The following is a 71,419-nucleotide window of genomic DNA, read 5'->3' as shown; positions in this document are numbered from 1 at the left end:
ATGTAGCGTGAACAGCAACTCGCCATCAAGCCCTATTTTGCCGTGAATTGCACGAGAACTAGGCAGGAAACACCAGTTTCCAGCGATTGCCCTTTTCATGGCAGAAAGTACGACAAAATATCCACAAACGACCGACGCGCGGGGACACACGCAAGTAGACGTGCAACTGAACGCGCCAGTCATACGTTGTGTTTAAGGCACTAATACACTCTGTAACTTCTTTTTTTTTTTTTTCGTGTTCTCCACCTTGCAAGGGAAGCTCCGTTACATGTTACAGCTTAATTCCGATGTGAAATAAATTTCGTATAATTGTGTGTTTAAACCTTACCAGTGCACGTCTTCGTGCTTGCAGGTTTGACTGTCTTTCCAAGTGAGAAAGTCCTGCCCATTTCTCATCTTGATGTGGTAATACGGCGGGTCCCAATGGTTCTCATCAACCTTTCCCGTGAAGTTCTAATTGCTGCAAACACAACTCTGTACAACATGACAAGGAAAACGAAAAGATGATGGCGATGGAGGGTCAAAGGTCGCGTTTTTCAACGTCACACTGGTTGTTTGTCATTCAGTTTTACCGGTACCGCCACTTGCTGGACAGGCGGGGTAGTGCTGTTTTTTTTCCTCCCCTGACATATGTCATCAGTCTCATTTGAATAAACTACCCTGCCTGCTTTCATGCCGTGTGAACGCAAACTCGTGGGCCGCTCACAAGTTCTTCGGACCCGGAACTGACTCTACCATGAACTCAAAGTTCCTGGGCTTTTTGGTGTGAAAGCGCCTAATATTGGCAGAGGGTGCACAGGAAGCATTCGCTCGGTGGTGTAGGGGTTATGTTTGCACTGGGCATGCGCGCTTTGCACCCAGCAAAAAATAAAAAATAAAATAAAAAAATCAGCACTAATTATTTTACATTTTTGTTTTGCAGGCTAAAGTTTTTTTTGTTTGTTTGTTTTTTGTTTGTTTAATATTGTGCTCCTGAGTTTATGTTGGTGATCAGTTTGAATGCATTATTATTTATTGATTTTATGTAATTTTATTTTTCCGTATCATATGGTTTGACATGGTCAGTCAAAAAATGTTTATAGTTTAATTAAGGATTTAATTTTATTTTTGAATTTCAGATGCACTTTAAATCTTTTCCGTTACAGTTGATAAAGCTATTCTTTGTTGGAAGTTGGTCCATATTTCTTTCTTTTTTTATTCTCTTAAACGTTAATACGGATACAGTATTATGCAGAGGTGTGCTTCTAACAATTTTATAGACAAATGATACTATTTATAGTTGCGTGGGGGTGTGGGGGTGCGAGATGTTTTCTTCTTACTGGGAAGGGCATGACGGAAAATAATTGAGAAGCACTGGCTTAGGTCAACTGAATGATTTGGGCGATTAAAGAATATTAAGTATTTACTGCTTGAATATATTGGGTGTACGACGTAGGCCGGGCTACAGTTATTTTCGGGGGGATTCCTTTTTTTCTGTTTTTTTTTTTTTTTAGGGCGGGGGCAATATTCCGAGTAAAAACTCAAACATTTGCGACTTTCTAAAGTGACAAATTTACGAGTTTATAAAGTGTCAGATTTGCGAGAGAAAAAACTCAGAAACTTATGAGAAATACACGTAGCGTAACTATAGTCTAATCATTTGAGGACTCGGTGGTTAATAGGACTGCTTATAAAGTCAAAAGCCAGGATGGAAAAGGATTCATTTTTAATAGACTACTTACACAGCAGCGAGAGCACCAACACTTCCTGATCCCCCTATCAGCTGACTTGCACGAAACAATCAGAAGCTAGCATACTTTAGGTAAATACAAGTGAATGACGGAGAGCAGCAGATTTTACACATCAATTTAGATATTTGTACAACAACAACAAAAAAGCCAAAATGTATGTATGTCCATCCATCCACCCATCCATTTTCTTGACCGCTTCTTCCTCACAAGGGTCGCGGGGGTTGCTGGAGCCTATCTCAGCTGGCTTTGGGCAGTAGGCGGGGTACACCCGTCGACTGGTTGCCAGCCAATCACAGATGTATGAATATGAATTATGTAAAAAGTAATTATGTAAATAGTAACTCTGGAAATGTACAAATAAATAGACATTTTAACAAATTAACTTAAATGCTTGATCCTCGGAGTGTGGACCTTCGCAAAGCGACGCGTCTTCTTGTTTTTCTTATCTTATTATTTACTGCATGACCGATTTCTGTTTCATGTACAGCACTTTGTAAACAGCAACTCTTGTTTTAAAGTGCTTTATAAATAAAGTTGTGTTGAGTTGAGTTTCTCATTTTGTGAAATGACTTGCTATCGGTTTTGTACCATTTAGGGAGGCAGTGGCTCATCTGTAAGGACTTTGGACGCTGGAGCTAGATGCTTACAGTTCAAGACAAATGTAAAAAATAGCAACTTGTTTTGTGTAAGTCATGCAGAGAGCACTGATTGTGTGCGCCTTTCTCCTGACATCTCTCCTTGCATGCTTACATGTGTTTAACCTCATATGGTGTGTAATATGCAAAAGGAAAATACAGCAGTGCAAATTAAAATTTCCTTTAGCGATTCTACACTCTAAAAAGAGAATTGTTGAACCAATTTAGGATTATAAATTGAATTGTTGACCAATTTAAAAAAAAAAAAAAAAAGATTCGCTTTAAATGGTAACACACGATTGAATTGAGATTCAAGTATACGCATGACTTAGTTTCCTATCAGCGGAACCAACAAACTGGACAACATCACAGGCAAGTGGCTGACAACGCTAAGATTATCAGGAAGTCAAAGCTCAGGAATCACTATGAAATGTGAGTTTTGATATTTTACACCTCTTACCTTGACACAAAGGTGAGCAAAGGGTTTAACGGATTAAGAATGATGGACGCGCAGGGATTACATACATAGGGTGAGATTGCCCTTCAAGCGGAACGGTTTCAGTCCTGTTTCCACTCCTCAGTCTAAATCTGTCAACAAGAAAAGCTGATCTGCGAAGGAGGAGGTGAGACAAGGTGATATAAGCTTACAGGTGAAGAAGAAAATATTTGGAATTGACATCAATTTACATCAGTCCGGTCCTCGAGAGCCCCTATCCATCCTGTTTTCCATGTCTCCCTCCTTCAACGCAGCTGAATCTAATGATCAGCTCGTCAGCAAGCGTTGCTGAAGCCTGATAACGATGTTGATTATGAATCAGGTATGTTGGTGGAGGAGTGAAACATGGAAAACAGGCTGGATGTTTCTTACAGACCATACAAGAAATAAACAGTATTTTGGTACGCAAGCACATTTTGTTCCATGTTACACCTTAATGTATAAAGTCCAAGCAAATGAGGCCTTAATATTTGATCAAAATGTAGAGAACTGAAACAAAGATTTGTTTTTCTTTAGGGTGGGGTGGGGTTGGGGGGTGGTTGGGTTAACAAAAATCTAAAAAAAAAAAAAAATCTATTAATTCTCATCATCATTCAATGTTATCTACCATATTCTATGCTTTATTTTGGTTAATGTTATTCCGACAAGTTGTGGGCTCAAAGCAACTTTCAGGATTGTGAAGTATTCTGGGAGAGGCGATTACATAGTTTTTCAAATGCCTTTGCAATATTGCGCCTTGTCTGTCTTTTGTTCTTTCAGCAATCTCATTTTCTCTCATGTCATTCATCTTGTTTTTTTCTTCTTCCTTATGCTCTTAAATAACCCTTTACAACCTCCCGAATCATCTCCTGCGGTGAAAGATGAGCCCGAGTCTGGCAACCATCAGCACGATATGACCACTATTATCCTCGACAAAGTGGAATGGTGTGTCTTTGCATACAAGTGTCTGTGTATGTACGGTAGAGTGATGGAGAAGATACGAATTTTGAGAAACAAATAACCTCACAAGGACTCATGGGCTTGACATTCCTGCAGACAGACGCTCATGTGTGGATTCAATGTCCGAAGAGGAAGGTTGCCTTTTAAGAGCACATCAAGTAAAAGTTCGGCCTCCAATGTCACCAAGTTGAAATTCCTCTCCACTTCACAGTCATGTACTTGTACCAGCTCACACCCGATAATACAAGAGAGCAGACGGCGTAAGCGCCATCAGGGAGCTTGGTCTCAGCTGTAGGTCACGGGTTCTCCAACAGGATAATGATGCAAAACACAACTAACAACACTCAAGAGTGGATAATAAAAAAAAAAAACAGTGGACTATTCTAAAGTGGCTTATGAAACCTAATCTAAATCCACATTTAATGAATATCTGTGGAAGTAGCTGGAAGTTTGCTTATGATGACCAACAGGTGCACAAGTCTCATCCAATTACAGAAATTTGATTTCAAAACATGAAGCAACAAAATGATCATTTATTGTGTGACATCATTTTTTGTCCAGGCCAGTTTCACTTGTCATTTGAAGTAATTATTTTTTAATGCAAAAATAAGATAAATTTATTTTTATGAATGACTACTTTTGTCACTAGTTTGTTGACCTTTGTGGGTTTTTTTTTTGGTGATACCAAGAATTCTATATGTACAGTATATTACTATATTTATAGGTATGTACAAGAAGTCGCTGAGTTTTAGTAAGTTCCTAGCCAAAAACTAAATCTGAAGATTGTGCAGAACTGCAGACAACTTGAAAGGGGAAATAAAAGCATAAAAATACTAATACTTTTATTTCTCTGTGTGTCAGGTGACATTAGTGCCGGTTGACTTGCTTTACACTTGACTTGCCACTTGTCAGATGTTGTTACAGTACAAACAGCAATGACCTGTTTACTGGACTCACACAAACACAACACACAGTCAATACGTTCTATAGCCCGAATTCAATACCAACGTTTAGGCAACCCCTTATCTTTACATTAATGCAGGTGTGAATATTCTAATTCTGGACTATTGTAGCGTGTCGTGTGTCGCGTTTCGGAACACTCTCCGTGAGGAAAAATACACAAGAACTTGTACTGCGTTTGGGGAGCAACTCCTGACTGCCCCGTTTATTTTTTACTCCCTCCCAAACTCTTTTCTCCTCCCCTCGTCGCCTCGCTCTTCCGTCATCATTCCACGACCTTCCTTTTGACGCTTACATGCGTCCCCCCTAACTAGAAGAAATGTCCTCATTTACATAAACGAGATTAAACGAAGGAAGGAGAAAAAAAACAACAACCCAAAACATCCAAAGGTAGAAGCACACTTACAACATAACCTTCCAAAAACAGTAAAAAAAAAAATACACCGCACACTTAAAAAAACTACTTTTCCCCAGTATTGTGAACCCAACACAAAATACAAGACATTTGAAATCAACAGGGTATTTCTGTTAGGACTTCTTTTTTTTTTTTTCCCTTTTAACCACACTCAAACAAAATTATCACCCCCATAAGTATCCCCCCAGCCAGGCAGGAGGCCGTGAGGGCCTACTGAAACGTGAAAACCTAGAAGCCTCAATTCCTGGAGCAGGTGACTCACCCAACCCCTGTGCAGAAGCACCATCTCCATCCCCATCCGCAAGAGACCCACCAGCAAGGCCGTCAGATGAAACATCATCCGGCGATGCCATGAGCAGGGCCGGAGAGGGAGGGGAGGGAGATCCTCCACTGGAACCGTCCCTGGGGAAAACCACAGGCAGATTGTAACGCCGCAACCTGTCATAGTGGACGGTCTGCAAAGGTGAGTCCTCAAACGGGCTGCCAATCTGGTAAGTAACCCCTACCTCATCATCCCTATCCATGCGCCGCCTCACTACATAAGGCCCTTTCCAATGTGGGGCCAACTTACGGCGGCCCTCGGTCGGATCATTCAGCCATACAAGGTCTCCGACCTCATAAGGATCATGCCTCAATTTAGCATCATAGTGGGCTTTTTGTTTCTTGCTCGCTGCAATGTTGTTGTCCTTTGCCTGACCGAAAGCCGACCCCAAACGTCTGAGGAGAGAACTAGCATAGTCCCCTGGGGGCACCCCCTCCGGGCTGCCCTGCAACATCGGTCCCAAGACAACCTCAACCGGCGTCCGGGCCTCCCTGCCGTGAGTGAGGAAATACGGCGTAAATCCAGTACTTGAGTGTACACTCGGATTGTAGGCAAATTCAACATGCAGCAGGAAAGAGTCCCATTCCCCCTCACAGGACAAAAGGGTTTTGGCCAACTGATCAATCAGCGTCCTATTGAACCTCTCGACCATCCCATCAGATTTGGGGTTATAAGGAGTGGTGCGAGTTTTCTTCACGCCCAACCGTTGGCACAACTGTTTCACCACATCGGATTCAAATTGTCTTCCCATATCCCATGGCCTTCTGATCAGGGATGGCATACAAGTTGACAAACTTAGTGAAATAGTCCTCAACAACCAGGACGTAACGGTTGCCTTTGGAGGTGAGTGGCAACTCCAGTATGTCGGCGGCGACACGCTGGAAAGGCCTCACCATATGCGAGGTCCTCATGGGAGCCTGATATTGTGGAACTGGGGATTTCCTCCTCTGGCATGCATAGCACTGATCACACCAGGCCCTGATATCATTGTCCATAGTGGGCCAATAACACACACTCCTAGCACGTGATACAACACGCTCGTATGCCAGGTGAGCTGTCAGCGGTGTGCCATGCAGCTGAGAGAGAACCTCTGGGACCACCACCTGAGTCGTCCGCCCCATGTCAGTCAGCCAAACAATCCTGCACAGTAGGTCATTAATGGAAACGAGCCGGTGAAACTCACGCCAAAATCTCCTCAAACTCCGACTCGCTGTCTTCAACCGCCATCTAGGGGGTCTGCGGCCCTCCTTCAGCCAGACCAACACCTGAGCAATGTCAGAGTCCTGCTGCTGGAGTTCCATGAGACCCATTGTGAGACAGCGTGTAAATCAAGTTCTGGTCTGACTTAGCTTGGGGGCTCGGAAAGGAACCCACTACAGGGGCGGCGGGGGACGACTCCACAGTACATATGGCACCGAGGCGTTGGCCGGCCCCGTCTGGGTACCCGTATGCACGGGACCACCCGCCATATCATGGTCATCCCCATCGACCAGCTCACCCCTGAGAATCGGCCTCCGAGATAAAGCATCGCCGTTAGTATGTTGCACCCCAGTTTTGTGCACGATTACCCAGTCGTACGGGTCCAGTTCAAGGGCTCACCGGCTCCGACGCCCCGTTCTGTCATTGTCAATTGGGAGACGTCGGAGACCGACCAATGGCCGGTGATCCGTAACAATGGTGAAGGGGCGAAGGCCCAGGTAGTGTCTGAAATGACGAACTGCCCAAACTATCGCCCACAACTCCCTATCGTATGTAGACCACCGGCGTTCGACTGTTGTGAGAGAGTGGCTCGCATATGCAACCACTCTCTCCTGACCATCGGCATCTTGCGCAAGCACTGCCCCGACCGCCACCTGTGAAGCATCGGTATGAAGAACGAAACGGTGGGAGAAGTCTGGATGCCTCATGATAGGTTCAGAACAAAGAGCATCACGAAGGAAGTCAAAAGCCACCTGGCACTCGGAGGTCCATAAGAACGGAACATCCTTCCCTGTGAGCTGACAGAGGGGGGCAGCGCGCAGGGCAAAACCTCTCACAAACCTTCTGTAGTAAGAGCAAAGACCCAGGAAGGCGCGCACCTCAGTGGCAGACCGTGGCACAGGCCAAGACTTCACTTTGTCTGTGCTCTTGGGGTCTGGACGCAGTCCCTCAGCAGACACAACATGACCAAGGAAAACAACATGGTCCCGGGCAAGGTGACACTTCTCCGCATTCAGCCGCAGTCCAGCGGCCCCCACCCGTGAGAAGACCTCTTCAAGCGCCGACAGGTCATTGGTCATTTGGGTTAAGTAGCCGCGCAACAGTGCACCCATTCTTCACCGGCGCTACCGAGCGCGCCACCACTAGTCCCATACTTTCACGTACCTCGGGTTCTACATAACCTAGGTAGGTGCCAAGGGGCGACCCAATAATTTGAGTAGGCTCAACCTGAACCGGAACAATCATTTCGCTGAAAGGAGGAACCGTAATGTCAACATGCATGGAAACATTGCAACATGTTGGAATAAAGTCGGTTTCCTGGAGGAGAGGAATGTTGACATCCCCGATAATGAGTAACTTGCGGTCCACATCCATAACGGCCTTAGTTTGACGCATAAAGTCAAAACCCAGCAAAATGGCTTGCGTAGCCCCCCGCACAACATGCACAGTTTGTTCATAGGATTTTCCCCCCAGCAGTATAGGAAGTGTCACAGTACCTAGAGTGTCCAACAGTTGTCCATTCACTGCACGTGCAAACATGTACTGTGTATTCAAAACACGTTTACGCAAAGTTGGGATGGACATTTTGAACTCCTCCGAGATAAGTGAAACATTAGAACCAGAATCCATTAACACGTTCACATCAACACTTCCAACTGTCCCCCTAATGTAGGCAGTAGGTTCTGACTCACCCACCAAACAGGAGTCCACCAATGGGGGTGAGGAGGGCACTGCTAAGTCATCATTGTGACCCGGTGGCGGCAACACTGGCATCTGGGTCTCGATGCCAGTTACTGGCCGTTTCCCTGGCCCAGTCCGTGGGGTGAGGGAGAACGCCGGGACGGAGACAAAAACCTCACTCCACGTCTCGCCTGCCGGTCTTCAGTGTAGGGCTGTCCTCTCGGCCTCTCGCTACGATGTCGGGGTGGCGAGAAGGTTGTAGTAGTGGACTCGCGGGTCCCCCGCTTGTGGGGAGACCACTCCTCGTCGCTGAATCCTCCCTGGCGTCCACGCTGCGGAGACCGACCTCTTTCGTTGTCGCTCCTCCGGAAGTCCTGGGAGATGGACCTGCAGCCAACTCCGCCACACTCGCAGTGACAAGCACGTCGTCCACTATGCTCCCCTGGACTCAGCTGGCGAGTCCCAGGAAAAGAGGCGCGACGCCCACCACACTCATCCTCGCGGGCACGGGATCTTAAATCTCTCACTTCTGTCTGTAGGTCGTCCATCCTCGAAGTAAGTCGCTCCAAAGCATGGACAAGTTTCTCCGTTGCCTTCGCATTGCAATCCACAACACTCCGAACAGATGAATTCAGGGACGCCACGACTGTAGGCTGCGGGATGGAGTAGGGCGACGGGGTTGCGCCTACCCTCAGAGTTTGCCTGGCCCGCTCACAACGTCCCGCAACGATCAAGGCCTTATCCACATCCGTGGCCCCTTGCTCGTGGCACTTAGACTGAAGGGCAGGTTCAAGGCCAGCAAGAAAACGCCTGAAAATTTCGCCATTCCTGGCGGCTCTGTCATAATCCGGAAACGCTTCGGCCACGAGTCTGGAAACGTCAGCGGCATACACATCCAGACTCTCATTAGGCTGACGGGGCCGTGCATTGATGCATGTCTGAAAATATAGCAGGAACTGCTTCTGTCCAAAAGCCTCTTTCAACTTCTCCTTAACTCGCTCATAGTCACACTGGACCTCCGGCGCCAAACTGTCCCACAGCAGAAAAGCCGCGCCGTCCAGCCTCGTAGGGAGGAGACTCACCAACGTAGCAGCGTAACTCCCGCTCCTGGCGTGCGCGCGGACGGCAACCTCAAACTGCTTTACCCAGGTAGCAAACGGCTTCTCGCCGTCTCCGCGAAACGGCGCCGGGAGCTCGACTCTCACTCCAGTCACGCCACCAGTCCACGGGGTGGCACTCCCGTAACAATCTTCCTCCGTGTCCGCGTCGAAACTTCCGCGTTTCACTCCTCCCAACATGCAGTACTGCTAGCGGGCTAGCCGAGTAGAAAGTTCGGTAGATTCCCGGAGAGGAACGGTTCCACACAAAAAAAAATCTTGCAGGAAACACACACAATCCCACCGCTGCCACCAATGTAGCGTGTCGCGTTTCGGAACACTCTCCGTGAGGAAAAATACACAAGAACTTGTACTGCGTTTGGGGAGCAACTCCTGACTGCCCCGTTTATTTTTTACTCCCTCCCAAACTCTTTTCTCCTCCCCTCGTCGCCTCGCTCTTCCATCATCATTCCACGACCTTCCTTTTGACGCTTACACTATGTCTGTTGAGGAATTAAGCTTTTCCTGCATTTCATGTTCTGCTACATTTCTCATTGAGAGTAACAAGTGGATTGTTCCGTAATAGCACAGTACTAGTGTGATAACTAGGGAATGATATACTGTAGAAAATACACAATACAGTCTTCCCTCGCTATAACGCGGTTCACTTTTCGCGGACTCGCTGTATCGCGGATTTTTTTTAAAGTGCAATTTTGCATAATTTTTTACAGTAATATACCCATTTTATAAAATTTATGAAGGTTTGAACATTGTCAATGTTTGAACAAGAGAGAAATGTGAGAACATGTAAATGCCTCAATGAGAAAAGTGTATAAATTGTGCGGTCGGGGATTTTAGAGCCTTAAAACATTTATAAGAGTTGTAAAACATAAAGCTAACTACTTCGCGGATTTCATTTATTGCGGGTATTTTTTGGAACCTAACCCCAGCGGAAAACGAGGGAACACTATGTCTAAACTGAACTGTTTTCTTGAAACTTTTCATGACCAATTGATGCAGAAATCCAAGTAATTCTAAAGGATTAGCATGATTTCTCTTGCAGCTGCATGTAAAATTGCTATTTCAAGTTTCAGTCTATCAGTGCATTCCTTTTGATAAATAAATAAATAAATCATTAGATGTATGAATACAATAACAACGATCATCAACATCATCAGATTAGTCAGTTTGTATTAAGAGTAAACCTTCCAACAGTTTAAATCCTGATCTTTCGAACATTTTCAGGTGTGTCTTGTATTTTCAGGTGTCCAAAAATGGCTTGGATGTGTCAAGGATGTACGGTAACCTCTGAACTTCTCTCCTCCAACCGGACACATACTTGTGTGAACACTCCTAAAAGAAGGCTTGGCAGTTCCCTGACTCAGTTGCAGGTTGCCATGATGATGCACAACCTTCTCCCTCAAGGCCGGATTCTGACCTTTGCCCTCTGTGGTGGATGAACGCAACTACCCGGTACACTTTTCCCATCTGTTGTTCCTCACCTCCCACTCAACTTTACTCTGTTACACCTCAACTTTTTTTTTTTTTTTTTTTTCAGTCAGACACTTCTCCAACACTTTCCATACATGCTAGAAAATATAAGCGAAACTCACAGTTCAAATGTAATTTCCTCCCCTGTGTTGCTTACAGATTGATTGATGAGTTTCATAATTCACTTTGATGAGTGAGTGTTCTGTACTGAAATAATGAAATAAAAATAAAATTGTAGAATCATGAAAAAAACAGACAATTCTGCTTTCCTGAGATGTATTGCAAACGCTAACTACTATCGACTCTGTGGACTGTGACGTGAACAAAATGTAGCCAATCAAAGAAGCACCCTGACAAACAAGGAAGTGGTGGTAAATGAAACAAAATGAGTCTTGCCCAAAATCGTTTTTTGTAAGAAAGAAAGTTATCCAGATGGCAGGAAGTATTTTCTACGGAGCCCCTAAGGTGACATGGTAGAAAAAAAACAAAAAAACTTTGCGTTCCCTCGCAAATAAGATTGCGTGCCCTCGCAAAACAACTTTGCGAGGGAACGTAATCTTTTCGTTCGAACGCAAAGTTGTTTTGCGAGGGAACGCAAAGTTTTTTTTTTCGCTTACCATGTCACCTTCGCTGCGCCGTAAACACTTCCGGGTCATCTTCCATGTGAACAAAAGCGACGAGGATGGAACGTTTGTAAGCATGAAACAAAACAGTGGGAAAGCTTTCCCAAAGCGACGAGGATGGAGCATGTATTTTTCCACTGCTTTGTTTACACGTCGCAATCTTTGCGAGGGAACGCAAAGTTGTTGTTTTTTTCCTACCATGTCACCTTAGGGGCTCCGTAATTTTCCATGGCAGTTCCGCCCCACCCAACCCGCCCTCACCGACCGACATTTTCACGCTTCCACCTCTGTTCTTAACAAAATGGAATGGACAAAAACGGATCAATTTTGCTGCTTAATTCATATTCCACAAATGTAACATTAAGCAGAATACCGTGTTTAGACAAGTGGAGCGTGCATAGAACACATTGAGGGAAAAAATAAAAAAAAGACTTGACTTCTCCTTTAAAGGTGGTTAACCTATTTTTACACTTGTGAGACAATTGAAAATGTTCAAAACTCAAATGCATGACATACATCTGCAACTTGACTAACCTTCACCCTACCCAACCTTTTACTACCACTTGTTTTCTTCAGGCGCATGCAAAACTAGTCCGTTTGACAATGGGCATATGGTGAACAACAGTCTAGCTGAAGTCTCACAAGATTTACTGCGGTCTTATCTAACAGTATATTTCTTTTCTAAACTTTTTTTTAAAGGGTTGTGACCAAATACCTAGTTTTGTGTTTAACTGAATACAATTGTGCAGAGCTGTTTAAAAGAACATCTTGTGCTGCATTAAAATATAAATTACTTGTGAGATTTGTTTTTGTGTTACACAAGTATGTGGAAGTAATATTGGTAGAGTGGAAGGGATTTTGAGAGTGGAGAATTGTTTTAACTGCTGATAAGTGTGCGAACTTGCTCCCATGTTGTCCATGTGAAGTGATGATTCCGTTGAAAGCTCTTATTGGGATAGAGTTGTTCCGTTTTTGGAACAAGCGAGGGTGTGAAAAATAGACTAACCCACGACTTAACACTAATGGACTCATCCATTACATCCTCGTGAAAAGACAGCCTAAATGGGGAAGCATAACTGCGTGCGTGCGTATTTGTGTGTCAAAATGATGGATGGGTGTTTGCATGTGTGCAAGTGCCTGTGCTATGCCAAATGTGTGTATGTTTGCATGACAAGCTAAAGTGTGCCACAAATATACTAACACACATGAGCTGCAATACAATTTTGTTCTTCATGTTTTAATGTCATGTAATCATTTCTGTAGCACTATTATCTTACTGCATCCCTGACTTAAAGACATATTAGTTGTTGTTAGGCATGTTTTACATCCTATAGCATGCACAGTTTTAACCAAGGGAAACCAATTGATCATACATTTATAAACAATATAAATGTGTTTTTACAGGACTTCATGTCGTGTATACGTGCGTATGTATGTATGCGTTGGATCCCAGGAAGCAGACCACACGGTATATACACAATAGTCGAGACAAGATTTATTTACACAAATAAGGGAGCGTGGCAAAACGCACGTAACAGGGTAAAAATATATCAAGACAAGACGTGTGGGAAAAGGGCGAACTGAAAGCGCACGTAACGAGCCGTGGGATCAGTACAAACAACTTCGATGGTAAACAAAGTAAACAAGGATAACAACTAAGGGCGCGCTAGAGGTCTAAGCCACTGCGGACAATACTAAAACTAAACGGGTAGCAAGACGGCGTGGATACTTATCAAAAAGGCTCGGCTTGGGAGTGTCGTAGGCAGCAAGCAATGCAGCGCGGAGAATACCTCGACGCCTCCTGTCCGCAGCGGCTAGGCTATAAGGCCAACTGATTGTAACGCGCCACAGGTGCGTCAGCTCTGCCCACCACCGTCGTCAAGGCAACTAGAATCAAAACAAACGTCAGGCAGGTGGTGTCGCCGACACCGAACGCAACAGTACCCCCCCATGAAGGGACGCCCCCTGGCGGCCTACCTGGTTTCAAGGGGTGGCGCGAGTGGAATGCCCGCAGTAACGACGGATCCAGGAGCGGGGGACCCAGGAGCGGGGGACCCAGGAGCGTTCCTCAGGACCATAACCCTCCCAGTCGACCAGGTAGTGCACCCCACGCCCCCTTTTCCTGGAGTCCAGCAGAGCCTTGACCTTGTAAACCGGGCCCCCTTCCACGATCCTTGGCGGAGGAGGCGGCGCAGTCGGCGGGCACAGGGGACCAACACTGGTTTGAGCAGGGACGCGTGGAAAACTGGATGAATTTTAAGCGTAGGGGGAAGCCGGAGTCTCATGGTGACGGGATTGACCACCGAGGCAATGTCGAAGGGTCCAATATAACGCGGTCTAAGCTTACGTGACTCCCTGGACAGTTGCAGATCTCGCGTCGACAGCCATACCTTCTGCCCCACCTGGTACGCAGGGCTCGGGACACTATGTCTATCCGCTAGTAGGTTGTTGCGAGCTGCCGTACGACTCAGTGCGGCTCTGGTGTCGTGCCATCGACGAGCCCGATGGAGATGTGCCTGGACCGACAGCACTGATGCTTCCTTCTCCAGTGATGGGAAGATGGGAGGCTGATAGCCGTAGGCGACATGGAAGGGCGACAACCCAGTGGCGGAGCAGACCAGGGAATTGTGAGCATATTTCACCCAGGGGAGATGTGCGGCCCACGAGGCTGGATGTTGCTGACAGACGTATCGCAGGGCGGCTTCCATCACCTGGTTCGTCCGCTCGGTTTGCCCATTGGTCTGTGGGTGGTAACCTGATGATAGGCTGACGATGGCCCCCAATGACTTGCAGAAGACTTTCCATACTCGGGAGACGAATTGGGGGCCACGGTCCGAGACCAAGTCCAGCGGGGTGCCGTGGAAGGGTTCAGGGGCACCTTCCAACCAGTGCCTCCATACATCTAGTGCTTAGACGATAGCCAATAGTTCCCGATTTCCGACGTCGTAATTGGTTTCCGCTGGGCTGAGGCGACGAGAGAAGAAGGCACAGGGGTGCAGGCGCTGGTCGACTGAGGATCGCTGGGATAGCACCGCCCCCACTCCTGTATCCGACAAGTCGACTTCTACGACAAAAGGGAGATCGGGGTAAGGGTGAACTAACACAGGCGCAGACGAGAATAGCGTTTTTAATTTTACAAAGGCTGCTTCAGCTCTTGGGGTCCACACAAATGGTGTTTTAGGGGATGTAAGCTCCGTCAGAGGCTTCGCAACCAAACTGTAGTTTCGAATGACTCGCCGGTAGAAATTGGCGAACCCCAGAAACCTCTGCAGGTGCTTCCTTGCTGTTGGAGGGGGCCAATCGACCACCGCCTGGACCTTGGCGGGATCGGGGCGAAGTTGGCCCTTCTCAACTATGAACCCCAAGAACTGAACGGCGGTAGTGTGGAATTCACACTTCTCTGCTTTGATGTAAAGCCGGTTTTCTAGCAGACGTCGCAACACCAGCCGGACATGTTGGCGGTGTTCCTTGAGGTTTCTAGAGAAGATCAAAATATCAAGATACACAAAACAAAACTGGTTAAGCATATCACGCAGAACACATCATTGACTAAATTTTGGAAGACCGCTGGTGTGTTGCAAAGACCGAAAGGCATTACTAGATACTCATAGTGGCCCATAGGAGTATTAAATGCTGTCTTCCACTCATCCCCATCTCGTATTCTAACCAGGCGGTAAGCGTTGCGTAGGTCTAGCTTGGAGAACAGTCGCAGATTGTAACGGGGCGAAAGCTGAGTCCATCAGCGGAAGCGGGTATTTGTTTTTAACAGTTCTCGTTTAGACCCCGGTAGTCTACGCAGGGTCTCAACATCTTATCTTTCTTTTCAATAAAAAAGAAACCGGCCCCCACAGGGGACGTAGACGGACGAATCAATCCCGAGGCTAGAGAGGAAGTAATATAGTCATGCAAGGCCTGCTGTTCTGGCTTAGAAATTTGGTACAGTCGCGCGTTGGGGAGTGGTGCGCTGGGTACTAGGTCAATCGCACAATCGTACGGTCGATGGGGGGGTAAGGATTGTGCACGATCTTTACAGAACACAAGGTGCAAATCATGATATTCTGTGGGAACATTTTCAAGATCCAGAGGTTTGTCAACCCTGGTAGGGGTGGTCTGTACGTGAGTAGCGGACCTAAGGCAGTTTGCGTGGCAAAACAGGCTCTAGTTTCTGATTTCCGGTTTGCTCCAGTCAATGTCTGGGTTGTGTAGTTCTAGCCATGGTAGCCCCAACACAACAGGGGCCCGTTGCATATTGGCTACAAAAAATTTGCGATCCTCTACATGGTTTCCCGAAATGCAAAGACGGAGTGTGTCTGTGATGTGTGTAATCACGGTGAGTAGGCGGCCATCGAGGTCTTGAACCGTACATGGTTTCTCTAGTGTGAACACTGGGCATTTCAGTTTGTTCACCACCGCGATGTCCACGAAACAGTCGTCTGACCCCGAATCCACCAGTGCCGAAATCTCAACCCTGGTTCCATAGCCCGACACCGCCCCCTGCAGTCATAGTCGCTTGCATTCGACTGACAGAGCTTCCCCAGTGTCTGCCGGTTCATACTCACAGTGGTGATTGCCGGGATGGGTCCCAGAGGGCGTGCTGGGGGCCCTCTTATCCGGCCGAGATGGGCATCCAGCCACCTGATGACCCGGCAATCCGCAGTAGAGGCATCGACTCGGCGTTGTCTCTCTGGCGGCGTGAGACGGCCTCCCCCCAGCTGCATGGTCTCGTCAGGACAGCTGGTGGTCTGGACGGTCCGGGGTGGAGGAGCCAGGCCAAGGATGGTGCTGGCCCCCGGAGCAGGTGGCAACCTGCGGGTGGAGAAACTCGGGGCAGACGTTCCTCCTGGGTCTTTTCCCGACGTCGCTCCCGGACCCGGTTGTCCCGCCGGATGGTCAGCCTGATGAGCTCCTCCAGGCAAGTGGTCTCGTCCCGAACCGCCAATTCATCCTACAGGGTAGAATTGAGTCCCAAGCGAAAAATACTGCACAGTGCTGTGTCATCAAAAAGGCTCTCAGCCGCCAAAATACGAAAAGAAATGGAGTAGTCGGCTGACGACATACTCCCCTGTGGGGTCGGCTTTGCTTGCTGCATACGCCCATGAGGCGGCCCGACCTGTCAAAAGGCTCATAATATACCCTATTTTAGATCTATCTGAAAAAAACGTACGGGGTTGCTGATCAAAAATAAGGCTACATTGATGGAGAAATTCCCCACACTGGCCGATCTCACCCGAGTAATGCTGGGGGTGTGGTAAGTTGGGTTCCCTTCCGTCAGAAATACTAGAAGCGGCTGTTGACGTGCCGGACGCATCGTGGGAGGACAGCTGATCAACACGGGTAGTGAGAGCGCCAATTTGGGACGTCAATGCCGACATTGCTTCCATAAGTTGGTGGAGTGAGGACTCGTGTGCACCTAATAATTGCCCTTGACTGGATAACGCGTTCGGGGTCTGCGGGATCCATAATGGTCGAGGTATTATGTCGTGTATGTGTGTGCGTGCGTATGTATGCGTGCGTTGGATCCCAGGAAGCAGACCACACGGTATATAGGTCGCTTTCACGTCGTCACTTCCGCCTCGGTTTTGTTGTCGTCGCCATCCTGGGTGGCCTCCACCTCCACTTAGCTATTCGTTCAAACACGTATCACGTTTGTTGTCCGCGTTTAAAATGGTACTTTGTTGCTGCATTATTGGCTGTTCGAACAAAGCCAAGGGAGAAAATGGTCGGTCTTTCTTTTCCGAATTCCGAAAATAATTAGGAACCAGGGCCTGGAGACAGAGTGCGACCTTCGGAGAGAAGTTGTTACTTTGGGCTCGTGTGTGCAGCGATCACTTTGTAAGCGGTAAGCTTGTTTACCTTTATTTAATGCATGAGGATTAATAACGTTTCGACCGCCCATATATGGGCAAGTTGCTTATGTTTTGGATTCATGAGCAAGCAAGTTCGGTAGTACAAGCCGGCTAGCGGACGTTAGCCGAAAGCTAACATCGAACATTTTCACCCAAAGTAGTGCCAGTGCAAAGTGTTTACTGCTGAAATTGGATGGATTAATCTTGGGCTCTTAATGCCGATAACATGTTTTTTGGCGGCAAAATGTAAACTTGGGAAAAAAAAAGAGACAGAAGGGGGTGATGCAAGAAAACAGACCCCCCGGGGGTGATGCAAGAAAACGGACCCCCGGTAGCCTACACATCATGCTAAAAAACTTATCCACGGCCACCCTACTGCGGCAAAATAACCAGTCTTGCCATATTTTGTTTATATATTTGTTTATTTTAACAGGTCGCCCTGCGCCCGTTTTTCTGTCCAATCATCCCGACTGGGCTCCAACATTAAAGTTGGGTCCCAAGTTACAACATCTATGTCTCAGCCCAGTCGGTGCCAAGATATGAACGTGCACAGGAGAGACCAGCAAAGAAAAGACTCGAAGTGGCAGAGAGTTTGTTGCAGTTATGCGGCCAGATGGCTCCAGTAACCTGTACCCTCAGTACTGCTGACATCATTGACTCTGGTATGCCACTCAGAATTCATTACATGATATATTGTATGCATGAATGAATACAGTGGAACCTCAACTTACGAACGTCTCTTCATACGAAATTTTCGAGTTACGAAACTCCTCAACGGGAAAATATTGCCTCTTGTTACGAAAGAAATTTCTAGATACGAAAGGTAAAAATGCATTACCGAACGCAACATACTTTAGGCTATGGCTATTTCCTACCATAGGTATCTACGAGCGAAAATACTAGATCGGTGTTTGTGCATCGTTCTGGCATCCCATTGACTAAGAGGAACCTTCTACCATAGGTATGAGCGTATACTAGATCGGTGTTTGTGCATGTTTCTGGCATCCCATTGGCTTAGAGGAACCTCTACCATAGGTATGAGCGTATACTAGATCGGTGTCTATACAGCGTCCTCATCATTCATCCCACGGCCCATGAGGTGTTCCGATAGTTTTTCGTAAATGTATGAACTAACGGCCAACGAATTTGTGCAACAATTCAAACAATTGGTGATTGATGAAGGCACAGTAAGTTTTTAATTGCGACGATTCGGGCCTTTTTTTTTTTTTTTTTTTTTGAAAAAGATGCCTCGCTATACCGGAATTTTCCATGAAGTTTCAGAATTTGTTTAAACGAATCGCCCAGAAAAAGTGTTCACCAGTCGGGCGTTTGCTCACTAAGATGATGCTTGCATTGGACATTAACGAAGGATTGTTTAAAAAATAAAAAAAATAAAACATCCATCGATCAGTTCTTTACAAAACACCAGGCAAAAAACCCCAAAACAAAACAAAAAAAAACACTTCTGAGAGAGGAGAACATGAACCAGAGGGCAAAAAACGATGAGGACAGCAGTTAAAAAGGTAAATGACCATCATTTTTATTCTTTACTCTATTCTTTATTTACATTATGCACAACTCTCATTTATTGTGCAATAATCTAATTGTAACATGCATTTGTTACATGTTTTGATGCATTTTTATGCTTTATAAAACATTTATGTCTGAAATTTGGGAGGCTTGGAACGGATTAGGGCATTTACATGGAAAATGCGTCTCTACTTACAAATTTTTCTACTTAAGAACTTTCTTCCAGAACCAATTAATTTCGTAAGTAGAGGTACCACTGTATATGTGTTTGTGTGTACACGCACCTTATATTTTAGAGACGTTTATAGAAATAAGTATTTGCTTGTAGCAATGTTCATACATTAAAAGATGCAACAAAATATGTACATTTCTTTTACACTGACAAAAAAAGGCTGGTTACAGTAACAGTACTATATTAAACCTATTACTGGTACCGTATTTTTTTTGTGATTTTTTTTCTTTTCTTTTTTTTTTCTTTAGGGATCTCATGCCAAACCAACTTGATTGCCAATGACATGATGGAAACGGAGGCGAGCATCAAAGCATTGGAGGAGGACAACATGCGACTGTTTGTTTGCAGCGAATAAAGGCAGCGATTATGCAAATTCTATTGTTGGGTTTGTTTACAAAGCTATACAAAATACAAATGACATGATTTGACTCAATGTGCAATATGGTCCCTCTTAAAATAATGGCATAAATCTAATTACAGTCTTCCCTCGCTATAACGCGGTTCATTTTTCGCGGTCTCGCTGTATCGCGGATTTTTTTTAAGTGCAATTTTGCATATTGTTTTACAGTAATATACCCATTTTATAAAAATTTATGAAGCTTTGAACATTATCAATGTTTGAACAAGAGAGAAATGGGAGAACATGTAAATGCCTCAATGAGAAAAGTGTATAAATTGTGAGGTCGGGGATTTTAGAGCCTTAAAACATTTATAAGACTTGTAAAACATAAAGCTAACTACTTCGCGGATTTCATTTATTGCGGGTATTTTTTGGAACCTAACCCCAGCGGAAAACGAGGGAACACTGTATTTCTAAAAACACAAAAAAAAAATGAAGTGAATAATGATTAGTTGTAGTAATTTCAGGGATAAAATTGAACTGTTAATTTATGATGTAGTTTATTTTAACACAGGTGCCTACCATCCTGAGATATTTACATTAAAAATATATATATTCATTCCTTACTGCTTATCCTCACGAGGGTTGAAAATTTGTGTCAAAATATTAGGCCATTATTTTAAGAGTATGACGGTATGATGTAATGTTGATGACTTTCATTATGCTATGTACAGAGAAAAAAAAAAAAAGTTGGTATCTTTTAAATTTGTTTAATGTAAGACAAGTACCAGTACTGTGTTACAGAGTTTTCCCCAATAATCCTTGTTTCACACTTGTCACAAAACCACTGTCCTTTTGGCAGTCTAGATTGGCACACTTCAAGTGATATCATTTGATTTTACAATCTGCTGCAGCACAAAAAAACTACTTTACTCCGCGTCTTTGAAGGACATGAGCAAGTGGTAGGTGACAGCGGCTGAGCAGGAACACTGGAAGTCCACTGCTGATCTAGTAAATGCTCTCCCGAGCAGTTCAGGTAGGAGGGCTTTTTGGAAGAAGGGAAAAAAAAAAAAAAAACTCTGGCTTTTCCAGCTGGCCAAAACGAGCGATCTGGGTGGACTCACTCAATGTAAATATCACACTTTGTCCACACCACAAAGTCGCAGAAGTCCCGTCCAGTTAAACTCATCTGTGCCTGAATCTGAAAATATTAAACATTGTAATGAAAATATGAAACAGAATTAAATAAGACACTACAAAAAGTAAAGCCATACATACCTGGTAATAATATTGGTGTTGTCGTGACAAGTGATGGGAATTGTTGCCATCCGGCACCAGACAGAAATTGGGTGTTGTGACAGCCTCCTTAACCGTGAGATCATAAGAAAAGCTGTCAGTATGCTCAGTAGTTACCATGCACACGTTTTATTGTACTGGAAACTGAAACTAAAAATACGTTCTCTGAGAGTGGTTAACTAAAGCAGCTATATGGAAGATTTAAAATTTCAAATCGCTACTGCCACCTGTGGCCGAAAAACTGCACGCTCGTACACGCTGGCCGCACGACCTCAATACTGAAGACTGGGCTCTTCATATCCAATTAAACTATGTTTTCAGAGGTAAGAAGTTTTATAATGTTATACAAAGCTGGCCACTTCACGGAATGAGACTCTCGATCCCCACTAAACAATTGATGTCCACGGGACGTGCAGATCATATTGCTTCAGTCGGTCGAAGTCCAGTCCTGTGCTGTACTCCAAAACGATGTGCAAATTACGTCAATTAATTGGACCTCATTCCGATGTTAATATGCAGTTACATACTGTAGTCACCCCGCTCGACGGACGTCAACCTGATTCTAGTCAATATTAGTGTATGTCGCCCCCAGGTTATCGTCATAGTGCATTAGCCGAAAGGTGGGCTGTCATTTATGGAAATTGATTGTGAAAAACATATAGACCCATTCACTACTTAGTGTGATACGGTCGTGAATTTTACCGCCATTCAGTAGTACCGTTCACATTCCGTTAGCATAATGTAGCTACAATAGGCTGTTTTCACGGAGGAAAATAAGGCAACATTTAGCCTGATTGAAACGCCGCAGAATGGAACGTCTGTTCTTCATAAAGTCATTCTGTTCTATTACATTCAACTTTGCCGCCCCTTTCACGCTAAATGTTGCCGTCCACCTCACTTTCACCCCAACAGTTACGACCGAGAAGTGATCGATCTTGAGGTTACTGCTATTTGAAAACAGCACATTTTTTCTAAATGTCAAGATACTCGCTTCTTACCTTTTGGAGTAGAAAGAAAGCCAGCTGTGAATCACTTTTCTAATCCAAGTCCGATCTCAACTCTCTCCACCGCTGAAATGTCAAACCAATGTTCACTCTCGTTCTTGCCCGGCGTCGGTCACTATCAAGTTTAGATATTTTTTTTTCTTGGCACTTGGCATTGTTTTCATTTTTTTTTCCAGCCTTCCGCGGAGTAACAGCGGGTGTCTGGGGCAGCGAAAATCTGTACTAGTTCCGTCTTCGCGCGACAGGAAACAACTGACGAGGACGCGCATGACGTCACATCCCGCAGACAGAGGGCGGGAAATTCGAAGGATTCGGACCGGACGCTTCCTAAATAATATTGGCCAGAGGCTTGTAGGAGTACCCATTGTGAACAGCTAAGATGTTGAGCTACTAATTAGAATATGTTTCAGTCATAAATGGTCAAATAAAAAGGCTATTGTTAAGATATTTTTTTGGGAAATCCTCCATATAGTAGCTTTAACCATTTAGAATAAGTTGATTAAGTAACATGTAACTAGTGAAAGGGTAGCATTAAATTTAATTAAGCCACGGGGAGGCTGTGCATAGTTACTTTTTATTCTTATACGCTCTGCCATATTTGCCTGTTATAAAAACCACATCAGGTAAACCCAGCTGTGCATGTAAACACAATGATAACAGGAAGCCTGAGAAGAAATCAACATTTTTGTGTGCAGAATTACCAACACCATGTGGTTTACTTACGTGCAACAACTACTGATGCGATGTTAAAGTTTACACTGTATCCACCCGCTTACAAAATAATTGTAAGCCTCCAGGGATTTGTTGGCGTGTTATGGAGCATGTTGTGACACGACGTGGAGAGGTAGGACTCAGACGCAGGGAGATGGTAGGTGTAACGATTATCGGCCGGTTGTAACTTTTTGCAACCTCAGTTCCAAAAGAATTGAGCTCCTGTGGCCTGAACATGCCACTGTGGGGGGTGGGAAGACACAAGAACATCCCCCACAAACAGCCACACATGCTCTGACTGACACGCGCACGCGCACACACACACAAATCAGGACAGTAAAAGCCTTCTTAGAAACTTGACTTTCTTATTTTGCAACAGAACAATGAATTATGAAATGTTATGTTTGCCATTTGTGAAATGTTGACTCCATGAAATGTCATGAAAATGTTCCATTGCAGTGGCAGATTCTCCACTAAACTTTCATGTGTATGCACGTTTTAACAGTGTAAGCTAGGTAACATTTTATTTGAGGTATTCAATTGTACGTGTTGCATTGGTTGAATTCTGACCTTAGAATCTTAACACACATGGGATCCAGATTCAATCTGATTAGTCAACCAAAAACCTCCCCCAGCTGGTAACTTTCCACTGTGGTCTCAACCGGCCCCCCCTGGTGTGGAGGCCGCCGCCCTCCCAATTTAAAAGCACGCTCCCTGCTTGCTGCTCCCTCTCTTCCGCTGCTTTGGCTCCCGCTCTCTTCACTGCTCCTTGGCTCCTTCCTGGTCTCCATCGGCGCGGCTGCCAGACAAAGGGCTAGCCCAGCTAGCTTAACCTCCAGCACACGGCAACGCACAGAAGCCATCGCGTGTTGCGACAGGCGCAGCGAAACACGCTGCTTTTGGTCCCTGCACAAGGCTCAAACGGATGGTGCCTTTCCAGGCACACTAGGCCTCAACCAAAAAGGGCCTCTTCCCAGCCAGCAGGTTGACCCCGTGACGCTCAGTTGGCCAGCCGGACGACCTGTCTCTCCCTCTCCTGAACTGAACCTTCTTCATCCCTTCTTCAAACGGGCTTGGCGAGTCTCCATCCAGGGTCCTGCTTCTGAGACCAACCCCCTCTGTAAGTGCAACTTTGCAGGCCTTCGCCCTAGTACAAATTGGTGCAAACTAGGTTGATTGTGGGTCCCATGTTGGTTCGACTTAAGAAATCCATCACCTTGGCTAAGACCGTTTCTTTTTTTCTTCTTTTCTTCTCCTTTGATTATTTTTATTATTTTAGTTCTCGTTTCATTGCCTATCATAGTAGTTAGTTTTGCTTCTTTAAATTCTAAGTAGATTATCCCACCTAGGTTAGAGAATAAACGTGCACAAAACTCAACCCCTGGTTTACTGTGTGTGTGTTTCATCAATTTATAGTGACCTCTAAGCTGAACAAAGAACTCACAAAATTGTAGTAAGGGCACAACCTTCATTTTAATGACTGATTCAACGAGGTTCTCATCTGTTATCCTGATAAAATTATCAAAAAGAGATGTGGTGCTCCGCAGGCAAGCTCAACTTAATTTAAATATTAAGTTTGAGTCTCCTTCAATTAATGAGCCAATTGATTATTAATTTAATAATTAACAATTATTGATTTAATAATTAATTGGACTGATTTCCCTTACAGTAGGCCACAAAGGCAGCAGATTTATTAATCATCAGCAGCAGCAGTCTCCTCTCAGACTGAGAGGAGAAGGGGGAATCAAAAAGTGGAGAACAAAAAACGCTCCACTGGGGAGGAAAAAACAGGCACAAGGTACAGGGGACAACTAAAGGCGCTCCGCTGGGGAGGAAAACAGGCTCAGGGCACGAGGGGAAACTAAGGGCGCTCCGCTGGGGAGGAAAAGGCACAAAAACAAGGCAAAAAGGCAAGGCAACAGGATCAAGGACTGTGGAACGCTTCCATGCACTGACGTGACACTTTGGCAACTGAGGGAGAAAGGCTGATGGCTTTTATTGCAGGGGATAATTGGTGGCAGGTGGCGATAATCATGGGCGGGGACCGGTAATGAGCGGACAGCAGGAAGGGCAAGTGACCTGGGGTGAGAAGGGAGTTAGTGATTTTCAAAATAAACAGGAAACATGGGTGCGAAAATAAAATCATGACCCGCCACGCTGGTGGCGGCGTGACATGTTGTCAACACGAGGTAGTGAAAAATGTCCAGAGAAGTCACATTTGGCCGGCAAGAAAAAAAAGCCACACAGAGACACCTTCTGCCTGTATCGTTGTTTTTGATCTTCCGGTAAATCGTGAAAATACTGCGAAAATGACATCAGGTTGATAAGTGTTACCGTGTAACTCGCGAGTGTACCTTGTACAGGCGAGCCAACCAGCATAGCGCCCGTAGTAAAAACTCCCATGATGCATTACGATGTGTAAGTGACCTATACACAACAGTCGAGACAAGATTTATTTACACAAATAAGGGAGCGTGGCAAAACGCACGTAACAGGGTAAAAATATATCAAGACAAGACGTGTGGAAAAAGGGCGAACTGAAAGCGCACGTAACGAGTCGTGGGATCAATACAAACAACTTCGATGGTAAACGAAGTAAACGAGGATAACAACTAAGGTCGCGCTAGAGGTCTAAGTCACTGCGGACAATACTAAAACTAAACGGGTAGCAAGACGGCGCAGATACTCATCAAAAAGGCTCGGTTTGGGAGTGCCGTAGGCAGCAAGCAATGCAGCGCGGAGAATACCTCGACGCCTCCTGTCCGCAGCGGCTAGGCTATAAGGCCAACTGATTGTAACGCGCCACAGGTGCGTCAGCTCTGCCCACCACCGTCGTCAAGGCAACTAGAATAAAAACAAACGTCAGGCAGGTGGTGTGGTGGTGTCGCCGACACCGAATGCAACATTTCAAAGTGGACACATATTGAAGCAGCAATGCTGTTATGCTAGAGTGTATCATTAACATCATTTTTACACCCTTCATACTGTACTGTATATTTTTGCTCTTAATGTATCATTGTCTTCTAATATTTTGTATGTTCTGAACCTTATCTAACAACCTATGTGGCAGTCTGGCAGCTTCATAATAATAAATCACCATCTTCACGCAGCAAACGCATTAACATACGACATAAGGGGAGTCCAATTCTTCTCTTTTTAAAGTGCACACAACCCCACAAAAGTTGGCCAAACATCTCAACAACCCACAAAACTGCATGTCGCATGCGATAAACACAAATAGCAACAACAGGCCAAACAAGGCAGACATTTCCATTTCGCCCCCCTTGCTCTTCCAATCCTCACGGAACAACAATCAGTGACAGTACCCCCACCCCCCTCAACGGCCAGCTCTCGACGGCCCAGGCAGGTCAGGATGCTCACGATAGAAATGGTCAATTAACGAGGGATCAACTATGAACCGGGAGGGAACCCATTGTCTCTCTTCCGGGCTGTATCCCTCCCAGTCAACTAAGTACTGCCTTCCCCGGCCCCGATTTCGACCATCCAATAGCCTCCTAACCTTGTAAACGGGGCCGCCATCAATCATCTCGGGGGGAGGCGGATTAGGTTCGGAAGGGACCAGTGGGCTCTCGTGGACCGGTTTGACTTGGCTGACGTGGAAAGTAGGGTGCACTCTGAGGGATCTTGGCAGGCGGAGACGCACAGCAGCTGGACCTATGGTTTTGGCGACAGGGAAAGGCCCCACAAAACGCGGGGCCAGCTTCGGACACGGTACCTTGAGCCGTAAGTTCTTTGCAGAGAGCTACACTCGTTGGCCTGGGCGATAATCGGGTGCGAGTCTTCTTCTCCGGTCGGCGGCCCTCTTCACCCGGTCTCCCTGGCGTTGAAGCGTCATCCGGGCCGCCGACCAGATTCGGTGACACCGACGAATCATGGCTTGGACCGAGGGAACCGTCGCCTCTTCTTCCAGGTCGGCGAAGTAAGGAGGGTCGTAGCCATGGACACACTTGAAAGGGGTGAGACCTGTGGCAGACATGGGCAAAGAGTTATGAGCGAGTTCGACCCAAATCAGGTAGGTGCTCCATGAAGTCGGGTTTTGTGAGACGAGACATCGGAGTCCGGTTTCGAGCTGCTGATTAAGGCGTTCAGCCTGTCCATTAGCTTCAGTATAGTATCCCGAAGTTAAGTTGGCCTTTGCTCCCAGGGCTTTGCAGAATTGTGTCCAGAATCGGGAGACGAACTGTGGTCCACGGTCTGAGATGATGTGAAAAGGAAATCCATAAAACCTGAATATGTGATTGATCATGATGTTTGCTGTGTTCTTGGCGGAGGGGAGCTTGGCTAGTGGGATAAAACGAACCATCTTGGAGAAGCGGTCAACAACGGTGAGGATTGTGGTTTTACCGTGAGATGGCGGTAGACCGGTTACGAAGTCGAGCGAGATCTCTGCCCATGGTCTGGCTGGAATCGGCAGAGGTTGGAGAAGGCCCATCCGGGCTTGATGTGAGGTTTTGTTCCGGGCGCAGACAGGGCAGGCGGTTACGTGTTCTTTGATGGATTTCTCCATGGCCGGCCACCAGAATCTCCGGGCAACAGCAAACATGGTCCTGCGGACTCCAGGATGGCATGACATTCGTGATGTGTGAGCCCAGTGAATTACCTGGGGTCGCAGATTCTCCGGCACGAAGAGCCGACGTGGAGGACAGGCCTGGGGAGGAGTGATGTTCCGAATAGCCTCTTTGACATCGTCCTCTATCTGCCATCTCATGGCTCCAATTACGCAGTCTCCGGGCAAAATTGGCTCGGGATCAGTCCTGGATGGCTCGGATTCATGGATCCTGGATAAGGCGTCAGCCATGACGTTTCGGCTGCCTGGCCTGTAGGTTAGAGAAAATGAAAATCGATTAAAAAACAAAGACCATCTGGCCTGTCGAGGATTAAGTCTTTTGGCATGGCGTAGGTATTCCAGATTTCGGTGATCAGTCCATATAATAAAGGGGTGTTCGGCTCCTTCCAGCCAATGCCTCCATTCTTCGAGAGCCACCTTGACTGCTAGCAGCTCTCAATCTCCGACACAGTAATTGCGCTCCGCCTTGGACAGTTTTCGTGAGAGAAAAGCGCAGGGGTGCGTTTTGCCGTCCTCCTGGCAACCCTGGGATAATACTGCCCCAATTCCTATGTTCGAGGCGTCCACCTCGACCACGAACTGGCGCTTGGGGTCAGGAACTTTGAGAATTGGGGCTTCGGTAAATAGTTTTTTCAATTCCTTAAATACAGTATCGGCTTCCGGGGTCCAAATGAATCTTACTTGTGGGGAGGTCAAGGTGTGTAGTGGAGCGGCAATGGTGCTGAAGTTCCTGATGAATCGACGGTAGAAGTTGGCAAATCCGAGGAATTATTGGACTTTTTTCCTTGAGTCCGGTGTGGGCCAATCTCGTACGGCGCAGACCTTGTCGGGATCCATTTCCACCCTCCCGGGCGACACGACGAATCCCAAGAAGGAAATTGCGTCCACGTGGAACAGGCTCTTCTCGGCCTTCACGTACAATTGGTGATCCAGAAGTCGTTGCAGGACGTGGTTCACGTGATCTTGGTGGCTCATAATGTCAGGGGAGTATATCAAGATATCGTCCAAGTAGACGTACACAAAGTGGTCAATAAAATCCTTAAGTACCTCATTGATCATGGCCTGGAATACTGCTGGTGCGTTGGTGAGTCCGAAAGGCATAACGAGGTACTCATAATGTCCCTGGGGGGTGTTGAAACCAGTCTTCCATTCATCCCCTTCCCGGATTCGGATAAGGTGATAGGCATTTCGGAGATCCAGTTTGGTGAATATCTTGGCTGGTTGTAGCTGGTCGAACACCGATGACATCAAGGGCAGTGGGTATCGATTTTTAACGGTGATCTCGTTCAGGGGAATGTAATCGATGCATGGGCGTAGGGATCCATCCTTCTTGCTTACAAAGAAGAATCCTGCCCCTGCTCGCGAAGAAGACGGCTGGATGAGTCCAGCTTTCCAGGAGTCGTCGATGTATTCGTTCATGGCCTGGCGTTCGGGTCCTGAGACCGAATACAACCTCCCCTTGGGGATGGTCGATCCTGGGATTAGGTCGATAGGACAGTCATATTGTCAGTGAGGTGATAGAGACATGGCCTTGGTCTTACTGAAAACTTCCTGCAGGTGATGGTAGCAGGAAGGAACTGTGTGCAGGTCAGGATATTCCTCTTGGGAGGAAGACGCGAGAGTCACCTGATTGACGGTGGCTGTGGATGCACTGGTTGCTGATTGTCTCGAAACATGATTCACACAGTTCGTTCCCCATTCCAATATGTGCCCTGAGCTCCAGTCGATTCTGGGGTTGTGTAGACGCAGCCAAGGGTGTCCCAGAACCAAAGTGGGTGCTGAAGCATGGAAGACATGGAACCGGAGAGTTTCAAAGTGTTGTCCGATTCGGACCTCCAGAGGCTCGGTGATGTGGGTGATGCTGAACAGTTCTTTGCGATTAAGTGCTTTGGCCTGGATGGTCATGGACAGAGGTTCGGTGGAGGCTTGTAGTCGTCTTACGAGGTCCCAGTCCATGAGGCTTTCGTCGGAGCCAGAGTCGATGAGGGCTGGCAGATCCGTGGTAATAGCATGGTGGACTATCTGGATTTGCGTGAGTCTTTGGGCCTTGGCGGTTCGGGGTGACGGGGAACTCACCGGTGAGCCTTTCTTTGCGGTGCAAGTTCCCACCAGGTGACCAAGTTCCCCACAGTAGTAGCAGCGGCCCTCTCGGCGGCGACGCTGTCGCTCCTCTGGAGTTAACTGAGCCCGGCCAAGCTGCATGGGTTCATCCCCGGTGTTACGCACTTCCCTTGGCGCTGGGCGGGGTGGCAAGATGTGCTGTGGCACTCCATTTACCAGTCGCTGTGGAAAGGGGTTTGGTTCCACCCTTCTATGGAGGCCGCTAATCTTGGTCAACTCTCGGCGGCGATGATCAGTGCGGATCGCGAGAGAAATCAGAGAATCCAAGTCTGTCGGCAGTTCCACGGGAATCAGCAGTTCCTGGATTGCGGGTGTGAGTCCTTTCAAAAAGTGATCCTGCAGAGCTGTGGAGTTCCAGCCACAGTTGGCTGCCAAGGTGCGAAACCGGATAGCATAGTCACTGACTGACTCCTTGCCTTGTTCGAGCCGGCTCAATTCTCGTGCCTTCTCTCGGTCATTACTGTCCGGATCGAATACTTGGCATAAGGCTGCTTGAAATTCCTGAATACTCTGGCAGACTGAAGAACCCCTGGCCCACTCCGCGGTGGCCCAGGCTTTGGACCGTCCAGTCAGGTGCGACACCATGAAGGCCACTCGGGATCGGGCTGTGGAAAATGCCTGTGGAGAATGTTCGAAGTGGATGTCACATTCGGTGAGGAATGTCTGACAGCGTCCTGGTTCACCGGAGTATCGTTCTGGGGAGGCCAGTCTCAATCCTACTCCGGGGAATGGCGTGGTTGGGACGGAGAGTTCAGGCTGTGGTTGCTGTCTCGTGGAGGGTGGAGCCCGGTGCCGCACGTAGCTCACCAGCTCCTGGACTTGGCTCGACAGCTCCCCTAGCTGCGAGATCATGGCTTGCTGGACCTTTTCATGGTTCGCAAGTCGAACCTCCTGGCTCTGAAGTGTAGCCTCGACCTTCCCTGCTGGGTCCATGCTGGCCGAAGTGTACTGACACGACGTGGAGAGGTAGGATTCAGACGCAGGGAGATGGTAGGCCACAAAGGCAGCAGATTTATTAATCAGCATCAGCAGCATTCTCCTCTCAGACTGAGAGGATAAGGGGGAATCAAAAAGTGGAGAACAAAAAACGCTCCACTGGGGAGGAAAACACAGGCACAAGGTCCAGGGGACAACTAAAGGCGCTCCGCTGGGGAGGAAAACAGGCTCAGGGCACGAGGGGAAACTAAGGGCGCTCCGCTGGGGAGGAAAAGGCACAAAAACAAGGCAAAAAGGCAAGGCAACAGGATCAAGGACTCGAGGACTGTGGAACGCTTCCATGCACTGACGTGACACTTCGGCAACTGAGGGAGAAAGGCTGATGGCTTTTATTGCAGGGGATAATTGGTGGCAGGTGGCGATAATCATGGGCGGGGACCGGTAATGAGCGGACAGCAGGAAGGGCAAGTGACCTGGGGTGAGAAGGGAGTTAGTGATTTTCAAAATAAACAGGAAACATGGGTGCGAAAATAAAATCATGACCCGCCACGCTGGTGGCGGCGTGACATGTTGTCAACACGAGGTAGTGAAAAATGTCCAGAGAAGTCACATTTGGCCGGCAAGAAAAAAAAGCCACACAGAGACACCTTCTGCCTGTATCGTTGTTTTTGATCTTCCGGTAAATTGTGAAAATACTGCGAAAATGACATCAGGTTGATAAGTGTTACCGTGTAACTCGCGAGTGTACCTTGTACAGGCGAGCCAACCAGCATAGCGCCCGTAGTAAAAACTCCCATGATGCATTACGATGTGTAAGTGACCTATACACAACAGTCGAGACAAGATTTATTTACACAAATAAGGGAGCGTGGCAAAACGCACGTAACAGGGTAAAAATATATCAAGACAAGACGTGTGGAAAAAGGGCGAACTGAAAGCGCACGTAACGAGTCGTGGGATCAATACAAACAACTTCGATGGTAAACGAAGTAAACGAGGATAACAACTAAGGTCGCGCTAGAGGTCTAAGTCACTGCGGACAATACTAAAACTAAACGGGTAGCAAGACGGCGCGGATACTCATCAAAAAGGCTCGGTTTGGGAGTGCCGTAGGCAGCAAGCAATGCAGCGCGGAGAATACCTCGACGCCTCCTGTCCGCAGCGGCTAGGCTATAAGGCCAACTGATTGTAACGCGCCACAGGTGCGTCAGCTCTGCCCACCACCGTCGTCAAGGCAACTAGAATAAAAACAAACGTCAGGCAGGTGGTGTGGTGGTGTCGCCGACACCGAATGCAACACTTCAAAGTGGACACATATTGAAGCAGCAATGCCTGTTATGCTAGAGTGTATCATTAACATCATTTTAACACCCTTCATACTGTACTGTATATTTTTGCTCTTAATGTATCATTGTCTTCTAATATTTTGTATGTTCTGAACCTTATCTAACAACCTATGTGGCAGTCTGGCAGCTTCATAATAATAAATCACCATCTTCACGCAGCAAACGCATTAACATACGACATAAGGGGAGTCCAATTCTTCTCTTTTTAAAGTGCACACAACCCCACAAAAGTTGGCCAAACATCTCAACAACCCACAAAACTGCATGTCGCATGCGATAAACACAAATAGCAACAACAGGCCAAACAAGGCAGACATTTCCATTTCGCCCCCCTTGCTCTTCCAATCCTCACGGAACAACAATCAACCATAACTGCCAGATAAGTTGGTGCATGACTAAAATATTGATGAGATAACTTTATTTCTACTGTTTTTTTTTTCACACCAGTACAAACGTTCAAAATTAGTTCATCCATAGAAGTTTCTAATTTTTGACTCGATTTCACTCCTGTTGTTCTGTGTGTTCATTTTCGAGTTATTGATTTGTGTAAAAATGTTATTGCAGTGTCATGGTAGATTTTTTTTTTTGTGTGTGGATTCATTTAGCCGTTATCAGTTGTTTAAAATGTCAGGACACTTTGTTTTTAAAGTATGCAAGTAAAAAGGAATATTTCTTATATAGTACGTAGTCAATAGAAAAACAATCATCCTGATTTTTTTGTGTATTGAAGACAATTTAGTCCTTATGTGCTTTTGCAAAAACAATAAAGACATTTGCATGGCCTTAATTTCACACTGACTATACAAGCAACAAGTTTTAAATGCTATGTCCCTTTTAATTTTGTGATTACTCTATTTTCTTGCTAATCATGGGTACATGTAATTAAATCGCTGAATGATGATCAAGTGTTCCCTCCAAGAGTGAAACTATTTTTTCACACTGTCTTTTAAGCTAATATGGAAGCTGTTCTTCACCCCACACATTGCTGCATTTGCTCATTTGCATGATATAGGACCACATTTTCTGAACGGCTACTTTCAAAAAGTAAAAAAAAGAAAAAGAAAAAGTGTGTCAAATATGTTGTAATTTTTCTATCCTTGAGGTTTCACAAAAATGTCACAAAAATGTAATAGACTTTTGAAATCATTAAGAAAAAATGAATGATGTCCCCCTTTACACTTTAACTAACACTACGTCACTAATTTTTGAAACACTTCGTGAATGGAAAAAAAGTTAAATGCATCCACAAAGGACAAATGCACAAAGTGTCAAGAAACTTAGATTTGAACGACTTGTAAAGCACTAAACCAAATTCTTCACGTGCATTCTTACAGTTACACCACTGTGCAATCTACAGTAGTTTATTGTACACTGTTCGTAACCTCAAAATGTCGTATGTTGATACCACAAACCGAAGAACCTTGTAGTGTCCTGATCTGTTGCTCTCTTCCTGGGACGGTTTTTTCATCTTGTTATGAATGAACTTTAACCCGCACCGCCTGCCCGGAGCAATACTGAGGAGTAGCCATGTTTTGTCCAACACTTGTGATCTTTCACCTTTGGTTTGAGCATCGTGGACAGCAGGCAGCATAGGACCATCAGTTCACATACATGATTAGGTTACATCAAAGATACACGCCACTGACAGCTCAAACTTTGTTTCTTTTTTTTACTCATTAGTCCAAAGGGATGTCTGGCAGTCTATAGGTCAAAAAGGTCTATAGCAAAATACAGACTTGTATATTATCATTACGTGATGAAGACATGCCTGAAGAAACAGAAGGATTTTCTCATTAGAGAATAAAAAATGATTAAACATCCATCCTTTTTCCATAAGCGCTTGTCTTCATTAATGACCCAGGTAACTTTGGGTGCATGGGAGGCAGTGTAGGCTACACACTGGACTGATCACCAGCCAGTCAATACAGTACATCACAATAGTCTTCAATTAACTAAACATAGCCTATGCATGTTTTTGGGAATGTGGGGGGAACCTGGAAGAGAAAACCCACACAAGCAATGGGAAACATGAAAAGTTACAGGAGATTCCGGGCCACGGTTCAAACCTGGGACTTCTCGACTGTAAGGTAACAGGTTAGAAAACACTTGCTGCAGCTGCAGTGTGAGTTGCAGTTATTCAAATATATTTGCTGTCCTCTAGTGGTCTACTGAGATAACGTTCCAGGTGCTTGATACATAAAATACTTGGACATAGAGGTTATAGTTGTAGTGGTAGCACAATAATTGTAGAACAGTAGCAGTAAATAGTAGTAGTAGAACTAGCAGTGGTATAGTAGTGTAACATGATTTCGAAACCAATTGTGTATGTATTATTTCATTAACACGATGCAATATAGTACATATTTTTACTTTATTGTTGTAACGGTGCTTTACCTTTCGAGCAGATTATTATTTTTATTTTATTTATTTTTTTTCTTTTCTTTTCTTTAAGCAGAAAATATGACGGAACTAAAACTAAATGAGCACTCAAAGCTTTTATTTTGTTAAAAATTGTTAGCCGGAAGTCGTACTACCATTGAGGCAAGTACTTGTACTGGCGTAGCAGTCTGCTTTGGTTATGATTGTTTTGTTGACGTATTTTTCCAGCTACACTGCTGAAACGGACACCATCAACCAAATCTTGCAATAGAAAAGGTACAGCACGCCATAGTCATCGTGCGGTTTAATTTGGTTTGTCTATTTTTAAACCGAATTATCATTGTTTTACCTTTAGTATTCGTATTTTTAGCGGAAGCTAACGTTGTGGTTTGTTTGCATCTTTCTGTTTCTTTCATCCAGACATCCACAATCAAGTCACACAATCAATCTCCACCCCAGTGAAGAAAATCCTACCACAGCAAACTTGGCTGGAAAAAAATAATCCACCCGATTCACCACTGGATCCAGACATGAGTGAGTTGACAGACTTTCAACGAGGCCAAATAGTTGGCTCTCAACTGGGAGGCATGTCGGTGCGCGACACGGCCAAGCTGTGCGACGTGTCGAGTCGGACGGTCATCAAAGTGATGAGTGTCTACAACACTTACGGACACACCCCGCTGGTTCGGAAGAACCCAAAAGTAAAAAGCCAGACCAAAAAGAGCAACATGGAGAAAGCTTCTGGTGAGGGAGAAGACACCGCTAAGAATACACTATTGGACACTGAGGTCAGCTTACTCAAACGTGATGAAGACAAGAAAGTAACCGAGTCCCACATGGAAGAAAAGGAGTAAAAGAACTTTGGCCGTTTCATCATTTATATTTCCACTACCATTGTTGTGGCACTGCCAATATTTATAATGCCTTCTTTTTTTCAACTGGTACAATACGTTTTATTATATTGAACAATTATTATTTTTTATTCAGATAGCAGTTACTGTGAAAGTGTATTTGAGACATTTTTTTGTCCTTTGGTCAGCATGAGGTTTCTGCTGCTATTAACACTGAACTGCAAAAAAAAAAGAAAAAGTTGTAGCATGTGTTTGGAAATGTAGAATTACAACTTCAGGAGGATTTATGTTCATATGTGGAAATTTCTATTATCTTCACCTTATTTGAGTAAAATTATAATTGAGTGAAGAAAATAGCCAGGATAAGAAATTGCAGGCTAATTCATGTTTTTTTAAATTTATTTATATAAATTGAAAAACATTTGTGTTGGCCTGAGAAATATAGGTACAGTATTGAGTTGTTACCCATGGTCTATCGTATCTAAATGATCCAGGGTTGTCATTGCAACCAGCAATGTGTTTCAAGCCTTTGCACTTTTCACCTGATTTTGAAGCAATGTTTAGAAGTTGCACTTGTGGTGATATTAAATGAAAAGTTTCACTAGCACAGAAGACATGTTTTGTGGTTTTATTCAAACACTCAGAAGTTCTATCTATTCTATTATATCTATATAATTTGCCCGGTTGTGAATATTGTGCTAAATTCATTCATAATCATCCGCATTCTGTTTAGCCACGCTGCTGTCATGTTGTGGTTGGGGCGGGGTAAGCGCAGCGGAACTGCTGATCCGTTTACTGCACGCAATCGACGACGCGTTCCAAAATTAGCAACAGCGTGGCGGAACCTCCGTTGAATGCGCTGCCCTTGACGCTCGCATATATCTAGCATCTAATAAGGCAACAAATATGCAGCACAGTAATGCAGCGCGTCGGAATTTCACGTTTTGCGCTATTTTCGGGTTTGGAACGCGTACAGCCCTCGTAATTTTTGTCCAATGGGAGCACAGATCGTCACGTGGGTCGACGTGATTACGCAATATAGTCCACTTGCAAAAAGCACAGTGTGAGAGCTCCAGGTGGAGGAGTGGAACCGTCACTTCCCTTTGGTGCCGGTTGGCGTGGGCTCGATCCTCCGCCTGGGAGAGGCCCGTGTGGGTATAAAAAAAAAAAAAAGCACAGTGTGAATATGGACCCCACCAAACTAAAAAATTAAGAATAAATCAGCTTTTGGTCCGGACTAAATGACTTTTCTGGCCTGAATACATTAGAGCTGAGCACTGTCGGCAGGAGAGCTGCAGAATGTTTTGCCATCTAATTGCTCATATGTCGATGGTAAAGAGAGGTCCTGTTTTCTCCTCCATAGCCACCAAGAAAGTGACTTAAACTAGACATACTGTCCAAGAAATATTTATCCCAAAGGAGCATAGCTACCTTAAGGATGAAGAACACCGTGTGACTGTGAGTGTTTTGGGTTTTTTTTTTTCTTCACTGCGCAAACAAATTAATTGACAGTTTTTTGCGTGTTGAGGAAAATGAATGACGTGTGTACAAGGTTTGTTTGTTTGTTTGTTTGTGTACAAGGTTGCCAGTCCTTCAGGTCAATGAACAGCTGCGAAGTTCAAAGACAGGTGCTTCCCTTTATTTGCAACTTGCTATACCGTCAGACATTGTGCTGTCACATGACGTCCTAACTAACGCTAACAAAAAGTTTCAAGCTACTCTAGCTCTTAGCTTAGCAATTAGCTTGTCATGTTGATGATAGCATGTGCTGCTTTTGTGATGACCTGTAGCCATGCTAGCCTACCTAACCTTAGCCCATTTATCTTAGCTTGGGTTTCTGACATGCTAGTCTGGTTAGTACCTGTACTGCAATATTCTTTTATTTCACGGTTTTTGCCTGATTGTGACACCTCAATTTAGATAAAAACAAGAGTATGAACTGAAAAAAAGGTTCCATCTGAGTTTCTCACCTTCTGCTATTGTTGGCCCATTTGGAGTTAAAGAAAAGAATGAGGGGTAACTTAAGATAACTCAACAAAAGCAATTTACTTTTGCTTTGGTTTGCCATTGATATGATTTTGAAATTTAGGACTTGTTAATCCTTATGGGGTTACATTCCCATGCTCTGTGCCAAGAACAAGTTTCTCATTGAGAACTCTGGAGTCCAATCCTCCTATGTGACACTGCCTTAAAAAGGTCTCCCGGTGAAGCTTTGTGACAACCCTAGCAAATAGCACAAAATGGCCATAAGCAATAAAAATGAGAGGAATACAATCAACCAAACGAGAACGCTCCGGCAAAAGTAGTCGCACCTGTTGTCCTTTAGTCAAAAGAGCCACCTTTTGAATTGGCCTCTTGATGGACAAGGCACATACTTTCCCATCATGTAATTTCTCTGCCACTGGTTGCAGTTAGTACGAGGTGGAGTGTAAATGACGCGCTCTCAAGTCATCATCTCCATGTCACAAAGCTTTCAGCAGACCTCTTTCAAGGTGATGTCGTCAAATCACTGCAGCCCAGGCATGCCACAGTACAGCATCATGGAGAACATGTGAGCGCGGCTTAGTTTAGTGCATGCTGTCTAAAATCCAGTACACCATGGTGAGTGTCACTCATCTGTTACATAGAATAGTAGTAAAAGAAATAAAGAGAAGATAGGCAATTACAAAATGATATTTTTATTGTGGTGAATTATATGGGAGACATTTTAAACAGTCGCCAAAGCCAGTTGCTCCTCCTGTAGCTATGTGTTTGGCAACCATGCAAGCTTCAGGTCACTTTTTAATGGGCTATCGTCACATTTGTTCATTATGAGAAATTTTGATGATTTGAAGTTGTTTAGTCTTTATAAGCACGTTCACAGATTGTTTCTGTAAATCTTACATTAGTTCTAAAACTTCCACTATAATATTGCTTTGCAGAAAAAGAACCAAAAAAGAAAAGATGAAAAAAAGGCAAATGATGGACAAAAATTTAACTTGAGCATGCTGAGTGATGACGACCTTAGGGCTGCATTACTTGTGTATGGGTTCAAACCTGGGCCAATAGTGGGTAAGCACGTCTTTTTGGTTTCTTTGCAAACCCTATGCATTTTTTTTTCATACATCTCAGTGAATAACAGCCTACATGAATCTGCAGTAAAAATGTTTGTGTATGCGAGGCTCCACCAGGGCTGTGTATGAGAGGAAACTGATGAAGCTGGCGAGCCACCATGATGTTTGTGATAATTCAAATGTAGCGGAGAAAGTTGTTCCTCCAAAGGAGCAGGAGAGCCAGAGCGATGAAGACAGTCAATTGGGTACTGTATGACCACTTGAAGTTTTCTATAGTATCAAATTACTTGATAATCATCCTTCATGATGTTTTCCTTATATGCTCAGAGGAATCAAGCGATGAACTTGAACTGGTGGAAGAACAAGAATGCATTGAGGTGGAAGAAAGTTTGACATTTACAAAGTAAACAAGTGTTGGAACACAATGTTTTGTATGATGCTAAAATTTATTGCAAAACTTTTTTAAAATATGTTTTTATTCAACTGTAGTAATGAGATTGCATAGTGTTTCATGATACCAAGTTTATTCACACATAGGTGGACGTGCTCGTTCATGATGGACCCGTTTACCAGCAGTGTTTTTTGCCTTCGTCCAGAATGGTAAATAAATGTTGTTCATATCCTTTTGTGCTGATGTATTTTGGCTTTTATGAAATCCAGTCCATTAAAAAATAAACTTGTCTGTGTTGTAGCACTGTGTAGCATGTGCCTCAAGAAATGTTGACATTTGTCACAATCTGACTTCGGAGCAAATTCCTCAATCAACGCAGGATGGTGGCGCTGTTCAGATTCCCAAAGAGACAAGTAGCACATCAATCTTGGATCAACCCTTAGGATCAGGATCGAAGGTACACTTTTCAGTTATTTTCCTGGAATTCAAATGTTTTGCTCAGTGGCGTGGTGTGGATTTCTTATGCCTTGGGGGCAGGTCTTCGCTAAGAGCATTGGCATCTGCTAACCGGTATGCACTAGAATGTTATACCACATCCCTGGTCAACTTTAAACATTCCATTGTATATAGTTTATAGTGTTGTGATTTAATTGTGAAATGTTTTGTTACTCAAAGCCAGGTGGAATTGGCTTATGTATTCATCAATGTGGGGAAAGCCAAAAAATAAAAAATAAACCATATGTTGTATGTTTATTCACAAAAATACTGTAATACCATACCATATAATCTGGCAGGTCTCCTCTACATCAACCGAAGATTCAAACTATTCCCAAGAGAACATCAGCATCACTGAAATGGCTGAAGAGGTACGTTTTTGCTGAGAGTCTCCTCAGGAATGGTTGTGCAATAATTTTGTCTATAATGAAACGAAACAGGTGGAAAAGCGGATAGTTCCTGTTACAGACAGCGAGCCAAATGAGAGCGATGTAGACAAACTTTGGGCTGAGTCCAACAGGGTCAGTAGAAGTGATCATCCCACTTGGACTTGAAGTGGAACATGCAGTTTGTTTACATTTGTATTTTAGTTGGACATGCTTGTGGTGGATGAGACGCAATCTCAGTACTTCACTCCCGAAGAAGAGACCCTTTCTAACTGGGAAGCGAAGGTGTTTTCTTTTTTACTATAAGAACATCCCATTTTGCTTCTCATTTGTTTTATTGGCTTATTAATGTTGCATAATTCATATAAATCTTATTTCATGTCTTTTCTGGCTACTTTTGGGCCTTTCATCAACAATGTCTCCAGCTCAACCTAATTTTGTTTGTAATTTGAATTCAATCTTCTATTCCACAGGACCCTGTGAAAGAGGACTTGCTTCCTGATATAAAAGTGACCAGCACAAAGATTGGGTATGTTCAACTTAACGCAGACACACTGCACCCTTCTCAAAGACGAATGATTATTCTGATTCAAAATTTTTGATAACTAGAGTGCATCTTAACTTCATCCTGAAATTTTGTTTGAAAGACAATTATCCTTCATGTTTTATCAGCAGTGTCTTCATCCCAAATCCAGATATTCCTCACGCTTGCATTATCTTTTGTTATAGTGCCACCTGTCGGAGGACCATCAAGGGTGCAGCCGGGAGGTTTGTAGAGTACAACCGCCCAAAATTTCCAGACAGCCCCATCACTCTGGAGAGAAGAGAAATAGAGCACCTAAAGATCCCCGTCCAGATCCGGATTCTGGTTTTTGTTGTTGTCGCATTCTTGCTCTTTTTCATTGTTGAAAGCGAGCTACTGGGTCCACTTTTGGATCTGACATATAACTTCATGAAAGGTTACATCAATGATGCTCCAGTGTTGCAGAGCACACAAACATGCTTTAGACATGAGTAATTTTTTTTTAATCGTTTGTTGTTGTTGGTTTTTTAATTATGATTATTCTTGATTTCAATTAAAGATGTTTCTGATTTGTATGTATTTTATGTATTTCTTTTCTTCTTCTTCTTCTTTTTTTTTTTTTTTTTTAAATGAAATCAGTGCTTTTTGATCAGTATATCAACGTTTATGGGGAGGGGGGGGCGGTGTGCTTCCCTGCTGAAAGGTGCTTCCTGCCTCAAGTCCACCCTGAATAAGCGATAAAAAAAAAAAAATGGATGGATGATGGATAATCCCTAATAAACTTGGTGAGAGCCAGCTGGTGGCTCTGTCGGTACGTTTTCATGAGAAAGAAAGTCGAATGCTTCCATAGGTAGTAGGGGAGAAAGTACTGTAAACAGTATTATATGAAAGGGTGGTTTGGTTTTAAAGTTTTTGTACTTGAGAAACAAATTGCTCTCATATGCATGTATGTCATCTGACCAATGGAGGGCAAAAAGCTCTTTATGGGCCCAGTCTGCTGGTAGGCCGTCAGGTCAGACACGTTTTCGTTCAGTTTCGCTCCACTACCAGGGGCACTAAATAATCTTTACTTCATAAAATAGATTTATCAGTAGTAAGTAAGAATCCGTGGAGTTCACCCTGTGAAAACCCGCCAATTTTGTGTTTTCGGTGGTGAAACCCCGGCACTATTTTGCGATGAGGCGCAGTGATCTCTGGTGTGGGCGTAGTGCCATTAGGTCGGTAGCGGTGTGATTTAGGTCACATGAGCCAATCAGGTAGCTGCTGCGTTCTCCTCACCATAGCAACCGCATATAAAAAATGGCGACCACAACGTCGGCGAGCGAAGAAGAGCGAAAGGAGAAAAAAGTTAAAAAGAAAGTGGTGAAAAAACTTCGTTCCCGTTCAGGTTTGCCCATCGCTTCAGCTGGCCCCGTCCTTCCAGCCATCTGCATCATTTGTAAAAATAAATTTCAAACTATACTCGTCTGGGATCGGAAGGAACACGGAAGAGGGATCATCTCGCCAAAGCAGAAACATTGTCAGCAGGTATGTGCTACACACACGCGTGCCCATTTCTGTTATTAATGTGACCGATATTTAGTATAGGGTTGAAAATAATTTGTTGCTAGGTTAAGTTTTAAGGCTATAGTTTATTAAAAAGGCGAGCTGCTGAATGATTTATCGAGTGAATCCAACAGTTGTTACCAAACTCGGGTTACCTGTGCCCATCAGTCATAATAGAGAGGCACAGCTACACCCTCCCTTTCCCCCAAACTCTCTCTCATCAACCTCAACAAACACTTTACTTTACTTAAATCTGTGATATGCATATACTGTAAAGAGGTGATGTGACAATAACACTTATAATGTAATTCTTTTTTGTGTAAAGGCGGGTTGCTGCAGGCAGATGAGATGATGAAAAATAAATAAATAAAATTGATTCTCTAAAAATGAAAAACAGTTGGTTGTTAATTATTACATGCAAATGTGTTTGTTTGTTTTTTGTCTTCTGTATTTATAATTGTTCTTTGACCAAGAAAGTATATAGGCCTATAGGTGTATTTTTATTTCTATCCAAATATACGATTATTCACTAGAATTTTCAGTAGGATATCCGAATACCAAAATATTCGATAGCTGCAGCACTAATAATACTAATTTTGAGTTGTGGCACGCCCACACGAGTTATTTTACCACACACCTGTGTCAAAACTAGCTTACTGCACACACTGCACCCCAACTTCAAATTTTTGCTAACATAATAATAATAACAACAACAACAACAATAATAATAATATATTATGAATTTTGTTGGATCCAAAAGCAACTTACATAATTATAGTTTCATATGATTGTAATTGTCTTATTTTCAAATGTTTAAATATTTTCTTGATTTGAACAAATATAATTGTTTTGAATAATCTTGATTTCAATTATTACCAAAATAATTGTGATGAGTATTTTTTTTCCATAATAGAGCAGCCCTAGTGTGATGTGAATATGTGTATCTTGTGCTCATCTTTCCCTTTAATTTTCTATTTCAGGCAGGATATACTGAAACGAAGATTCAGGCGTGATTTCCCCCAGCTGGTTTTTCACACCCCTTTCCAGCAACAACTCTGAAATGGTTTTTGTAGAGACATTATCAACAACTGACAAACTTTTACACAGGGTACCTCACTCATCAGATACATCAACTACTGAGTCTACTGACGTAAGCCAAGAAAGTGACACAAACACATAGCTGGTACAACATCAGGTTGGAAAATTACAGGGCATACGAGGACACTTTACAGTGCAGGGGTGTAAAATCTATGTAAAATCTGCCATTTTGTTTGTTTCATTATCAAGATGTTAACTCTCCATTTTAACACTTTTCAAGCAAAAATAAAAATGTCTGTATTCAATTTTCCACAAAAAAATGCCCAAAACAAAGCTGTTCCATTGAAGTTCCATGGTTTTATTGTGAATGCACATTTGATTTTTATTTTATTTTTTTATTTATTTTTATTAATATTTTATTGTGTGTCGGGCATAAATAACATGCTGTGATGACATAATCTGATACTTTAATAAATATTCTATATGTTATAATAATCTGGGCTCTGAATGCATCTATTTTCATCTAGTCCATTTTGCCTTGTTCCAGGTTTGTGGTGCATTGTAGTATTTTTGGCCAATGTATGCTGCTTCTTGTGTACCTTTCATGACGTAGTAGGTTGTAAATTGTTTTCATATATGAAACATAAACATTGCTAAATGTAACATTCGTGTGCTGGTGTCACTTCCAGTTGAAGCGTTTTTTGTTTTTTTTTGGCACAAATTTAATGATCTAAATTCACATGATTGCACCAAACCACCAATACTTGTTTCTGATGTTAGGTACATGTATTTATAACATCTGGGAATGATATTCTGTTGCCAAATTTAATGTAAGACGTTTTAAAACCAAAAACTGCAGCACAAAATTTTCGTTTTTTTGTTATTTACCTATATATGCATTTCTGGCTTGTGACAAAATTGGGGCAGGAAAACATTGGGTGAACTTTTAACCCAAAGTTCAGAAGGGTATTATCTATCAAAAAATGCATTGAACAAGTAGTGCCCAGACAGTGGAGCGAAACTCATTTTCTAGGCACTTTTTGGGGGTTCACCCCACGGCCTATGGCGTCTGTGACACAGAAAGAAGGAACAGGAACTTGCTATGTGAAACGCATCCGGTCGGTGTACTTTTCACAAACTAAAACGTCGTGATCGGAATCCTGGACCTTTTTCCGACATAAAACAAACGCGTCTGTTTTCACTCTCAAAAAGAAATGCTTATAATTTATGTAGTCGAAGTAGAAGTGCAACTTTCATTCCGTCGTGATCCAACGCCAGTCAAACGTGCGCAAGATGCCTTTACATTGAAAAATCCTAGCCGGAAAATCCATGGCTACTATAATAAATAAATAATCAAAAGGGAAGGGAAGGTAGTTTGTGTACATGCTTTCTTCCCGTATTTTACCACGCTCGGAAAAAATATTCTAACTTCTTTTGTGAGTGCGAAGCTTTAAAATGTGTTTATTCTTCAGGGTGCAGCTTGCTCTTTGGCTTTGATTTGGATTTAGATTGAAGCTATTAGCTACTTTGCTAGCCTCCATTACTGCTTGAAAATTCGCTGAAATAAGGCATGATGCATCACAACAGTTGGATTGTATGTGTTTACTGTTCTTGTTCAACTAGTGTGAATCTTAAGCAGATAATGGTTTTGTTGCCTCGACTCACTGTCACGAAAATACCGTTGAAGTAAACTGATATTCACCTGATTGGATTGTGTACGTTTTGCGAACAAATTTGTTAATAAACTACTGTTACATTTGTGGCATCAGAAATGAATATTTTACCCTCGGTCTTACTGTCTTGTAATCTGCTAAATATGTATTCGGAATCTTTTTCCTTGACACCCACGTGTGTAAGTACAGCTCAATAAATCAGAATAACATGGAAAATTTCATATATTTATTTAATTTTAGGAGTTCAGTTGTACGAACTCATAACAATGCACTACCCAGAGAAATATTTAATGTTATGTTTTGATTATTATAGCTGCTAGGTAACGAGAAATTTGTTAGAAAAATGTCTACAATATTTTCATGTTTAGTGAATCGTTATATGTATAACAAGATTAATTGATTGTGATGGACTTGTATTTAGGCTAATGTGAAACGTGTGTACTTCTGTGTACTCCGTCCAGACATCAACAATCAATCCTGACATCCCCACAATCTGTATCTCAGTGAAGAAAATTCACCCATATTTCACAGAGGACTTTACTCAAACGAAGAAACCCACTCGATTCAACGCTGGATCCAGAAATGAGCGAGTTGTCAGACTTTAAACGAGGCCAAATAGTTGGCACTCAACTGGGAGGCATGTCGGTGCGTGACTCGGCCAAACTGTGTGACGTGTCAAGTCGGACTGTCATAAAAGTAATGAGTGTCTACAACACTTCTGGACATATCCCACCTGTCAGAAAGAAGCAAAAACTAAAAGGCCAGTCCAAAAACAGTGCAGTGGAGAAAGCTTCTGGTGAGGGAGAAGGCACTGCTGGGAATCTACTACTGGACACTGAGATCAACTTACTCAAACGTGATGACAAGAAAGTAACTGAATACCACACAGAACAAAATGAGTAAAACAAATGTTTGTACACTGTTCCAAATCAAATTGTGTGTTTGTGGAATTTATGTTCATGTGGAAATACATTCTCATTTACAAGGATTATTAAAATGCTCTTTTGACATCAATTTTCTTTTCAGTTAATTAGGAATTAAGATTTTTATTTTTTTGAAAGCAAAATATGTTCAACACTGTACATAAAACCAGTAAAACGCATCAACGTGTCTTTACTGGTCTGGGAATATTATATATAGGAGGCAGTTACTGTACATGGTTGAGGCTCGTCACAATGGAGCTTTTATTTTCCTATATTTCTAGCTGAATATTAATAATTATTCCCAATACAATTAATCAATATGTATTGTATTTCACTGTCAAATGAGAGAGCATATCTGTGCCATTAACTATTGATTGCCTTAAGTTAGATAAATGGGAACTAGACCATAAGCAGTAATTACTGTGTCATATGAAATTACTATTATTTACAATGTAGCTTTGTTCATCTATTTATGCCAGCAACATACTGTCTAATGACAGGAAAAATAATTAAACGTGCTTGAATTCGATGACAGAAAGTACAGTATTAACCAGTATATTTCGCTTTTTGTTATATTTTGTGAAATATGTTCCTTGGCTCAATAAAAGTTTGGAAATACCGGGCTAGAACTCAAATTGCACCAGTCACAAAAAAAAAACAAAGCTGTCTTGGTCGGCTCATATGGGCAGGTCAAGCCAAATAATCGAGAGTATAAAGTCAGTACTATGGGATGGATATGTGGTAGTTTCAGTTACTGAAACTATTGTATACACTGCTGCGGTTTCTTCGAACTGGTGGCATTCAGGTAAACAGACACTGCTTCTGTCTCAGCACAGTTCAGGCACACCAAACATCACAGACACAAAGATCATAAAAATCATTCGAAATAGAGCAATGTACTGTAATAGGCATATACTTTTTTTTTTTTTTTTTAGTATCTGTTGATTATCCTGACGGTGGCCTGTATTTTCTTAGGATCCTTGAAAAAAATATGAAGTATTATCACAAACAATACAGTACTAATTAAATTGGGTATCACCTACAGGCACTTAATTTCCCCTTTCCTGTGTTGAAATGTAAATTACTGCCGTATAGTTTCTGCCTTTCGACTGACATGGTAAAGTCAAACTAGGATGGTACAGTAGAAAGCTAAATTTATCTTGTTTTATTTTCTTCAATCCCACAGTTTTGGTCATCTTTAGCTGTTGCCACTTGGAGAGCATGTGACGTCAATAAAGGGTGATAGTAGCTCAATTTTTCTAGGCAAATCAATTTAGTCGTTGGTAGAGATTATAATAATAATCTGGTATTCCAGTGAATGTAATAATTTGACGTTGTATTTCGTCACATACGAACCCGGAAGTAAACGTCATAAACGCGTATGTTGTTTCCCTAACAAAGATGGTGTACGTGTCGAACGGTGAGTGGTTTTCTGGTGCAGTCTGGTGACTTTATCCCTTACACGATGTCTCTATCACTTTGTACGCTTAAACAATTTAACGTAAAGTGTTTTAGCGTTAGATTACATTACGTCTTGAATGTATGAGGCGGGTAGGGAATTTGAGAGTTGGTTGTTAGCCGCTAACTTGCTTGCTAACTTGTCTGCTGTTCAACAACAACGAACACTATTTCGTCGCTTTCTCGCTCACGCGGTATATAGTACTCTAACAGCCAATTTATGTTCGACGTAGTTCTTGTGTTATGTTGATGGGCTATGGGCCATGTTTTGAGTTACTTCGTTCAAGGGTCGTGAGAATGGTGACACTGGTTTGAGAATCTCAAGTCTGCACACTAGCAAAAAATGCGTATTTTCAACATTAAACTTGAACTTTACAAGAAGCATCTTCATCATGAGTTCCAACATTTGTGAGGTTGAGATTGTTGAGGTTTTACCCCTTCCCTTTTCCAAGGTTCGCGACACCTCTGCAATAATTCTACATTGCCTCAATCCGTTTGTCCAGACTTTCGGGACACACTTGTTGAGTGTTGTGTGTCCATTCTTAACGTCATTACCCTGTCTTTGCCAGGACAAGTTCTGGACAGCAGGAGCCAGTCACCATGGCGACTGTCTTTACTGGTCGACCTGTTCTGGGGAGCTGTCGAATTTTTTGGCCTGTTGTAAGTCAATTACAGTATGAGACATAACTAAATAGTCACTATATGACTATGCTGTAGTGATGTAATTAAAGTGTAGAAGAAGAGAACAGGGGTGCCCAACCTCTTTCTTTTTCAAGCTCCTGTGAATGTCAACATTCATATACCCACACACCTTTTCCAGCAAGCAGTAACTAACCTCACATTTTTTCTTGTCATATAACCACAAGACATCAGCTCGATCTCACATGCAAAGTCTAGTAGTTGACTGTGATTGCCTGGCTGGGCACTCATGATTTAGGCTGAAAGTTGCATTTGCAACACGTAGCCTAATACAATATATAAATTGTACATATGTTTTTGGTAAATTTCATTATAAAACTGTTTTCATCCTCTTTTTTTTTTCTCATCCACCAGTTTTAAAACAATAATTCACCCTGACTTGACAAAAGATGGACAGAGTGGTACATCACGGTTTTCTGATGGCAGAGGGTATGTAACAGTCATTATTAATTCAGTGAACCCCTGTATATATATTTCTATAGTTTTATTTCACTTTGTTCTCTCTTGCAGTCCTCCAGGTCCCCCTGGCAGCCGAAGACGGATCGGAAGATTACACTTCAATGGCGGGCCCAGTCCTCCTCCGATGGGAGGAGGAGGATGAGGAAGGTGAGGCTACACACACGCGCACGTGCGTGTGCACACACTTGCATAGCCAAAGGAGCAGTCCAGTCCAAGGAGGTCCAACACGTGTGTGGTATAATTAGAAAGAAGTAAATATCTTTACATAGCTCATAATTAGTGCTGTCAAACAATTAAAATTTGTAATCTGATTAATCACACTTTTAAATTTTTATTAATTGGCTAAATTACTTGCATATTCGCGTAATATAAAATAAATACAAAATACCATAATATTTTGACATGAACGCATTTTATTATCTGAATGTCATTTGCAAACATTGATTTAAATGTATGTACGCAATTGCATGCATGCGTGTATTGCTCAAAACGTAACAGCATCATATCAATTGGGTGCAATTCAGCAATTATTAAATAATTAAACACAAATTACTTTTGTTTTATCTAAAGTCTCATCGGGGTGTTTTATAAAGCGAAATTTACCACCGAGCACACCAACTGGAGTCACCCCGCTCATTTTGGAACAACAGGCGTAGGAAATGCCGTGCAATGACCTCATCACTGAACGGCGCAGCCTTCAATGTAACCATCTGCGGTTACGTTCAAGGTTCAAGTGCAGTCCAAAAAAATAGTGCGATTAATATGCGTATTAATGCGACAATTTTCTGTGATTAATTAATCTGTTAACACTTTAACTTTGACAGCCCTACTCATAATGTTCAGTTTTGATTGATTCTACCAGAGAAGTATTAATTTAACATGATTTATTATTGCCGTTGTAGTTTGTGTTGTGCTATTTCCAATATTTACTTAGAGAGGGAGCAGTATTGGAAACAGTTGTCATTAATTATGATGCAGTAGTTTTACAACGCAACAAACTACTAATCTTACGACTACAGGCTACTGGTACAATTTGTGATACAGCTCTAGTATTGGCTCTTAAATTATGCAGGACTGCAGGTGTATATATTTTTTATTCTTCAATCATATAATGTATTTATGTTGATGCTGTTTTCTGTTCTGCAGGTAAACGCCTACACACTTAGTGTAGGCGTGGGCTCAGCTACTGTTTAGACTGATCGTCGCGGTGGTGAAGCCCCACTTGTTGAGCCGCCACTGCCTCAGCAGTTTTTTGACGCCTTTTTGGGAATTCCTACTAATAGGAACCAAATTGGGTGACCTGGCAGCTCATACATCCAAGCCTCGCACCCCCACCCCCTTCTTTCTTACTGAAGTTGTATTCATTTCATAAATTACAATATTTTTTGCCTTTTCACCCTCTTTGGTGTTAATGTTGGAGATGTTAGATACTACATACAATACCCCACTTCATTAAAATAAATTCTTTAACGTTATGTGTGTGGTGTATTCAAGCAGAAGTCATATTTTCATTCTAAATTATCTGAGACTTATTTACACTATGCAGTAGGCATTAATTAAACTATCAGATTTTATTTTTTCCAGTGAGTTTACATCCAATCACAAGATGGAGCAATATATCTAAATAATGGGTCGATTTACTATACGCAATCAGGATATTTGGGGTCAATCAGCGAGTTTGAGGGGGAAAAAAAACATTACTCAATCAGCGATTCGATCAGAAGATGGAGGAATGTATATTAAACAACTTGTACTGTACAGTCGACCCCTGCCATAGTGAAAATCCACATAACTGATGGCCATTGAAATACATTGGAAAAAATTAACTTAAAAAAAAAGATAAACAAATATACCAGGTAATGTCTACATGTTTACAGTTCCTTCTCTGATATTGGGGGGGCATGAACACAGCTAGACGTTTGTGTAGCCAGGGGGTTTGCTAAAGACTATTGCTATCTTGGTTCAACGGGTGTAAACAAGTCCATACACTAGCTACACCAACTTTCTGGCTCGACATTGTCCTGCTGCCTGCACCTTTTTGCTGCGTATAAAGTCCAAGTAGTCAAGTACATAAACTTTAGAGTTGCTATATGAATAATTCAGGTTATAAAGTATCAATTTACATTTAGTACAACATATTTTTCAGTATTGTACAACTAATGACTTGAGATTGACAATTTAAAAATAATGTACTCAAGTTGACTTAAGTGTATCACGCCATAAGTACCCAAGCTTTAATGACATCATTCCTCTTCCCATTTAAAACAATATACAGTAATTTGCAATACTAGAAAAGACGCAGCTCTGTTTCAAAATGGTTGGCAACTCCTGATCTGCACTTAGGAAACTTTGTAGGAGTGCTCTAAGGAAAAAGCGAGGGCATCCAATTCAAAAAGTACCCCATTAACAGATTGCAATTATTGACCAAGCAACACATTTTCAGTCATTACTGCTCAAAGCAAGAACACTATATATTCCAATTCCGTCGACTAATTGATGCATGGTTTTCAAATGGTCATCTCTCAATATTTAACAGAGTGCTTTTTCAAGCGCTATTGAATGAGAAGCTGTCCAGGCGTTCGAGTTATAATACTTCAATTTTATTCAAATTGATCTTTTTTTTTTTTTTTTTTTTCCTTAGATTTTCACCAGAGTCTGCTTTTGTGTGCTTTCACCAATATTTAACAGAGTGCTTTTTCAAGCGCTATTGAATGAGAAGCTGTCCAGGCGTTCGAGTTATAATACTTCAATTTTATTCAAATTGATCTTTTTTTTTTGTTTTGTTTTTCTTTTGTCCTTAGATTTTCACCAGAGTCTGCTTTTGTGTGCTTTCACCAAACAAAAGCAGCCCGCTCACGCAACATTCGAACTCCAAACCGCTGCCACTCTCTCTGGTGGATCCACATTTCTTGTGTTGTGTCCAGACAGGCCAGCACTGCTCCCCCCTTCCATGATATCAGTCGGGAGTCCATGTCCTACAGCATGTCGACAAACAGTGCATTAGAAGAGCTGTGAATAGGAGATAGTTGTATGCAAATATTACTCATGACCGCGTTTACTTTTGGCCTTGTGATAACTTCCACGTTGTCCACAAGCCTTCTGAAGGAGGGTGGCATCTTGTTGATGATGCGGTGAAGCAGGAACTCCTGAGCGCCGTGAAACATGAGGCCTCCTCCCACCACCAGGATGGAGCTGTACATCTTTCGTTTGGTCTCGTCCGAGGCTTTCAAAAGATCACAAGACAGCACTTTACTTTTACAAACCTCTATATCGACACTTCCCAGTTCCCTTTCTGTTTAATTACCACAGCAGTCTATGCTATGCAGGATGGCTTTATCCAGGCCGAGCGCTTTGCCCTCAAACTGGTTCATGATTGCAGTCTTCCTGGAGAGATGCGTGGAGAGGGGATCCTCCGCCTCCCCCACTCCCATCAGGCACTCCCCCTGGTTGGCCCCAATATCCGTCTCCCCTTGCATTGGTCCACTGCCGCCGCTCCCCCTGGGCAGTTCTGAGAGTTCCCCTTGACCGCTCACATCACCGTCCAAAGCGCCGCCTTGTCTTGCCAGTGTCTTGCGGTCTGAAGCAGACTTGGAGGACTGTTGGAAGAAGATACGAAAAAATGAACAGTAGAAATTACATTTAACTAGCAATACATCGGTGATGGCAGTAAGAATTGTGACAAGTGTATTATGTACATTATTCATAAGGAAAAAGTAGTAAGCAAATTATAAAATAAATATCTTGACTATTGCAGCACAAATTTCCCCCTGAATGAAACACAAGTGTGTCCATTTAGCAATAATAAAATACAATATGTACTAGCTATCTTTTACCTGGTCTTGTTTGCTGTGTGTGGCCAGTAAATAGATTTCATCGTGAGGGTCCTCTGAGTCGCCTTGGGAACGGTACTGCAGTGATGTCATCTTCTGACCAACAATACCAAAAGTGCTGGGGTAGAACAGTCCCATGGGTGCCTATTTCATACAAGGGATTGAATAAAACATCCTCCAAGAGGAGTCTAGGCACGTGGCAACAAACACAAAATGGGGTTGGAATGACTTGAGTACCTGTAATTTCTCATCCCCTAAGCGAACCTGGAAGAGAAAAGCTGGGGCATCTGGGAAACGTGTTTGGAATTCATGATCTTGTAGTCCAGATATATCCTTACGGGAACCAGGGAATTTATTTTTAATTGATTTGCATATAGGAAGATAAACAAACAATGCGACAAAACCTCACATATATAGATCTGTAATCTTTAAACCACACACCTGGTCCAAATGGCAGAGTGTCTCTTTTATATGTTGTAGTAGCTGACAGTCCAACCTGTTGGACAATTGACAGTCTCTGTAGGGAAATCCTGCCCTCTGCAGGAGCCAGAAAAAAATGCGAGTCACGTCTGCACCACCATATGCCAAAGACAATCTGTGAAGGTTAAAATAACAAGTATGAATCATCTGCAAAACAAAAACAAAAAAATACAATGGCATTTAAATCATGATGTATTTTTTAATTTTTTTCCCCATCATTAAATATTTACTCTGTGAAGATTTAAAGATAAAAAGTGTTAAAATTAGAATGCACAGGCAACGAAGGGAAGCAACGTTGATTTTCCTTACAAGGATCAAAAGACCCAAAGTACCAAAGCTGATGTACTCACTTTGCAAGGCTGATGAAATGACAGTCCATTTCTTTGTTCTTGGTATACTAGTATTAAATTACTGGACAAAACAATTATAATGGGGGGGAAAAAAACACTTATTATAAATCTGAACTGGTCCTGTTTGTATTTTCCTCCATTTGTGCATCTCAATTTTTATTTAGTCATGGCACATATTTAACATTGGAAAAACATCACAGCACATCATCAGGAAAAAAAGGACACAAAGGGTAGTTGGTGTAAAATGATGATCGTCTCAATTTACTACTCGGTGTGAAATGTGGGCCTGCTGAGGTAATCAAAAAGCTATGATTCCATGTATGAATGGGAACAGGTACCCACACAGGTTAACCAGACCTTCTGCAAAAAAGTACAAGAGCATTTAATTGTTCTGTCTCTTGCTATATTTCACTGGCACATACATACAACAACAAAGATATGTGACATCGAGTCCATAAATAATTATTTTCAGACCAATTAAATGAAATTGTCTTCCTACAGCACTGGGAATAAATGGTTTAGCTGACACTGGTTTTTGCTAGTGGTTAACAATGAAGTGCATTTGTGCCTTAATGACGTATTGATGATGCATCATGACCTTATCAATATGAACGTTTGTGCAATCAAATTCCATGACTAAAAATGTTCTCAACAAATAACCTCACCTGGAGTTTCGATGGGAAACTCCGTCCTCTACACAGCAAAGACTGGTCTTCTGGTCTCCAACATCTACGACGCAAGCGCTGCTCAACCCGCTCCCAAATGTGGCACACACGGACTCTTGGTGCACAATGATTGCTGCACACACAAACACACATGGGGGGAAAAAAATAAGCCGACTGTACGCTTTTGTAAAGCGGAAGCTGACCTGAAAGCATTATTTACCTGAAAAGCCCATATTAAGCAGCAGCATAGAGACCAGTTCCTTGGCATGCTGCCTGTTGTAGATGTCAGGCACCAAAAGGATGCACCTGTAATACTGTTGACAATCACAAAACATTATGTCAAGTCAATACATTAATTAAAAAATAATAATAATTCTGATGTTTCCTACCTTTAGGTCTTTGAGCGGAATCTCCAAGTTTTTTTGAATAACATGACTCCAGATGGTCTCGAGGTCGGCCAGGACGGCAGTCAGCGAGCCTCCGGGACCCGCGTGTACATTGAGTTGACCTCGAACCATCGGCCAGTGGATGTTGTAACAGTCTGTTGGTTTCACATACAGTGCCTGAATTGTGATGGCGGGAAGAAGAGGAGACAGTGAGCAGATGCCGAACTTCTTAGTTCTCATGCAGACTCTTATACTTACCTCCTCTCCTATCAAATAAGGAGGATGGTGAGATGTGTTGGTCCACTTCACCCTGGAGCTGCTGTCGAGCACAGCTGGACGGATCTGGCAGTTGTATGCTCTTGCCTAAACATAGACAGCAGACCCTCATATTAATTATCAGTAGGCTGAACTGACTATTTTGCCATGAGGGCCCATTTTTCACTCAAAAACCTTTCATGTATTTTTCAAGCAGGATAATTTATTGGCAACTTTAGCAATCTCTTTTGGACAAATCAGTAACTAAGTTGTTCAATCATAGCTACATCTTGGATTATCACTACGGAAAAAAACATGCACTACAAATACACGCATGCAGTCATGTTTCAATTAGTGGTGTGCTCAAAAAATCGAAACGGCAATATATCGTTGCGAGCCTCATTACAATACATATATCGATATGCAGTTGTCAGAATCGATATTGCTAGTTAACTTTAAATAGGCAGTTAACGTTTGCCTTTGCAGCTTGCATTGTACCTAAAAAATAAAAACCAGCAGTGTCTTTGAAGTTAATTGCCTTCAATTAATGCAAAAATAGCTCACCAGTGATTGGACACTGTGTCTTGCTAAGAAAAATTAAAGGAGAGGAAGAATATCAACGTTTATTTACTTATAAACTTAACATGGCACATGTGTCTTAATGTACAAATTTTCCTATATTTAGTTAAAAACACGTAATAGAATGTGTTACATGACAAAAATGTTGTTTTTATTTCCCCAAATATTTCAAATAAGCACATTTTAGAGCTGTCATTTTAATACTTTGATATTTTTACTCATATCGGCTGATGCCTATTAATAAATTTTCCCAGTGTGTCTGTGAAAACTGCTCCTTGACATGCAGTGCGTACATATTTAGACCAGGCATGCCGCTTGGTGGTAAACCAGAAGAGCTACTAACAAAAAAACAAAACAAAAACATCTTAGTCATCGATCATAATAACCATATCCTTTAGGTATACATATGACTGTTATAAAATGCAAGTAAACGAAGTAAAATATCGGAATACATATCGCTTTGAAGATCATGTATTGGGATACATATGTATCACGATACGTATCGTATCGTGTCCCCTGTATCGTGATACGTATCGGGAGGTTGGCGGCAATACCCAGCCCTAGTTTCAACACGGTCAAGGGTGAGCTGGAGTCGATCACACATACCTGCTCATTAGACACCGGCGTCCTCCTCACGCCATTCGACATCTTCTTGGACCAAATGGCCTGGTCAACCATTTTAAGCCCGTTCTGCCTCTGTTCATTACTCTCAGGTTTCTGCCACAGCATGAGGAAGCATGCAGTGAGGTAAATGAGAACAACAATCTTTACAGGTTTCGTACAACTAACGTACATTTAGACCGTCTCTGAGCAGCCAGGCGTCTTCATATCTGGGCTGGCCACTTTGCTTGTGTCGACATGCTATCAGGTGCGGGACGATGAGTGGAAGGTTGTCTGTCGCTCGTCCAATGCGGAGCGTCCTTGATCCAGGATGGATGACGATTACAAAATTGCTCTGGATTTGCTGTTAAGAGAAGTTAGAGGTGCAACAATTAATGTATTAAACAACTAATTGATTATTATTAGTTAGATTATTAGTAATTAATTGACAACTATTAACCAACAACCTTAGTTTTATATTCTGAAGCCAATGATATCCTGATTTTGTTTCATTTAAAAAAATAAAAACAAAAACGTATGGCATTTGATGAGGAAACGTCACCTTTAAGTGACCTGTTCAGTTGGTTAGAGCCTAACATTAATAATACCAAGGTCGCGGATTCGATCCCTGTATGGGCCCATAATGCACGACAACACATTTCGGGTCAATCATCATATGGCGTTGCCGTTTCCGCTGTCATTCTTTAAAACTACATTCAGGGATGCGTAAAAGGCAAAAGTCAAGAAAATAATACTTTTAATGGCAAAGCACAATAAAAAATGCGACTCGCTAGCTCACCTCCTGGAGGGGCTCCGGGATGGTCGGTGGAGCAATGGGTCTTTTCACTCCTCGCTGCTCCCTCTCCTTCTCTTTGTCGCGCTCTTTTTCTTTTCCATTATCTTGCTCTTTCTCTGCTTGGGTCATGTTCACAGGCTAACTCGATCGACTAACTTGCACAAAACGGTGCAAGCCACAAATCCTTGGATCAAGATATCACCCGAATGCCTCAGTGCCGCGCGCGACGCGAGGTATTACTTCCGTGTTTGGTCACGTGGTACTAAACGTCAGTCCCTCCCTGGGAAAAAAAAAAGGAACAGCTTTGTGGAAATGAGTGACGAGGTAGTGGCTTGAGTTAACAGCTTTAATAGACACTCGAGGACAGCAGCGTGGTGACAGAAGTTCATCAATTCCCGGTGTTGTGCCGCAAATGGCATCCCGCCTGAAAATGCATCCCCTCTCGCGGGAGCGCGCTTACATCACTCGCTTACGTCACCCTAACCATACTTCGATTTAAAGTCATAGCGCCATGAAATTCACCCAGGTTGCAGGAGCCACTTTTGTTTATACTTTAGCGTTGGTGGGGTGTTAGCGGGGTGGTTGATAAGGTGTGTGTGCGTAAAAAGCTTTTACGCGCGCCTGAGACGAGCCACTTTTGTGTGTGCTTTAGCGTGGGGGTGGGGAACCCAAGCGTTTGGGTTGGGGGGGCGGGGTGGGTGGTTGGGGGGGTGTGGGTTGTGATAAGACGCTGGGGGGGTGATAGATTTTGTAGTTTTTTTGAGACAGCGAGATATGCCTGAGACGAGCCACTTTTGTGTGTTCTTTAGTTTTTGGAGACAGTCCTGTGACAGTGATATGCCTACACGTCATACGAATTGGGGGGGGGGGGGGGGGCGTGAACTGTGCATTGACAAGGGGTTAATTATTATTATTATTAGGGCCCGAGCAGCGACCGCTGCGAGGTCCCTATTGTTCCTGAAGGAATTCTTATTATTAGGGCCCGAGCAGCGACCGCTGCGAGGTCCCTATTGTTCCTGAAGGAATTCTTATTATTATTAGGGCCCGAGCAGCGGCGGCGGCGGTGCCGCTGCGAGGCCCTATTGTTTTTGTAGGAATTCTTATTATTATTATTCTTATTATTATTATTCTTATTATTATTATTCTCCGCAAACAAGCGCATTTTTGAGACGCTAAACGTGAACGAAAACTCACCAAACTTTACACGCACATCAGGCCTGGCGAAAAATTTGATATTTTAAAGTCGCCATACATGATAACAGAAAAATGGCTCCATAGCGCCACCTACATAGGTTAAACGGATCCCTGTCCCGCTACGATTGTCCTATGGCGACGAAAATTGTGTGGCACCCGTAGCACATCCAGATGAACAAAAACCTCTTTGATGTGTGTACGTTTCACCTAGCGCGATGATAATTTGCAGGCATACATAAGAGCCTACGATGTACAAAAAAGTCTCTTGGAACCATGTGCTAAACCAAACAGGAAGTCCGCCATTTTGATTTACGATGGGATTTGTTGCCATTTTTTGTGGCCTTTTTCAGGGGTCATATTTTAACGAACTCCTCGTACAAAGTTCATCCGACCGTCTTCAAACTTGGTGTCTTTCATCGTAAGATGTTTAAGATGCAAAGTTATCGCAAGTTTTATTTTGTCGCACGCTGCTGCTATAGCGATGCATTGTTTGCCAAGTAAAGTGCTGCTTTGTTTTTTTATCTATACATGTGTGAAAACTCATGAAACTTTGCAAACACATCAGACTTGTCATGAACATGAATTTTTAGAGATTTATTGTGCAATTTGCAATAAATAGCGCCCTCTAGACATTTTTATGAAGTATTTCCGATTGTATGATTCTGCTAGATTTGTGAAAATTAGGACAGACCCCTATCAGCAGAATACCTACAAAAAAGTATTATGTAGCCATTTGCCAAACCAAAGAGGAAGTCCGCTATTTTGATTTTATTTTGGGAATTATACATCATTTTTGGCCTCTTTCATTAAACTTTGCACAAACAAGGCATGGAAAAAACTAACATTTTAAATGGTCCTTGTTCCATGTAACAGTACCCCAACGTGCCAGTACCCTGACGTGCAAGTAACCCAACGTTGTGCTCAATAGCGCCCTCTATGCATTTTTATGGAGCATTTCCAATTTTATGATTCAAGCGATACACAACTAAAGATGACTTGACCTAGATTTGTGAAAACTGGGAGGCATACCTATTAGCTTAAGACCTACAAAAAGTATTCTGTAGCCGTATGCTAAACCTAAAAGGAAGTCCGCCATTTTGAATTTATTTTGGGAATTGCACACCATCTTTGGCCTTTTGCACTCACAAAGCTTGTCAAAAACATTTTAGATGGTCCTTGTCCGATTTGACAGTACCCCAACGTGCCAGTACCCCGACGTGCAAGTACCCCAACGTGGCCCAGGTTGCGAGGGCCCTTTATAGCTGCTCGCAGCTCTAGTTAGGGCCCGAGCAGCGGCGGCGGCGGTGCCGCTGCGAGGCCCTATTGTTTTTGTAGGAATTCTTATTATTATTATTAGGGCCCGAGCAGCGACCGCTGCGAGGTCCCTATTGTTTTTCAAGGAATTCTTATTAGGGCCCGAGCAGCGGCGGCGGCGGTGCCGCTGCGAGGCCCTATTGTTTTTGTAGGAATTCTTCTTATTAGGGCCCGAGCAGCGGCGGCGGCGGTGCCGCTGCGAGGCCCTATTGTTTTTGTAGGAATTCTTCTTATTATTATTATTCTTATTATTATTCTTCTCCGCAAACAATCGCATTTTTGAGACACTAAACGTGACCAAAAACTCACCAAACTTTACACGCACATCAGGCCTGGCGAAAAATTTGATATTTTAAAGTCGCCATACATGATAACAGAAAAATGGTTCCTTAGCGCCCCCTACATAGGTTAAACGGATCCCTGTCCCGCTACGATTGTCCGACGGCTATGAAAATTGTGTGGCACCTGTAGCACATCCCAATGAACAAAAACCTCTTTGAAGTGTGTACCCTAAAATAGACAGAAAGTGAGGTATGAGTATTTAAATGTCCAATTTTTGCCAATTTTTGCACATTTACAGGGGTCATACTTTTGCCCGCTTCTCCTACACGGTTAACCCGATTGACTTCAAACTTGGGATGTACCATCTCAACACCTGGGACAACATCATTGTGAAAAATGAAAAGTTTTTGATATACTATATGACGGCGGCGGCGCATCAAATTTAGAGTTTAAAAATTCTTACTTCACGAAGCATTGCCGGTTGTACGTTTAATCTAGAGCTACAAAAATTGGTACACATATGTAACAGGCTATGACCTACAAAAAACTCTTTTTGAACCATATGCTAAACCTAACAGGAAGTCCACCATTTTGATTTATTTTGGAACGTGTTGCCATTTTTTTGGCCATTTCATTGGGGTCTTATTTTAACGAACTCCTCCTACAGTGTTTATCCGATCATCTTCAAACTTGGTGTGATTCATCTTAAGATGTTGAAGATGAAAAGTTATTGAAAGCTTTGTATTTCGTCGCACGCTGTTGTCATGGCATGCACTGTTTTTAAAGGAAAAAAATATATCCTTCAAGAAGCATTCCCATTTGTACGAAGCAGCTAGAGCTATGAAAATTTGTAGACATATGTAACAGCCCAAGATGTACAAAAAAGTCTCTTGGTGCCCTGTGCTAAACCCAACAGGAAGTCCCCCAGGGGCCGGGCATCACATTTTGAGCTAAAAAACTCCTCTTTAACAAAGCATACCCGGCTGTACGTTTCACATAGAGTTACCAACATTTGTAGAGGTGTATAACAGCCCTCGAGGTACAAAAAACTCTTTTTGAACCATATGCTAAACCTAACATGACGTCCGCTATTTTGATTTACTTTGGAATGTGTTGCCATTTTTTTTGGCCATTTCATAGGGGTCATATTTTAACAAACTCCTCCTACAGAGTTTATCCGATCATCTTCAAACTTGGTGTGATTCATCTTAAGATGTTGAAAATGAAAAGTTATTGAAAGTTTTTTATTTCGTAACACGCTGTTGTCGTGGCATGCACTTTTTGCAAAGGAAAAAAAATCCTTCTTAATGAAGCATTCCCAGTTGTACGAAGCAGCTAGAGCGACGAAAAATTGTAGACATATGTAACAGCCCAGGATGTACAAAAAAGTCTCTTGGTGCCATGTGCTAAACCCAACAGGAAGTCCCCCAGGGGCCGGGCATCACATTTTGAGCTAAAAAACTCCTCTTTAACGAAGCATTCCCGGTTGTACGTTTCACCTAGCGCTATGATAATTTGCAGGCATACATAAGAGCCCGTGATGTACAAAAAAAGTCTCTTGGAACCATGTGCTAAACAAAACAGGAAGTCTGCCATTTTGATTTATGATGGGATTTGTTGCCATTTTTTGTGGCCTTTTTCAGGGGTCATATTTTAACGAACCCCTCCTACAAAATTTATCCGACTGTCTTCAAACTTGGTGTGTTTCATCTTAAGATGTTTAAGATGCAAAGTAATCGAAAGTTTTTTTTTTTGTAACACGCTGTTGCCATAGCAATGCATTGTTTGTCAAGTGCTGCTTTTTTTTTTTTTATACACATGACAACTCATGAAACTTTGCAAACACATCAGACTTGTCATGAACATGAATTTCCAGAGATTTATTGTGCAATTTGCAATAAATAGCGCCCTCTAGACATTTTTATGAAGCATTTCCGATTGTATGATTATGCTAGACCTACAAAAAAGTATTATGTAGCCATTTGCCAAACCAAAGAGGAAGTCCGCTATTTTGATTTTATTTTGGGAAATATACATCATTTTTGGCCTTTTTCATTAAACTTTGCACAGAAAAGGCATGGAAAAAACTAACATTTTAAATGGTCCTTGTTCCATGTAACAGTTGTCAAGTGCTGCTTTTTTTTTTTTTTTTATACACATGAAAACTCATGAAACTTTGCAAACACATCAGACTTGTCATGAACATGAATTTTCAGAGATTTATTGTGCAATTTGCAATAAATAGCGCCCTCTAGGCATTTTTATGAAGCATTTCCGATTGTATGATTATGCTAGACCTACAAAAAAGTATTATGTAGCCATTTGCCAAACCAAAGAGGAAGTCCGCTATTTTGATTTTATTTTGGGAACTATACATCATTTTTGGCCTTTTTCATTAAACTTTGCACAGACAAGGCATGGAAAAAACTAACATTTTAAATGGTCCTTGTTCCATGTAACAGTACCCCAACGTGCCAGTACCCTGACGTGCAAGTAACCCAACGTTGTGCTCAATAGCGCCCTCTATGCATTTTTATGGAGCATTTCCAATTGTATGATTCAAGCGATACACAACTAAAGATGACTTGACCTAGATTTGTGAAAACTGGGAGGCATACCTATTAGCTTAAGACCTACAAAAAGTATTCTGTAGCCGTATGCTAAACCTAAAAGGAAGTCCGCCATTTTGAATTTATTTTGGGAATTGCGCACCATATTTTGCGTTTTGATTAAACTTTGCACACACAAGGCTTGTCAAAAACATTTTAGATGGTCCTTGTCCTATTTTACAGTACCCCAACGTGCCAGTACCCCGACGTGCAAGTACCCCAACGTGGCCCGGGTTGCGAGGGCCCTTTATAGCTGCTCGCAGCTCTAGTTATTATTATTATTCTTATTATTATTATTCTCCGCAAACGATCACATTTTTGAGACACTAAACGTGACCGAAAACTCACCAAACTTTACACGCACATCAGGCCTGGCGAAAAATTTGATATTTTAAAGTCGCCATACATGATAACAGAAAAATGGCTCCTTAGCGCCCCCTACATAGGTTAAACGGATCCCTGTCCCGCTATGATTGTCCGACGGCTATGAAAATTGTGTGGCGCCTGTAGCACATCCCAATGAACAAAAACCTCTTTGAAGTGTGTACCCTAAAATAGACAGAAAGTGAGGTATGAGTATTTAAATGTCCAATTTTTGCCAATTTTTGCACATTTACAGGGGTCATACTTTTGCCCGCTTCTCCTACACGGTTAACCCGATTGACTTCAAACTTGGGATGGACCATCTCAACACCTGGGACAACATCATTGTGAAAAATGAAAAGTTTTTGATATAATATATGACGGCGGCGGCGCATCAAATTTAGAGTTTAAAAATTCTTACTTCACGAGGCATTGCCGGTTGTACGTTTAATCTAGAGCTACGAAAATTGGTACACATATGTAACAGACTATGACCTACAAAAAACTCTTTTTGAACCATATGCTAAACCTAACAGGAAGTCCACCATTTTGATTTATTTTGGAACGTGTTGCCATTTTTTTGGCCATTTCATTGGGGCCTTATTTTAACGAACTCCTCCTACAGTGTTTATCCGATCATCTTCAAACTTGGTGTGATTCATCTTAAGATGTTGAAGATGAAAAGTTATTGAAAGCTTTGTATTTCGTCGGACGCTGTTGTCATGGCATGCACTGTTTGCAAAGGAAAAAAAATATCCTTAAAGAAGCATTGCCAGTTGTACGAAGCAGCTAGAGCTACGAAAATTTGTAGACATATGTAACAGCCCAAGATGTACAAAAAAGTCTCTTGGTGCCCTGTGCTAAACCCAACAGGAAGTCCCCCAGGGGCCGGGCATCACATTTTGAGCTAAAAAAAACTCCTCTTTAACAAAGCATACCCGGCTGTACGTTTCACCTAGAGTTACCAAAATTTGTAGAGGTATATAACAGCCCTCGAGGTACAAAAAACTCTTTTTGAACCATATGCTAAACCTAACAGGACGTCCGCCATTTTGATTTACTTTGGAATGTGTTGCCATTTTTTTTGCCCATTTCATAGGGGTCATATTTTAACAAACTCCTCCTACAGAGTTTATCCGATCATCTTCAAACTTGGTGTGATTCATCTTAAGATGTTGAAAATGAAAAGTTATTGAAAGTTTTTTATTTCGTCACACGCTGTTATCGTGGCATGCACTTTTTGCAAAGGAAAAAAATCCTTCTTAATGAAGCATTCCCAGTTGTACGAAGCAGCTAGAGCGACGAAAAATTGTAGACATATGTAACAGCCCAGGATGTACAAAAATGTCTCTTGGTGCCATGTGCTAAACGCAACAGGAAGTCCCCCAGGGGCCGGGCATCACATTTTGAGCTAAAAAAAACTCCTCTTTAACGAAGCATTCTCGGTTGTACGTTTCACCTAGCGCTATGATAATTTGCAGGCATACATAAGAGCCCACGATGTACAAAAAAGTCTCTTGGAACCATGTGCTAAACCAAACAGGAAGTCCGCCATTTTGATTTATGATGGGATTTGTTGCCATTTTTTGTGGCCTTTTTCAGGGGTCATATTTTAACGAACCCCTCCTATAAAACTTATCCGACTGTCTTCAAACTTGGTATGTTTCATCTTAAGATGTTTAAGATGCAAAGTAATCGAAAGTTTTTTATTTTGTCACACGCTGTTGACATAGCAATGCATCGAATTGCACACCATATTTTGCGTTTTGATTAAACAGACAAAGCATTCCCGGTTGTACGTTTCACCTAAAGCTATGATAATTTGCAGGCAAACATAAGAGCTCAGGATGTACAAAAAAAGTCTCTTGGAGCCATATGCTAAACCAATCAGGAAGTCCACCATTTTGATTTACGTTTGGATTTGTAGCCATTTTTTGTGGCCTTTTTTAGGGGTCATATTTTAACGAACTCCTCCTACAAAATTTATCCGACTGTCTTTAAACTTGGTGTGCTTCATCTTAAGATGTTTAAGATGCACAGTTATCGAAAGTTATTTATTTTGTCGCACGCCGTTGTCATGGCGATGCATTGTTTGCCAAGTAAAATGCTGCTTTTTTGTTTTGGTCTAAACATGTGAAAAAACTCATGAAAATTTACACACACATCAGGCTTGTCATCAGCATGAATATTTTAGAGATTTCTTATTCAATTTGCAATAAATGGTTCAATAGCGCCCGCTTTTGCAAATGTTTTGTGTTTTATGATTCAGATACATTTGTAAAAATTGGGATACCTATCAGCCTAAGACTTACAAAAGGTTTCTAAAGCCATATGCTGAATCAAAAAGGAAGTCTGCCATTTTGATTTACTTTGGTATTTGTAGCCATTTTTTGGGGCCTTTTATAGGGGTCATATTTTCAACAGAACTTATCAGATCGTCTTCATTCTTTGGCGTGTTTCATCTTAAGATATTTAAGATGAAAAGTTATTTAATTTTTTTATTTTGTCACACTCCTTTGCTGTAGCCATGCATTGTTTGTGAAGAAAAATGCTTTTTTGAGAGTCTAAATATGGGTGAAAACTCACAAAACTTTGCACACACACCAGACCTGTCTGGAACATGAATATTTTATTTAGAGATTTGTTGTGCAATTTGTAATAAATGGCTCAATAGCGCCCTCTAGACATTTTTATGAAGTCTTTCCGATTATATGATTCAGCTAGATGTGTGAATATTGGCAGGCATGCCGAATATATTCAAAAAGTATTCTATATAGCCATGTGCCAATCCATTTTGATTTTATTTTGTTAATTGTGCATCGTTTTTGGCCTTTCCATGAAACTTTAAAAACACAAAGCATGGCAAAAACGTTTACAATTTAGATGGTTTCCTATTTGACAGTACCCCAACATGCCAGTACCCCGACGTGCAAATACCCCAACGTGGCCCGGGTTGCGAGGGCCCTTTATAGCTGCTCGCAGCTCTAGTTCTTCTTCTTCTTTTTCTTTGTTATTATTCTTTTCCGCAAACAACCACATTTTTGAGGCACTAAACATGAACGAAAACTCACCAAACTTTACACGGAGATCGGGCCTGGCGAAAAATTTGATATTTTAAAGTCGCCATACATGATACATGAAAAATGGCTCTGTAGCGCCACCTACATAGGTTTAACGGATCCCTGTCCCGCTACGATTGTCCTATGGCTACGAAAATTGTGTGGCACCTGTAGCACATCCAGATGAACAAAAACCTCTTTGATATGTGTACCCTAAAATAGACAGAAAGTGAGGTATGAGTATTTGAATGTCCAATTTTGGCCCATTTTTGCACATTTACAGGGGTCATACTTTTGCCCGCTTCTCCTACACGGTTAACCCGATTGACTTCAAACTTGGGCTGTACCATCTCAACACCTGGGACAACATCAGGGTAAAAAATCTAAAGTTTTTGACATACTATATGACGGTGGCGGGGCATCAAATTTACAGTTTCAAAATTCTTACTTAACAAAGCATTGCCGTGGTACGTTTAATTGAGAGCCCCGAAAATTGGTACACATATGTAACAGACTATGATCTACAAAAAAGCCTGTTGGTGCCATATGCTAAACCTAACAGGAAGTCCGCCAGAGGCGAGGCATCAAATTTTGTGTTTCAAAATTCTTATTTAATGAAGCATTCCCGGCTGTACATTTCACCTAGAGTTACCAACATTTGAAGACATATGTAACAGCCCTCAAGGTACAAAAAACTCTTTTTGAACCATATGCTAAACCGAACAGGAAGTCCGCCATTTTGATTTACTTTGGAACGTGTTGCCATTTTTTGGGCCATTTCATAGGGGTCTTATTTTAACGAACTCCTCCTACAGAGTTTATCCGATCATCTCCAAACTTGGTGTGATTCATCTTAAAATGTTGAAGATGAAAAGTTATTGAAAGCTTTTTATTTCGTCGCACGCTGTTGCCGTGGCATGCACAGTTTGCAAAGGAAAAAATTCCCTCTTAATGAAGCATTCCCAGTTGTACGAAGCAGCTAGAGCTACGAAAATTTGGAGACAAATTTAACAGCCCACGATGTACAAAAAAGTCTCTTGGTGCCATGTGCTAAACCCAACAGGAAGTCCCGTAGGGGCCGGTCATCACATTTTGAGGTAAAAAACTCCTCTTTAACGAAGCATTCCCGGTTGTACGTTTCACCTAGCGCTATGATAATTTAGAGGCATACATAAGAGCCCACGATGTACAAAATAGTCTCTTGGAACCATCTTCCAAAACAAACAGGAAGTCCGCCATTTTGATTTACGTTGGGATTTGTAGCCATTTTTTGTCGCCTTTTTTAGGGGTCATATTTTAACGAATTCCTCCTACAAAATTTATCCGACTGTCTTCAAACTTGGTGTGCTTCATCTTAAGATGTTTAAGATACAAAGTTATCGAAAGTTATTTATTTTGTCCCACACCGTTTCATGGCGATGCATTGTTTGCCAAGTAAAATGCTGCTTTTTTTTTGGTCTAAACATGTGCAAAAACTCATGAAACTTTACACACACATCAGGCTTGTCATAAGCATGAATATTTTAGAGATTTCTTATTAAATTTGCAATAAATGCTTCAATAGCGCCCTCTAGACATTTTTATGAAGTCTTTCCGATTATATGATTCAGCTAGATGTGTGAATATTGGCAGGCATGCCTAATATATTCAAAAAGTATTCTATATAGCCATGTGCCAATCCATTTTGATTTTATTTTGTTAATTGTGCATCATTTTTGGCCTTTCCATGAAACTTTACAAACACAAAGCATGGCAAAAACGTTTAAAATTTAGATGGTTTCCTATTTAACAGTACCCCAGCATGCCAGTACCCCGACGTGCAAATACCCCAACGTGGCCCGGGTTGCGAGGGCCCTTTTTAGCTGCTCGCAGCTCTAGTTCTTCTTCTTCTTCTTCTTCTTTTTAGGGCCCGAGCAGCGACCGCTGCGAGGTCCCTATTGTTCCTGAAGGAATTCTTATTATTATTAGGGCCCGAGCAGCGGCGGCGGCGGTGCCGCTGCGAGGCCCTATTGTTTTTGTAGGAATTCTTCTTATTATTATTAGGGCCCGAGCAGCGACCGCTGCGAGGTCCCTATTGTTTTTCAAGGAATTCTTATTATTCTTCTTTTTATTTGTTATTATTCTTTTCCGCAAACAATCACATTTTTGAGACACTAAACGTGAACGAAAACTCACCAAACTTTACACACACGTCAGGCCTGGCGAAAAATTTGATATTTTAAAGTCGCCATAGGTGATAACAGAAAAATGGCTCCATAGCGCCACCTACATAGGTTAAACAGATCCCTGGCCCGCTACGATTGTCCGACGGCTATGAAAATTGTGTGGCACCTGTAGCACATCCAGATGAACAAAAACCTCTTTGATGTGTGTACCCTAAAATAGACAGGAAGTGAGATATGAGTATTTAAATGTCCAATTTTGGCCAATTTTTGCACATTTACAGGGGTCATACTTTTGCCTGCTTCTCCTACACGGTTAATCCAATTGTCTTCAAACTTGGGATGTACCATCTCAAGACCTGGGACAACACCATGGTAAAAAATCTAAAGTTTTCGACATACTATATGACGGCGGTGGGGCATCAAATTTAGAGTTTCAAAACTCTTACTAAACGTAGTATTGCCGGTTGTATGTTTAACCTAGAGCTACGAAAATTGGTACACATATGTAACAGACTATGACCTACAAAAAAGTCTGTTGGTGCCATATGCTAAACCCAACAGGAAGTCCGCCAGAGGCGGGGCATCAAATTTTGAGTTTCAAAATTCTTACTTAATGAAGCATTCCCGGCTGTACGTTTCACCTAGAGTTACCAAAATTTAAAGACATATGTAACAGCCCTCAAGGTACAAAAAACTCTTTTTGAACCATATGCTAAACCTAACAGAAAGTCCACCATTTTGATTTACTTTGGAACGTGTTCCCATTTTTTTGGCCATTTCATAGGGGTCCTATTTTAACGAACTCCTCTTACAGAGTTTATCCGATCATCTTCAAACTTGGTGTGATTCATCTTAAGATGTTGAAGATGAAAAGTTATTGAAAGCTTTTTATTTCGCTGCACGCTGTTGTCGTGGCATGCACTTGTTTGCAAAGGAAAAAAATTCTTCTTAATGAAGAATTCTCAGTTGTACGAAGCAGCTAGAGCTACGAAAATTTGTAGACATATGTAACAGCCTACGATGTACAAAAAAGTCTCTTGCTGCTTTGTGCTAAACCCAACAGGAAGTCCCGCAAGGGCCGGGCATCACTTTTTGAGCTAAAAAACTCCTCTTTAACGAAGCATTCCCGGTTGTACCTTTCACCTAGCGCTATGATAATTCGGGGGCATACATAAGAGCCCACGATGTACAAAAAAGTCTTTTAGAACCATATGCTAAGCCAAACAGGAAGTCCGGCATTTTGATTTACTTTGCTATTTGTAGCCATTTTTTGGGGGCCTTTTATAGGCCTCATATTTTCTACAAAACTTATCAGATTGTCTTCATTCTTTGGCATGTTTCATCTGAAGTATTGCCGGTTATACGTTTAATCTAGAGCTACGAAAATTGGTACACATATGTAACAGACTATGATCTACAAAAAAAGCCTGTTGGTGCCATATGCTAAACCTAACAGGAAGTCCGCCAGAGGCAGGGCATCAAATTTTGCATTTCAAAATTTTTACTTAATGAAGCATTTCCGGCTGTACGTTTCACCTAGAGTGACCAAAATTTGAAGACATATGTAACAGCCCTCGAGGTACAAAAAACTCTTTTTGAACCATATGCTAAACCTAACAGGAAGTCTGCCATTTTGATTTACTTTGGAACATGTTGCCATTTTTTTGGCCATTTCATAGGGGTCTTATTTTAACGAACTCCTCCTACAGAGTTTATCCGATCATCTTCAAACTTGGTGTGATTCATCTTAAGATGTTGACGATGAAAAGTTATTGAAAGCTTTTTATTTCGTCGCACGCTGTTGTCGTGGCATGCACTGTTGGCAAAGGAAAAAAAAATCCCTCTTAATGCAGCGTTCCCAGTTGGACGAAGCAGCTCGAGCTACAAAAATTTGTAGACATATGTACACATTTGTCCACATATATATATTTACATATGCATGTAAAAAATTATGTCAGGCTAAACTAAATGGTTGATTAGGCCCCACACATTTTCACCTTACCATACCCGGCCCTCTTTGCAAAAGGTTTGAACACTCCTGGCCTAAACCTAGGTGTATACTCAAACTATGCACGCACATAAAGCCTGGAACAAAATGTGTAATTTAGAGGGTTCTTGTTTTGTTTTTTGTATTCCTTATATTTCATGTCATTATACTTGACACACTATTTTTACTACTCACTGAATCAGTTATAAGAACATTTAATTGATACAATCCAATCACATCCTAGAGAATTGAAAACACATTCAATCATGAGGTTGTTAAGACACATTTACTTCTGTAGCACTTAACCACAAACAAGTTGCGACATCCCCTGATCTAACCCTCCAACCGGGCAAGGAAAAACTTTCAGGGGTCATATTTTAACGAACCCCTCCTACAAAATTTATCCGACTGTCTTCAAACTTGGTGTGTTTCATCTTAAGATGTTTAAGATGCAAAGTAATCGAAAGTTTTTTATTTTGTAACACGCTGTTGCCATAGCAATGCATTGTTTGTCAAGTGCTGCTTTTTTTTTTTTATACACATGAAAACTCATGGAACTTTGCAAACACATCAGACTTGTCATGAACATGAATTTTCAGAGATTTATTGTGCAATTTGCAATAAATAGCGCCCTCTAGACCTTTTTATGAAGCATTTCCGATTGTATGATTATGCTAGACCTACAAAAAAGTATTATGTAGCCATTTGCCAAACCAAAGAGGAAGTCCGCTATTTTGATTTTATTTTGGGAATTATACATCATTTTTGGCCTTTTTCATTCAACTTTGCACAGACAAGGCATGGAAAAAACTAACATTTTAAATGGTCCTTGTTCCATGTAACAGTTGTCAAGTGCTGCTTTTTTTTTTTTTTTATACACATGAAAACTCATGAAACTTTGCAAACACATCAGACTTGTCATGAACATGAATTTTCAGAGATTTATTGTGCAATTTGCAATAAATAGCGCCCTCTAGACATTTTTATGAAGCATTTCCGATTGTATGATTATGCTAGACCTACAAAAAAGTATTATGTAGCCATTTGCCAAACCAAAGAGGAAGTCCGCTATTTTGATTTTATTTTGGGAATTATACATAATTTTTGGCCTCCTTCATTAAACTTTGCACAGACAAAGTACCCCAACGTGCCAGTACCCTGACGTGCAAGTAACCCAACGTTGTGCTCAATAGCGCCCTCTATGCATTTTTATGGAGCATTTCCAATTGTATGATTCAAGCGATACACAACTAAAGATGACTTGACCTAGATTTGTGAAAACTGGGAGGCATACCTATTAGCTTAAGACCTACAAAAAATATTCTGTAGCCGTATGCTAAACCTAAAAGGAAGTCCGCCATTTTGAATTTATTTTGGGAATTGCGCACCATATTTTGCGTTTTGATTAAACTTTGCACACACAAGGCTTGTCAAAAACATTTTAGATGGTCCTTGTCCTATTTGACAGTACCCCAACGTGCCAGTACCCCGACGTGCAAGTACCCCAACGTGGCACGCCTTTGCTGTAGCGATGCATTGTTTGCAAAGAATTATTTTTTTTATATGATTCAGCTAGATGTGTGAATATTGGGAGGCATACCTATCAGCCGAATACCTCGACAAAGCATTCCATAGCAATGTGAACAAACACAAAAAGAATGGCAAAACATTTACAATTTAGACGGTTTCTTATGAAACAGTACCCTAACGTGCCAGTACCCCGACGTGCAAATACCCCAACGTGGCACGGGTTGCGAGGGCCCTTTATAGCTGCTCGCAGCTCTAGTTATTCTTATTCTTATTATTCTTCTCCGCAAACAATCGCATTTTTGAGACACTAAACGTGACCGAAAACTCACCAAACTTTACACGCACATCAGGCCTGGCGAAAAATTTGATATTTTAAAGTCGCCATACATGATAACAGAAAAATGGCTCCTTAGCGCCCCCTACATAGGTTAAACGGATCCCTGTCCCGCTACGATTGTCCGACGGCTATGAAAATTGTGTGGCACCTGTAGCACATCCCAATGAACAAAAACCTCTTTGAAGTGTGTACCCTAAAATAGACAGAAAGTGAGGTATGAGTATTTAAATGTCCAATTTTTGCCAATTTTTGCACATTTACAGGGGTCATACTTTTGCCCGCTTCTCCTACACGGTTAACCCGATTGACTTCAAACTTGGGATGTACCATCTCAACACCTGGGACAACATCATTGTGAAAAATGAAAAGTTTTTGATATACTATATGACGGCGGCGGCGCATCAAATTTAGAGTTTAAAAATTCTTACTTCACGAAGCATTGCCGGTTGTACGTTTAATCTAGAGCTACGAAAATTGGTACACATATGTAACAGGCTATGACCTACAAAAAACTCTTTTTGAACCATATGCTAAACCTAACAGGAAGTCCACCATTTTGATTTATTTTGGAACGTGTTGCCATTTTTTTGGCCATTTCATTGGGGTCTTATTTTAACGAACTCCTCCTACAGTGTTTATCCGATCATCTTCAAACTTGGTGTGATTCATCTTAAGATGTTGAAGATGAAAAGTTATTGAAAGCTTTGTATTTCGTCGCACGCTGTTGTCATGGCATGCACTGTTTTTAAAGGAAAAAAAATATCCTTAAAGAAGCATTCCCATTTGTACGAAGCAGCTAGAGCTACGAAAATTTGTAGACATATGTAACAGCCCAAGATGTACAAAAAAAGTCTCTTGGTGCCCTGTGCTAAACCCAACAGGAAGTCCCCCAGGGGCCGGGCATCACATTTTGAGCTAAAAAACTCCTCTTTAACAAAGCATACCCGGCTGTACGTTTCACCTAGAGTTACCAACATTTGTAGAGGTATATAACAGCCCTCGAGGTACAAAAAACTCTTTTTGAACCATATGCTAAACCTAACAGGGCGTCCGCCATTTTGATTTACTTTGGAATGTGTTGCCATTTTTTTTGGCCATTTCATAGGGGTCATATTTTAACAAACTCCTCCTACAGAGTTTATCCGATCATCTTAAAACTTGGTGTGATTCATCTTAAGATGTTGAAAATGAAAAGTTATTGAAAGTTTTTTATTTCATCACACGCTG

The 71,419-nt window shown here is 42.4% G+C and overlaps 3 protein-coding genes and 3 long non-coding RNA genes across 10 annotated transcripts in view; 5 read left to right on the top strand and 1 right to left on the bottom strand.

Moving 5' to 3' along the window:
* The window catches only part of LOC144013200 (uncharacterized), a 22,569-nt gene extending 11,493 nt beyond the window's left edge, over positions 1–11,076 (top strand). Inside the window, exons 2-3 of the long non-coding RNA XR_013282174.1 lie at positions 10,739–10,947; positions 11,033–11,076. This is a non-coding gene — a long non-coding RNA (uncharacterized LOC144013200). The remainder of the gene's footprint in view (positions 1–10,738; positions 10,948–11,032) is intronic.
* A 22,982-nt stretch (positions 11,077–34,058) lies between these two features.
* On the top strand, positions 34,059–35,380 carry LOC144013198 (uncharacterized). The gene is made up of 2 exons (XR_013282172.1): positions 34,059–34,193; positions 34,338–35,380. It is a non-coding gene; the product is annotated as an uncharacterized LOC144013198 (long non-coding RNA).
* A 472-nt stretch (positions 35,381–35,852) lies between these two features.
* Positions 35,853–40,191, top strand: LOC144013197 (lamina-associated polypeptide 2, isoforms beta/gamma-like). 4 transcript variants are annotated; one of them, XM_077511803.1, is made up of 13 exons: positions 35,853–35,919; positions 36,132–36,226; positions 36,350–36,396; positions 37,690–37,819; positions 37,929–38,066; positions 38,149–38,198; positions 38,359–38,421; positions 38,514–38,669; positions 39,007–39,078; positions 39,148–39,228; positions 39,298–39,378; positions 39,567–39,622; positions 39,823–40,191. In XM_077511803.1, the coding sequence occupies exons 3-13, from the start codon at positions 36,370–36,372 to the stop codon at positions 40,109–40,111; spliced, it is 1,143 nt and encodes a 380-aa protein (XP_077367929.1). In that variant the 5' UTR covers positions 35,853–35,919; positions 36,132–36,226; positions 36,350–36,369; the 3' UTR covers positions 40,112–40,191. The 4 variants fall into 4 exon arrangements, with proteins under 4 accessions (XP_077367929.1, XP_077367928.1, XP_077367931.1 ...); XM_077511802.1 differs by having other exon boundaries at positions 35,861–36,226; XM_077511805.1 differs by lacking the exon at positions 36,350–36,396 and having other exon boundaries at positions 35,861–36,226.
* Positions 40,192–43,345: 3,154 nt separating this feature from the next.
* On the top strand, positions 43,346–44,886 carry LOC144013196 (uncharacterized). 2 transcript variants are annotated; one of them, XR_013282171.1, is made up of 2 exons: positions 43,346–43,635; positions 44,334–44,886. It is a non-coding gene; the product is annotated as an uncharacterized LOC144013196 (long non-coding RNA). The 2 variants fall into 2 exon arrangements; XR_013282170.1 differs by having other exon boundaries at positions 43,346–43,793.
* Positions 44,887–46,085: 1,199 nt separating this feature from the next.
* On the top strand, positions 46,086–47,562 carry selenok (selenoprotein K). Its single transcript, XM_077515166.1, has 4 exons — positions 46,086–46,215; positions 46,823–46,913; positions 47,307–47,381; positions 47,463–47,562. Exons 1-4 carry the CDS (start codon positions 46,197–46,199, stop codon positions 47,560–47,562), a joined length of 285 nt encoding a protein of 94 aa, XP_077371292.1. The 5' UTR covers positions 46,086–46,196.
* A 2,585-nt stretch (positions 47,563–50,147) lies between these two features.
* actr8 (actin related protein 8) lies at positions 50,148–55,818 on the bottom strand. The gene is made up of 13 exons (XM_077515165.1): positions 55,356–55,818; positions 54,750–54,920; positions 54,563–54,673; positions 53,381–53,485; positions 53,126–53,299; positions 52,957–53,050; positions 52,737–52,869; positions 51,683–51,836; positions 51,479–51,574; positions 51,245–51,385; positions 50,716–51,007; positions 50,471–50,634; positions 50,148–50,386 (listed from the first exon to the last, which is right to left on the bottom strand). Exons 1-13 carry the CDS (start codon positions 55,479–55,481, stop codon positions 50,243–50,245), a joined length of 1,905 nt encoding a protein of 634 aa, XP_077371291.1. The 5' UTR covers positions 55,482–55,818; the 3' UTR covers positions 50,148–50,242.
* Between the last annotated feature and the right edge of the window lie 15,601 nt (positions 55,819–71,419).

Source organism: Festucalex cinctus, chromosome 2 (assembly GCF_051991245.1).
Source record: "Festucalex cinctus isolate MCC-2025b chromosome 2, RoL_Fcin_1.0, whole genome shotgun sequence".
Classification (NCBI taxonomy): domain Eukaryota; kingdom Metazoa; phylum Chordata; class Actinopteri; order Syngnathiformes; family Syngnathidae; genus Festucalex; species Festucalex cinctus.
The sequence above is the reverse complement of the archived record's forward strand: the minus strand, read 5'-3'. Positions and strand labels throughout refer to the sequence as shown.

Coding starts and splice junctions, on each gene's coding strand:
- LOC144013197 (XM_077511803.1), top strand. CDS start 36,370: ATGAACAGCTGCGAAGTTCAAAGACAG. Junction 39,079..39,147: donor TCACTGAAATGGCTGAAGAG/GTACGTTTTTGC, acceptor GAAACGAAACAG/GTGGAAAAGCGGATAGTTCC. Junction 39,379..39,566: donor TTTCTAACTGGGAAGCGAAG/GTGTTTTCTTTT, acceptor TCTATTCCACAG/GACCCTGTGAAAGAGGACTT.
- actr8 (XM_077515165.1), bottom strand. CDS start 55,481: ATGACCCAAGCAGAGAAAGAGCAAGATAATGGAAAAGAAAAAGAGCGC. Junction 54,921..55,355: donor TCCCGGAGCCCCTCCAGGAG/GTGAGCTAGCGA, acceptor TTCTCTTAACAG/CAAATCCAGAGCAATTTTGT. Junction 53,051..53,125: donor TTCCGCTCAAAGACCTAAAG/GTAGGAAACATC, acceptor GATTGTCAACAG/TATTACAGGTGCATCCTTTT.